Raw genomic sequence first — 72089 nt, 5'->3', positions numbered from 1 at the left:
GTCGACCAATAGGAACACGCGGTTGTCGGCATTCGCAAGGATCAAAGGTTTCGGACTTTTGTGCTACTCTTATAATATAGAGCTCTACCCCTCCTCTGTCAGTGTACGCTCGGCACTCGGCAAGCTTCGCGCGGGGAGAGAAAAGCAGAAATATGATCTGCTGTTTCCTTCTCTTTTGAGCTGTTAAGCTAGGTCTACAATGCGAGTCGTAAAGTCGTGAGTCGTAAGAATTGACTAATCACAATCGAATTTGAGGAGAATAATCGACTGTGATTGCTCAATTCTTATGACTCACGACTTTACGACTCGCATTGTAGACCTAGCATTAGAGGCCACGCATTTAGGTGCGATTTCATTGACGCTAGAAACCAGCGGCAGCGTCAAGAAAATGTGGGGAAAATGTAGTTCAAAAAATTCATTTGAATTTTGCGGTACGCTAAAAAGTTGAGACAGTCTGAACTTCTTCCCCCACTAGATTTTCTTGACGCTGCCGCTGGTTTCTAGCGTCAATGAAATCGCACCTTTTCGGGTATCGCCTCTTGTGTCTCGCCGAGTGCCGAGTCTCGAGTTGGCAAATCGACTATGCGCTATGTTACATTTATGTTTATATTTACGAGTTTTAATTGTTATATTTATAAATATTACAATTATATTTACAAAAAAATTGCAAATTAATAAATAAATTTTATTATACATAAAATCACGTATGATTATGTACTTCCGTAGTTTTTGTACCGTTAAAATTAAACATAAAATTAATTAATTAAATAAATATTTATAAACATAAAAACTAAAATTTGTAAATGTAATGTATAGAAATTCCCGTTCTGGACCCCTATTCTGTAACTCGTAACGACAGTGTCGATATCGTTACGTTGTCGTTGCGCAGGTATACTATATGGAAATAAAGCTGCGCAACGACGATATAACGATACCGACACTGTCGTTAGAGTTACAGAATAGGGGTCCTGGTCAATGTGCTTTTTTATCTAAAAAAAAGTCATATTAAAAACATTAACTTTGGCATAATATTTAAATTTAATATTTAAATGCATAATAATAATTAAAATAAAAACAATTTATTATACAAATAATGCACACGGTTAATATTTCGATTATAGTTAGTCTTCTTCGGAACGGATTATTACGAAAGAAGACGATAATAAATATCAAGAAACATGATAATTAATGTTCATTTTAACATAGTAAAACATTAAACATTAGTCTAGACTAAAACATGAAACAATCACCTAACAATATAAACAAAATAAACAAATAATCTAATTGAATCACAAATATAAATTGCCGGAATAATCGAATGAAACCATGGCAAGATAAATTTATATTTATATTGAAAAGTGGTAAAATCTCTTCCGTCAGGAAGAGAATGTAAAAAATTATTAACGGATAGTATTTTGATTTAAAAGATCTTTAAAATATATATTTTGCAGGAATTTTTTATAGGGAAACAAAGAAAGTGAATAACATTAAACTTTGCATGTTCACTTCACCTTATTTTAAAATTTTATTTTTATTTTTTAAGTAACAAAAATGCTTTTCTTTTCTATTATATTATATGTATTCTGGTCATTAGAAGATATAAATGACAGACGGTGTAAATAATTCTAGCTATTCTATAGGTATCTGATGAAACGCAAAAAGTTAAAATTTTCTTATTCAGAAGAAGTATATGTGCGCATCGTCTGAACTAAAACTAAACCAATATTTCCATTTTAGGCAGCTTTTTTATCAAAAATATTATTAATCAATATTAAATAAACAATTTACGGTCTGAGCTTAGATTTTATAGTAGCCTAATAATATTTTTTATATACTATATGTATATTTACATATTTTTTCCAACCTTAATAAACTACGCGCCGACTAACTTGTCAGACTTATAACACAGCTCCTATTGGAGTAGTAAAGTCCCCTCACTCCCCTCTAATTAAATCGATTTAAATAATAGTAAAGAATTTACTACTCCAACAAGAGCTGTGTTGTAAGTGTCTGACAAGTTATGTCGGCGCGCAGTTTATTAAGGTTGGAAAAAATATACGTGTAGTACACAAAAAATATTATTAGGCTATTAAGATCCAAGCTCGGACCGTAAACGGCTTATTTAATATTGATTAATTGTATAACGGTCATAAAACGGAAAATTTTAAAAATTTTTTTTAGTATTTTATTTAAAAAAAACTAATAAACGTATAATGTTTATTCTAGTTCAGACAATAACCACACTTATTTTGAATAAGAAAATTTTTTGTTTTTGGGTTTCTGATACCTACACTGAGAAAAAAAATTTGTCAATCCCAAGAAATATTTAGTCCGATACGTTCAACTAAACATTTTAGTTAGTTAACTAAACATCTGTTGAATTAATTAATTCTTAATTAAAGAAACGAAATAAATTGTTGAAACAACTAATATTTAGTTAACTAACTAAAATGTTTAGTTGAACGTATCGAACTAAAAATTTCTTGGAATTAACAATTTTTTCTCTCAGTGTATAGAACAGCCAGAATCATTTACTCCGTCTGTCATTTACACCTTCTAATGATCAGGATATAACATATAAAAAATAGCATTTTTCTTACTTAAAAAATAAAAATAAATTCTTAAAATAAGGTTAAATAAGAACATGCAAAGTTTAACAATATTATACTTATTTTTAAGACACCTTTCAAACCAGAATACGCCCTTAATTTATTGTTTGTTATTAATATATTGTTATTAATTATATACATGTAAGTATTAGAAAGCATATGGTATAAAATAATTTCAATATTCAAATTATTGTAATAATAATAAAAAAATCAATTATTTACATTTTCTTCTGTGTGTGTATGCGTGATGTTATTGACAATAGTTTCTTTGCACGTTTACATTTCTTCTACAGACTTTTTACACGCTTAATTTTCACAAGTGTGATGTCAAATACAGACAAGATTTTTGTTTATCTGTTATAAGCGTTATTTCGAATCCAAGATTTTAATAATCAAACATTTTCAAACTGCAAACGAGGGACAAGCAATATCATCTACACAGCATAAAATGTTGAACTGTTTCCTCGAATGGTTGTAACAACGTCTGTATGCCCTTGCATTATTAATTCGTTAAGGTATTGTTCACATTCTCATTCTAAAATAATAATCCTATTAAAAAATGTTTATTCTTCTTTTTAAAGAAAATGTTGTCTCAAATGTTATTCTTTCAAAAAATTTTGACAGACTTGGAAGAAAGATTTTATAATAGACTATACATATAGAGACAGAAACTTATCTTAACTTTTAAAATATTATTTCAAATTTTTTAATGCATTTAATGCGCGTGAGAGTATGAAAATGCAATTTGTTTTTCTAAATATGATAAAAATTATTTTTTAAAAGCTTAATGATAATAATAATCAACGGCAAGACGTTTGTGTGATAAAAAATTTACAACATAAAAATACACAAATATATATAATTAAATGTAAAATATGTCTGTTTAATTAATAATATTCACGATGTTTAAAAATACAAATTGGATTTTCATATTCACACGCGTGTGGCCGGGGCGTATTAAAAAAAGAGGTGTGGCCTCGGAGGGTTAATGATGCAAGAGCATGCAGACGTTGTTATAATCGTTCAAGAAAACTGTTCAATATTTTATGTGATTGTTGCAGAAGAAATTCGTAATGTCGGCGAATAAATCATATGCTATTGCTTTTAGAGAAAATCGTAGTATTTTAAGACTACATGCTGTGGATGATATTGCTGGTCACTCGTTTGCAGATTAAAAATGTTAAACGTTTGATTATCAAAATCTTGCATTTGAAGTCACGCTTTATAACAGATAAATAAAAATCTTGTCTGTATTTGACATCACACTTGTAAAAGTTAAGCGTGTAAAAAATCTGCAAAAGAAATGTAAACGTGCAAAAAAAACTTGTCAATAATATCACACACACACGCACACACAGTAGAAAATGTAAATAATTGATTTCTTTATTATTACAATAATTTGAACATTGAAATTATTTTGTACCATATGCTTCCTCATACACTTATATGTATGTAATTAATAACAATATGTTAATGACAAATAATAAATTACAAGGGCGTATTCTGGTTTGAAAAATCTTAAGGACGTTCTCCGGAAAATCGATTTTCTCTAATTTTTTTTTTAAACTGTGAATATACATTAATTTAGGTGTGCTTTATGCGTGGTATAAATTTCAGTACCTTTTATGGTATTAAAAATCGAGATATTGAGCTTCAAAGTTTCAACTTTTAACATGGAAATCCTATTCCGAGCTATTGTAAAACAGACATTATAATGAATTGTGAAAAAAGTTTTCTCTAAATGTTTTTGCGGTACGCGTTTTCAAGAAATACTTGTGTAAAGTACGCGATTTGATGAATTTTTCGCTCGGTTCAGGAATGACAGAAGAGGAGAGGCGCCAGTTATTACTTGGCAACGCCGCATGAGTTCTCACGCGTGAAGTTAACTTCTTATTTTTTAGTTGTTATATGTAATATTTTGTATATAAACAATGAAGGGTCAAAGCACATAACATGGCGTAGCGATATACGACGGTCGTAGTCCCCGACCTGACAGATCAGGATACGCCAAAGCTTGTACGTTACTTAACTACTCAAGTTACTACAGAAGTAACGCTCGCGTAAACGTAGTATATGTTATATCTTGATCACTAAAAGACGTAAATAAGAGATGAAGTGTGTAAATGATTCTAGCTAGCTGTTCTAAATATCAGAAATGTAAAAACCAAAAACTTTCTTATTCAAAAAAAATGATGGCTATCGTCTGAACTAGAATAAACATTGTTTATTAGTTTTTTTTTAAATAAAATACTAATAAAAATTTGAAAAAAGTTATAATATTTTTAATAAAAAAGCCGCTTTTACACACACGTACAGAATAGAAATATTGATTAATTCTAGTTCAGACAATAGCCACACTTTTGCAGAATAAGAAAATTTTAGCTTTTTGTGTTTCAGATACCTAAAACAGCTAAAATTATTTACACCGTCTGTCATTTATAGTGACCAGGATATAACAGAAAAAAGAGCATTTTTGTTACTTAAATAAAAATAAAATTTTAAAATAAGGTGAAGAGAACATTGCAAACTTTAACGTTATTCACTTTCTTTGTTTCCCTACAAAAAATTTCTGAAAAATATCTATTTTAAAGATATTTTAAATCAGAATACCCGCGTTAATAATTGTTTACGTTCTCTTCTTGACGGAAGAGATTTTATTACCTCTCAATATAAATATAAAATTTATCTTGTCATGGTTTTATTTGATTACTCCGGCGTTTTTATATTTGTGATTCAATTAGATTATTGTTTATTTTGTTTATATTATTAGAAAATTGTTTAATGTTTTAGTATGTTAACTTAAACATTATCATGTTTTAATATTTATCTTCTTGTTTTATATTTATAGTAATCCGTTCCGAAGAAGACTAATTATATTAGGGGTAGGAGTATAAATAGGAGTACAAATAAGTTTCCGCCGTTTTTTATCAAAAAAATCATTCCCAACAATTTTAAACGATGTGAAATTGCTTGTTGAGTCACTCCTAATGTAAGTGCAAGTTCTTTTTGCGTTTGGCACGAATCTTCCTCCAATAATGCTTCCAATTCCGTGTCTTCGTACACTTTCGGCCTTCCGCTACGTTCTTTGTCCTCGACGTCAAAATCACCGTTCTTAAACTTTTGAAACCACTCACGACAACTTCTATGCTTCTACAAGCAATCGATGCGCCTCAGCTGCAGATTTCTTCAAATTAAAGAAATAAATCAAAAGTTCCCGCAAATAACGCTTATTCGGCTCAAAATTCGACATTTTCGCACGAAAAGAATTATGTGATGCCGATACAGTCTGATACTATGTCAAGTTTATGGTGTTGCCGGATGTCCAACCTTACGATATAACACTTTACATCTGACAATTTCAACCATAACCTCCTGGTGGGGCCATCTATTGTAAAACGGCGGAGACTTATTTGTACACCTATAATAAGTGTTTTTATTTTTATCCAATATTCTTTTGTTGTTGCTTGTAATTTAGCCGTAATTTGGCCAATTAAACATGCATAGGTAAAATAAATTTAATAAGAGTAAAAGAACATTGTAAACTACAATTATTTCTCATAGTTAATAATATAATTTATTGGTATGCATTTAAATATTACATGTAAATATTATATTATGTGTTAAAGTAAAGGTTTTTAATGTAAGACTTTTGCTTCCTCATAGAGGAAGCTTTGTTTTCGTGAATTTCATATATGAACCTTTGATTGCGCATAAAGTTGGGTCTAGTCAATCAAATTTAAATGAATTATATATGAAATAGGGGTAGAAGAAACCAACGAAGAGATTGGTTTTTGAGTTTTTTCTGCCAATATGTTCAAAGTGTTCTAAAATGTCGAAATATCGTGTCACGTTCTGTCAAGTTTAAGTTAGTTGGTCCGTTTTTGGGTCAAAACATTTAAGTATTTACCCGGGATTTGAACCAGGTTGTGTGATTAATCCAGTCCGCGAAGAGATAACGAATTTTATATGTTTTATAACGAGGGTCAAATTTGTTTATTAAATCAAAATTTAAAAAATCTATTTTATAATCCAAAGGGATTAATTTATATGGAGAAAAAATGCGATTTTTACTATCTTGAATTTCAGTTTTTAATTTCTTTAATTTGAGAAATAATGGAAAAGAATCTTGAGTAAATTGAATGGTTTGTTTAATCTGAAATTTAATCTTTTTAACTTGAGTCCTTTTGCCCCCTTTTCTGGGCATGAATATAGGTTAAAGGAAATCCTATTGCCACTCTTTGGCAGCAAGAGTTAAGGAAAGGAGGACTCCTGTTGCCACACTGTTTGGCAGCGACAAGAATCAGGAAATTTCTGTTGCCACGCTATTTGGCAGCGACAGTTAAAAGTTAAGGAATTAAAGGATTTATTGAAAAATTGGTTTCAAGAATTAAAATTAAAATTACCTTTATTTGGGGAAGAATTTTCTTATAACAGTTATTTAACATCTGGTTTAAATTATATAATTAAGATCTGTCTTGAATTTTGCTGAAGTTAGAATTTAATTAGCTCAAGTAAAGATTGTCGGTTAATAAATTATGAGCGCAAGAAAATGATTAACTGATTGACAACAAACTACTGACTCCCAACAACTGACTGTACGATGATTTTTCGCTCTTATTTATATTCAAGTCGCAAGAACTCCCCGCGCGAGCTTCTTACCACTTCTTTGTCTTTGTATCGAGGAGGAAGGTCTTATCACTAGGTGTAATTCTATGCCCTGTGACCGCGGCCTGAGAACCGTCTCCTCATCAGAAATCGGATAATTAATCGATATCGATTACATTCTTGGCTATTTTAAGATTGGTTGAATTTTGCTTGCACGTAACACCTTCCCCCTTAAAAGGTGCCTTTTCATGCTGACGCTCGACGCTCGATTTGGGCGTCACTTGATCACGTGATAGGTCACGTGACAGTCTTTTTAACGCTTGTTTCAGTCAATTGCTTGTTTCGACGCTCGCATATTTGATGCTATTTCGCCTTCTTACCGATGAAGTTGGTCACGTGACCAGTTTTGACGCTTAAATCAAGCGTCGAGCGTCAGCATGAAAAGGCCCCTTAAGTCATACGTGGTACGTTTGTTACCGCGTATGAACTATTATTAGAAAAAGAAAAATTATGTCGAAAATTAGACGTTATTTGTTTTGGATAATGGTTCTCATGCAAAATATATAAATAAATCATGTTTTTTTTTTTTAATTTAATTAATATTATAGATGTGTAAATATGTGTATAATAAATATATAACAAAGCGTAAAATGATGCGTATAATATTGTATATAATAAAACGTAAAATAAAGTAAAGCAAAAATATAAACTTGTTCGCGAAATCGCTGATTAATCCCGACGATGGGAGCGGGATGAGAAGGACGCGCGTGGAAGGTGTTCACTAATTATTCACTTTGTTTTTTGTGTAACTCAGACCACAGTCTGAGCCGTCTTTAATGCGTCAAAATTGATACAATCTGACCTGAGATGGATGAGCGGTGAACAAATAAGGTGTCTTGCTTGTCCTTATAAGCGAGAGACAATTATATCAATTGCCGTCCTCTTCGATGAATCGCCCGTGAGCTGGTGGGACACGTGGCGGTCGGCACTCGCGCACGTGTGAGCTTGAGCTGTCGTGTTGAGGCACCAGAGTTGATGAGCGGTCTATTTCACAATCTACGAGACGATCTAGTCAGTGTGGTCACTGCGATGTGCACGATTAACCGGAGTCACGATGCGAAACGTACAAAGCACACGTTACGCGTCTAGTCACCGCGCGGCCATTTGCACAATTGTCTCGATCGCGAAGAAGACGTTGGCGATGAGCACGCCCGTACTTGCGCCAGCTGCCGCGGTGATGCGGCGTCAATATCCGATCGATGCTGCCATCTGATCGGGCGGCGCAACGGTAACGGAATCTCGAACAAAACTATAACTAAAATAATCTGAACTAAAATATGTAAGCTAAAATAATCTGCGTGTAATAAAGCACAAAATAGACTAAATATCGGCTAGTATGAAAGCTAAAATAATTCAAGCTAAAATAATCCATTTATCATTTTTTTCTCTTTTTTTTTTATTCTATTTTTCCTGAACTTCTATTTTTAAATACACGCGTGCCGCCCGTGCCATCCGGTATTTGTCCATTTGATTAAGGGATTCCCGAATACATTCGTTGCACTGCCGGGCCGGTCTTATGCCAAGGATTACATTACCGCAGTTGCCGCAACAGAATCTGACCGACGAAGGGAGTTCGTATCGCGGCGAGATGACGGCATGGTACCCCCTTTTCGCCTCGTATCCGTCGACTTTGGGGATGTCCTCGTCGTCCCCGACTGGTGGCAGCTGTTCTAATTGTAGGTAGCAGGGTACACACAATTTCTCTCGCGGCCAGAAGGAGTTGACCATTATCTCCCCCTCCTCTCCTAATGGCGGGTCGCGAAGACACCAGTTTTCCGAGATGATTTCCGCTTGTTCTTCGGAGAGGTCTCCGTCGATCGGCCCATGGTAATTCATTTCTGGCGTTGGTGGTCTCATTCTTAATGTATATAAATGTGTACGCGCGCGTGTTAATTTTAACAAATTACTGTAATGTATATATATAATTATTATATAATTGTTTATTTAATGTTTACCTTGATCTTTTTTTTAAACTGGTTGTAAACGATTTATCACTTTTAAGTTTCACTTTGCTTTGACCGTGTCTGAATTCGGACTGACTTACATTTACGAGCTGTCCCTCGGGCAGCCTCCTTATCTAACGTAAACCGAAACCTTACTCTAATGATGTCTATTGTTGATTTCTTAAAGAATTTAGAGTTTATCTTTTTTCATTATAATCGCGGATATTATAGGTTTTGAGTTTTATTGTGGATAACTGTTTTATTCTTAATATCTTTCATTTCAATCTCAGGAACAGAACAAATAATACCTATTAATTTGTATGTTATTGTTGTGAATGTAATATATTTATTTCTGAGTTTTCATTTTCTGTTATTACTTGTGTTAATGTTGCTTGTGTTAAAGTTGCTTGTGTTTTTGTTGTTTCTGATGACTCTTGTCCCGAGGATGTCTGATCTTTTTCTTTCCGTGTTGTTCCTCTTGCTAAATGTAACAGCAAATTCGTCACTGAGTCCCATAGCGCTCCAATTAAATATATTGACCATCTATAAATAGTATGAAGTGCATAGCCATGTATGATGGTATCCACTATCAATTTAGTTGTTTTTATGCAGAAGTATAATCCAATTACTCCCGCACTTGCATTGCCGATAGATAGAAACGTTCCCCAAATTTTCTTCCAAGCGTTTTCCGTTATTTTTTTCAATGAATTTTCATCCAGAAAGTGAGAGAATGATATTCCTTGTGTTTGTATTGGTTCTCCCTTTACACCACGCGCCACTGTGTTTAAAATTCCGTTTCTTTCTGCTGGGAACATAATTTGATCCCTTAAATTCTCAAGTTCACTATTAGTATAAATACCGCTTGCTGCCAATGGTCCAGGATCATTATATTGCCACGTAGGTTTACTGTTCGGTTTTATTATTGCTGGTGATTTGCTGTATTCCAAAATTGGTGTTATTCGATACCATCCGTCATTTAAAAGATACATTGTTGGAATTATACGGCTGCATGTAGTCTGTGTTCCTGTTTTAAACAAGATGTGAGTCCTTGGCGCTAAGAAATATGTTTTATTTCTTTTAGATACCGGTAATTGTTGATAACATTCCTGCGTTTGTCGATATTTAACGTCCACCGGAGTGCATTTAATTATATGTACGACTGCTCCTGAGATCACTGCCATATATCCGGGTCCTTTCATAATTTGATACGCAAAATCATCTGGAGCATGGATCGCTAGGCTCAGTGCATTCTTCATTATACTTGTCGTTCCAAGTTGCAGCGTTGTGTCAATACATTTGTGTATAAACGGTTCATCTGTGTGCGTATATGTCTTTCCACATAAATAAATTTTGAGTTTACATAAGCAAAAATATCTAAATTTTCTACTGATATATGGCGCTTATGCGCAAAAGATTCTCCTTTTTAATTTCTAAAATTAAAAGTTTTGGATGTTCTGTTTTAATTAACGTATATCCACAAAGAAGCTCTTCCCTCATTTGTGTTAACGCAAAAGTAACATCTTTAATTGACAAAGAATAAATTATTTGCAAATTTTTATTTACATTACTAACCATCTTATTTGCTTTTCCTTCATATAATACATTATAATGGTTAAATTTACAATAATCGTTGGGTATTGTTTCCCAGAAAGTATATTTTCCTTCAATATCTATACAATTTCCATCTGAATATTGACAGGTTGTTCCTGTTTTTAAATGTATCTGATTTGTTTCTATATTAGTTACTGCTTGATAAGAATTTAGACTAATAGTTATTATTCCTTGCACAACTACATTTTGCCATGTTCCATAAGGATCTGAATATTGCATTCCAAAACATTGTCCGTCTATTGTTACTGATTCTGCAAAAGTGATTGGTCGCGACGTTGTGTGATTTACTTTTAACCCGTTGATTACATTGTTAACGTTTATAATTAGTGTTCCAATTTTATGCATATTTTTACATTGATCTACCGTCGTATCGATAATATATTCCGCTTGTGCATTATAGTTACTGTCGCAATATGTGAGTGCATTCCGCAGTAATAAATTGTTCTCGAAATCGAAATTTTACATTGAATTACATGGATTGTGTCAAATTTCGCAAGTTGTAATAGTTGAATATTAGTTTTTTCTACATGTGGTTCCATTAACGGAATGTTACATTCTTCTGAATATCAATAACAAGACAATCGTCACATTGAAGTTCGATGTTCCGCAGTCGTATCCAATGATTCCGTGTATATTTTGAATGTTGAGAAATAGGGTGACTATTGAGATTATCATTTTCATCAGGAGATCATCTTCATCTGTATTAATTATAATTAAAGAAAAAAGGTTTATTAGTATATTATTCTATAAGATTAAAAATGTTGCGCGGTACACTTTTAATCTTATTTATATTTCACTTTTCTGATTTTATTTGAATGAACAATTCTTGACTTTCCTTTAAAAAGGAGTTTAATATTTCCGTTAGATAAAATATCTGTTATTGTATGTGGACCGGAATATTGGTCTCCTAATTTACCTTTCTTTGGTTCATTTAAAAGAAAAACTTGATCGTTTATTTGAAAGGTTTGTGGATTAATCTTATTTTTATCATAATAATATTTTGATTTTAATTTTGATGCAATCAAGCATTCTCGAGCCAATTCTGTAAATCGTGAATATTTGTCATTAATTGATTTAAATAATCGTCATATGTCTTTTCTTTTCCAGTGTCATTAACAATTTCACTGGATGGTTGTCTGGCTGTTTTTCCAAATACCAACTCGTATGGAGTTATGGAGTATATCCAGTAGATTCATGAGTGCTTGTATTATACGAAAAGGTAGCATATTCTAGTAAATCATCCCATTCTGTAAATTTATTCACATATTGTTTTAAATATTCAACTAATATTACATATTACTAATATTACAATTGCACACTTAAAAACTATGAGGAAGCAATGTGCAAGTTTTTACTTGCACTCTTAAAAACTTAAAGGAAGCAATGTGCAGGTTTCTACTTGCACACTTAAGAATTATGAGGAAGCAATGTGCAAGTTTCTACTTGCACACTTAAAAACTATGAGGAAGCAATGTGCAAGTTCCTACTTGCACATTATGATCTTTACATTCATCGATTTTAGATCCATTTTTCCTTGCACTGTATATCACCTGTTTAATTGTTTCTTATATTTCTACATAAAAAGCAGGTAAAAGAATTTATTAACTGACTGATACATGAAGTTCAAATTATTACGAATGCAAAAGATTAAATACGTTTCAACGTTTTTATTATCAGTTAAGGTAGATTTAAAGTTGAAGAGGATTATAAATTATTCTCAAAATCGAGAATCATATACTGTCACGTCAGTCGCACGTGTTTTGAAAATACACGACACAAGTATAGGCAGAGGGGACCTTCGATATTACAGGATCAGTTTGAACGTTTGCATCAAACAATCTCAAAAATTGACATTTCTCACTCTAAAATATTCGAAGCGAATTGTACAACGACGAATTCCGCCGGTTTGCATATTGCATTCTAACGATATCTCAATATTTGTGGAAATTAGTACAACGGACATTTCTAAAAAAATTCAAAATTTTTTTAAAAAGAATCCCTTTACCGATCATCGCCAAATTCAATACCAACCTTCCTTAAATGATACTCTATCAATTAAAAAAAATTAATTCCGATATCTCAATATTTGCAGAAGTTAGAGTAATTACGGACATTTCTATAAAAATTGAAAAATTTTTTTAAAAAGAATTTCTTTATCGATCATCAAAAATCTCAATATTTGTGAAAGTTAGAACAACCACGGACATTTATAAAACAAAGTTTCCTCTATAAGAAAGCAAAAGCAAAAAATTAAAATTAAAAAAAAAAACCCTTTACCGATTATCGCCAAATTCAATACCAACCTTCTTTGAATGATACTCTATCAATTAAAATTAAGCCCGATATCTCAATATTTGCCCAAGTTAGAGCAACCACAGTCATTTTAAAATAATTAGCACGATAAAATAGCTCGTTTAAAATAAAACCCTAACAAAAATTGTCTTAAAACTTATATTAATCCGATTCGCCTTAATCTACCCTAAGTTATTGGATGGAAAGCCGATCTTCAAAACCGATCCTCAAAAAATTTAAATTCGACGTTTTCGAACATAAGCAACACATTGGTATCAAAAACTCAAAAAACAATTTTTACTTCGGTCTTTTCTACCCCTATTTCATATATAATTCTTTTAAATTCGGTTGATTAGACTTAGCTTTATATGCGATTAAAATTATGGACCTTTGATCGCGTATAAAGCTGGTTCTAATCAACCAATGTCATCGAAAACTCAAAAAACAATTTTTACTTTGATATTTTCTACCCCTATTTCATATATAATTCTTTTAAATTCGGTTGATTAGACTTAGCTGTATATGCGATCAAAATTATGGACCTTTGATCGCGTATAAAGCTGGGTCTAATCAACCAAATCTTAAAACATTATATATGAAATATAGGGGTAAAAAAAAACTGAAGAATATAATAAAATTAGAAATAGATCAATATCTCAATATTTGCTAAAGTTAGAGCAATCACGGACATTAATGCCCGTATTCATAGTCCTTCCTTGAGGAATGAGGATTCCTTGTTCCTTATTCTACATTTCATAAACCTTCCTTGACCGAACAAGGAGTCTTATTGGCTCCCTTATCTCAAGGCAGGTCACGAGCTTCCTTGAGGCGGCGACTGCAACCTTATTATCAGAAGATTCGATAATATAACCTACAAAAGTGTCTGCATTTTACGGAGTACTGTCATTACGGAGTGCTACAGTATATATTGCAATTAAAATGGATAATGAATTTTTAAACGATTCAGATTCAGATGATGGATTTGAAGATGAAAATGTGGAAAATGATATTCGGTGGCGTTTGCCAAAAAGATATATTCGTGACTGGGAAAATCCTATTGAGTTTTACGAAGATGGGCCTTTCAAAAAACGCTATAGATTCAGTAAAAAAGCTGTAATTGATATTCTGTTACCACTAGTAAACGAACAGCTACAGCGAAACGATAACCGCGGGCTGCCGATTTCTCCAATAATGCAACTTTTAATAACTTTGCGATTTTATGCAACAAGTAGCTTTCAAGTACGTATATAAATTTTGCCTTATACTTGTGAAATCTTTCTTATATTTTTGATGTACTTTTTATTCAGATTGTTAACGGAGATATTAGAGGAGTCAGTCAAGCATCGGTATCACGTATTGTTGCACGAGTATCAACAATTTTAGCATCTTATTTAAAACGGTACATAAACTTTTCAACACAACAGCGGCAAAGGCAAAATACTAATAGATTTTATGAGGTAGCGAATTTTCCATGTATAATAGGATGTATCGATTGCACTCATATACGTATTGCCAATCCTGGAGGAAATAATGGGGAAATATTTCGGAATCGAAAAGGATGGTTTTTGTTGAATGTGCAAGTATGTTGTTTAATTGCCATTTTTAGTAGAAAAGAAACCAGGATAAAGTGAATTAAAATATTTATTGTATGTAATTATAGCTTGTATGTGGGCCTCAAAGAGAAATTTTAGATATTGTTGTGAGACATCCTGGTTCAGCTCACGATGCTGTAATTTTTGATCGAAGTGGTGTTCGATGTCGTTTCGAATTGGGATATCTCGACGGAATTTTACTTGGAGATAGTGGATACGCATGTCGAAAATATTTACTGACTCCTGTATTGAGGCCTGATAACAATGCAGAAATTAGGTATAACAAATGCACATAAGAAGACCAGAGTTATCATCGAACAACTATTCGGAGTTTGGAAGCGCCGCTTTCCATGCTTATATTATGGTTTAAGAACAAAACTAAGTACATCGGTTGCAATTATTTGTGCTACTGCTGTTTTGCATAATATATGTATTTACCATGGATTCGAGGAAATTGAACAAGAACATAATGAACAAGAACAGAATGAAGTATTCGAGGCTGTTTTCAATCGAGAAGAAGATGGCATTGGACTTACATATAGAAGAGCTTTTATACTAAGGCATTTTTCGTAGAATATATGTGTGTTATTTTGAAAATGTAAATGCTGTATAATCTGTAAAATAAAAAAATTTGTAAAACAAAAAGGTTTTAAATATAATAAAAATAAAGTACACGCAATTAAGCAGTATTCATATTGTGTAAAATGTTCGAAAAATGCCTTACAGTTAGTATAAAAGCTCTTCTATATGTAAGTCTAATACCATCTTCTTCTTGATGGAAAACAGCCTCGAATACTTCATTCTGTTCTTGTTCAATTTCCTCGAATCCATGGTAAATACATATATTATGCAAAACAGCAGTAGCACAAATAATTGCAACCGATGTACTTAGTTTTGTTCTTAAACCATAATATAAGCATGGAAAGCGGCGCTTCCAAACTCCGAATAGTTGTTCGATGATAACTCTGGTCTTCCTATGTGCATTGTTATACCTAATTTCTGCATTGTTATCAGGCCTCAATACAGGAGTCAGTAAATATTTTCGACATGCGTATCCACTATCTCCAAGTAAAATTCCGTCGAGATATCCCAATTCGAAACGACATCGAACACCACTTCGATCAAAGATTACAGCATCGTGAGCTGAACCAGGATGTCTCACAACAATATTTAAAATTTCTCTTTGAGGCCCACATACAACCTATAATTACATACAATAAATATTTTAACTCACTTTGTCCTGGTTTCTTTTCTACTAAATATGGCAATGAAACAACATACTTGCACATTCAACGAAAACCGTCCTTTTCGATTCCGAAATATTTCCCCATTATTTCCTCCAGGATTGGCAATACGTATATTAGTGCAATCGATACATCCTATTATACGTGGAAAATTCGCTACCTCATAAAATCTATTAGTATTTTGCCTCTGCCGCTGTTGTGTTGAAAAGTTTATGTACCGTTTTAAATGAGATGCTAAAATTGTTGATACTCGTGCAACAATACGTGATACCGATGCTTGACTGACTGCTCTAATATCTCCGTTAACAATCTGAATAAAAAATACATAAAAAATATTAGAAAGATTTCACAAGTATAAGGCAAAATTTATATACGTACTTGAAAGCTACTTGTTGCATAAAATCGCAGTTATTAAAAGTTGCATTACTGGAGAAATCGGCAGTCCGCGGTTATCGTTTCGCTGTAGCTGTTCGTTTACTAGTGGTAACAGAATATCAATTACAGCTTTTTTACTGAATCTATAGCGTTTTTGGAAAAGCCCATCTTCGTAAAACTTAATAGGATTTTCCCAGTCACGAATATATCTTTTTGGCAAACGCCACCGAATATCATTTTACAGACAAAGAAATAATGTAATTTTTACTTGTATATGGAGGAGTGAAAAGGCATAGTGGTGTAAGTCCAATATTTTAAGATATTGACTCGTGTACATAGATGCAATTTATATATTGTATAGATTGCATCTATGTGCACACAAGTCAATATTTTAAAAAATTTGACTTACATCACTATATATATATATATAAAATATATAAACGCATACGCTGTAAGAGTAATAAAACTATATAATCTGTATAATAAAAAAATTTGTAAAACAAAAAGGTTTTAAATATAATAAAAATAAAGTACACGCAATTAAGCAGTATTCATATTGTGTAAATTCTGCAAAAACAATACTATGTACTTAACAGTCTTTACAAACTAAAAATAATAAATAATATTGTATTGGAAAATAATTGTTTAAGTAAAAAAATCGAGTGTGTATGTGTGTAAACATTTGTAAATATTTCAAACAAAACATACATTTTTTCTCTGATTTGTATTAAATAATATATCTTTATTAACATTAAATAAGGGATCCTTATTGTAAAAAAAAATACGATTTTCCTGATTGTTAAGCAAAAAGTTTTAAGAGAAGAACTGATGCCCATCTATCGAATCTCATCTGTCCCGACTAACGGCGTAAGTATACTCAGCGAATATAAAAATATATTTCTTACACTGGCAGTAGCAAAATTATTGAGACATTTAACACTAATTAAATAACATTATTTAACACTTTAATGACACACAATTATATTACATAAAAATACTTTTTATTATTGGAAAATGTAATACAACTGCGTACAAAATTACTGTTATTAACAAAAAGTCATTGAAAGTAAAATAATAGGAGTGAATCTAAAAGATAAGGCTGAAGCTTGGGAAAGGGTTGCTGTGAAATATCGCATGCGAGGTTTACCACTTCGCACCAGCAAACAATTAAAAAAATTCTGGGATAATATGAAACAAAAGTTTATAATAATGAATGCAGATAAAATGGCTAAGCTAGCTGTTTACCTTATTACTCTGTTAGCACATATTAATAAAACTATTTAATTCTATATCAACATATCTTTGAACACATTATGAAAGACAGATAGAAAAAGAACATATATAGCACCAAACATATTCTTTGGTATAAATTTATATGACTTATACGATATACGTATAAAATCAATGTACATATATTATAATAAAATAGAATATACGATCTTATAAGAAGCTTTCACAGCGGGTATTATCAACAAATATCTTAAATTATAGTGCCATGAGGACTGAGGATTCGGACTGCATTTGTACTTTCTCTTCAGTCATTGAAAGCTTGAGCAATGCGATTTTGACTTCCGTTTCAGCAACTTTCATTTTCATTGAATGAAGTTCCCGCTGCTGTTCGATTGCTTCGCGAAGCTTTATCAATCTCAATTCTTTTTCATCGTTTATATTTTGAAAATTTTTTTGAATTTTGGATGCTAGGATTTGGTTCTTTTTCATGCCACTCGTAGCAATTTTGTCTACATTGAACTTGGAAGTAGCACTACTACTACTACTGCACTTGGAATATTGGCCTGTTGAATTTTCTCTATGTTGAGCTACTTGTGGAGGAACATTTTCCCCATCACTTGCTATTGATATCGAATCTTCATCCTCGCTACTTATTATTGCCTTTTTAAGTTACTTTTTATATGGTCTGAAAAGAGATAAGTACAAACGAATTAGATTGACAAACACCATATAAATTTAAAACATTATTATTTTATGAGATAAATAAATAAATAAAAATAAGAAATAAATACAAAAATATATCATACACTTTTTTTCAAATTGAGCTGTATTTTGAATCTTGGATGCTGGGATTTGGTTCTTTTTCATGGTTCCACTCGTAACAATTTTGTTTACATTGCACTTGGAATATTGGCCTGTTGAATTTTCTCTATGTTGAGCTACTTGTGGAGGAACATTTTCCCCATTACTTGCTATTAATATCGAATCTTCATCCTCGTTGTCACTTATTAATTGCCTTTTTGAGTTACTTTTTATATGGTCTGGAAAGAGATAAGTACAAACAAATTAGATTGACAAACACCATATAAATTTTAAACATTATTTTTTTAGGAGATAAATAAATAAATAAAAATAAGAAATAAATACAAAAATATATCATACACTCTTTTTCAAATTGAGCTGTACTGTCAAATGGACATGGCACTTCAATATCTAAATTTGGAGTGACAGTATCCATAAAATCCATGACTGGATCAACAGGCACTGCAGGTGAAACGCCTCCACCCGTCATAAGACGTTGAACTTTCATCGAAGTATTTAACTTCTTTTTTCTAAAATAACGTTTTATAAATTAATATAATTATCATTTCTGATATGAATGTAAACTATATTAAACAAAGCAGGTAGCATCTACAGAAATTCAGTAGCACATATTTGAACTATTCATGTAATTATATTAAGAAAATTATTAACATACTTTTGTTTCATGTTATCCCAGCATTTCTTTAATTGCTTGCTGGTACGAGGTGGAAAGCCTTGGCTGCAGTATTTTGTAGTTACCCTCTCCCAAGCTTCAGCCTTATCTTTTAGATCCGCTGCTCCTATTTTTTTTATTTTCGATCGCTTTTTCTTGCAATATTAGTTGAGCAAGAATCATCCGCTCCGTTTCAGTATAATGAACGTTTTTGGATTCGCAGTCCATAATTATACTAGCTAATATATTGTATTTATAACCTTGTATAAAAAAATATTTTGAGGCAATGACAGTCAAAGTCAGTTCAAGGTTAGGTTATTTATTCGCGCTCTTGGTTTAAATTGTACTCTGAACAGTGGCATAAATCATAAAATACATAAAGTTCCTAGAGAACAAGCTCCTTCTGGAAGGAGACATGAAGGCTTTATTATGAAACAAGGAGGTCTTGATAAAATAAGGAATCCTCCAATAAGGCTTCCTCAGTCCTTAAGATAAGAACCATCTATGAATACGGGCATAAATCTGCACATACACACATACAGACATGGGATTTTAATGCGATATTTCGACATTTTAGAACACTGAACATATTGGCAGAAAAACTCAAAAACCAATCTCTTCGTTGGTTTCTTCTACCCCTATTTCATATATAATTCATTTAAATTTGATTGACTAGACCCAACTTTATGCGCAATCAAAGGTTCACATATGAAATTCACGAAAACAAAGCTTCCTCTATGAGGAAGCAAAATGGGTTGAAATTTGCGGATTGCAGGAGAGAGATGATGTATCCCATTTGTTTCTTTGCTCACTTCATTTTAAAGTACCTCGAAATGTAATTGTATAAGAAAAATGGAAACTACCTCTTGGTATTACACCCAACTTAGATATTACTGATGTCTCAACAACAAATGTAACAACTTTACCAGAAATATCTTTAAATCATCCACCAATATTATTATCAAATGTGCTAAAGATATAGTACTAATATACCAAAATCAATTGAAACATCTTTAAATATATCTGATGATATAAATTGTGATCGTGATGTTCCGTCAACATCAAAAGTTTCTTATTCAAGTAAGTTAAATGTAAATTATATAAAAATAAATAAAAATACATATTCTTATTGCAAAATAATACGAATGTTTTTGTAATATTGCTTTTGTAATAATAAATATTTTATAGATTCTGAAGAGAACAGCAATTCTCCTCCAAAAAAACGCTTTTTTGCAGAACCTAGATATATATCAGAAAAAAATCAATAGCTTTGATGTTAGTACACCGAGAAAAGCGAGGAGAGTAATTAAATTTATTAAAACAGAGGACGAAAAGAAACGCAAACAAATAAAATCTTTACAAGACCAAAATAGAAGGCTTGTAATGCAAATTGCTAAATTACAGGATTTAATGTCACATTTAAAAGAATCAAGTTTAATTTCTAATGATGCTGGAGATCATTTAATGGTAGAGTATATGTTGAAATAATAATAATACATATTTTTTGTAGAGGAAAGATGGAGGTACATTTGAACAGTCCTTAAATTTTGATTCTTTATACCATAATTAATAAGTTTATTAAAATATACCAAAATCGATGCCATTAGTGTCTATTAATATCAATAATGTCCTATTAAGTGACTAATTCCTGAATTAACACATTTTTCATGGCATGCTACAATATCAAAATTTAAAGGATGTTTAAATGTACGAGTGTGTGAAGTTGGCCCCCCCAAATGATCCAAATATAGTTCTGTTTAGAGTTCTGAATTCTTTCGGACAATAGGAAGAGTTCCTGATAAGTTTTAAAAAGAGTTCTGGCGAATAAAATAACGAAAACACCTTTTGAAAAAAGGGGGGCAAACTTCACGATATTTTAAACATGATCTTCAAAATATTAAACTTATTACAGTATATTTTATATATTAATGGAAAAGATATACAATTTAGATATATAAATTCAGATATACAATTAATTATATACATATAATTTATATACAATCAACATTTTACACAAATTATATTATATACACAATTATATTTATATACTTTTTATTATATAATTATAATGAATTAAGTAAATCAATGTATTAATTATACAATTTATATACAATTATACATAATACAAAATTAAACAAATTGTATTATGTATTGATTAAATTTAATTTAAAAAAATGAAATAAGATATATACAATGCTGAGTCAAATATATGCTTATTTTTCTTTTTTATTCCTTTTAGAATATATTAGCAGAAACTGTAAAGGCAATAGTAACAAGAAAATTGAAAAAAGGTGGCAGTTATTCTTCTGAATTTTGTTTAGTTTTGCATTAACGTTGCACTTCCATTCACCCAAAGCATGTAATTATGTACGAAAAACGTGGAATAACTTATTACCAAATCTTTCGACGATACGGAATTGGTATCGTGTAGTCAATGGATCTCCAGCCCGAGCCGAGCAGAAATTAGATTAGGCACGCCCGATATATGGTTAGCGCCTGATCGGGAAGCAGTAAGGTATGCCCTAATAAGAAAATCCCGACATGTGCCTGATCCGGTGCGCAACGGGACGATCTTTTCAAACATTTTTTAGGTTATTGTTATACGGGCCTGATTTTCTTGTTTCCATCATTTCCTTCATAGGGTTTGATAAATGTTAACCTGAATATATGTTAACCTGCAATTTCGTAAATCTGCATCTTATAAAATTGTTATCATACATTCTTTTCTAATTGACACAATGTAAAGATTTTTCAAAGTAGTGCAACAATTATTTTTTGAGGCAATATACATGTTCTCTCTGTAATTGGCGCTCTAATTTAAAGAGATATCATTTCTTTTTTGTAATTGTAATAGATCACTAGAAGCGCGACTCTTCTTTTTGATAAAGTAACATAATTTTGTGACGTGTATCACTTGGGTTATAATTTTTCGGAAATAAAGATACTACTGCTTAGATTTGTTCGAGATTTTTCGAGATATAAAGATCTACCACTTGTTACTTAAGTTTTTTCGAGGTATAACACTACCACTTTCTTTTTTTTTAGGTAACAACATATACACTACTATACGTGTACTTGGCGCCTTTTTTTACCTTTTTTTAAAAAAGGTAATTTTGTGCGGATATCACGCCTTTTTGTAGTATATTACGCATTTTATAAACAGTATGTACAGGATAAAGCTATTTGGAGGTATAATACTACCACTTCGTTTTTTTCGAGGTAACAACATAACAGGGTAACAACATAATACATATACACTACTATGCGTGTACTTGGCGCTCTTTTTTACCTTTTTTTTTTTAAAGTAATTTTGTACGGATCATGCCTTTTTGTAGTGTTACGCATCTTAATCTTATAAACAATATATCTTATAATCTTACAAACAGTATATAATACAAGGTATGAAGCTAAAAGTGTTACGGACTATTATTTCTAAAGAAAACAACAATTTAATATTTTGCTTAGTTTTTTTAAAATAATAATCTGTAACCCTTTCAGTTGTACACCTTGTATATATTTTTCAATTTCAACATAAAACATAATCGCAATAAAGCATGATTAATGTTAATAAGTCGTTAACTGTAAAATTCTTTATTTATTTTTATTTGCGTGTCTTACTGAATGTTGTTCGCAACTGTATATGTACCGATATCTTCAGGTATCGATATTTTTGATAATTATTTTTACGTCAAACATAATTTTAATTCATCCAATTTTTATTATGTCTAGACATAATTTTCGTCCAATTTTTATTATGTTTAAACATAATTTTAATTTAGCGATTTTTATTATGTCATGACATAATTTTAATTCTGCCGCTAGGGAAATTTTAAGTCGATTCTTATGAATCAAGCTTGAATTCAATGTCTAGGTGTCCCAGGTTGCCGATGACAAGGTCCACATAGTGCGCTTCGTAGTTTTCGGTGTCTACATGTATTAATACCTCGAATTCGATATCTACGTGTCTTACATTGGGTGCGTTCAGCCGATATTCCGCTAGCCTAGCAATCGTGAGCAGTCGCTCGTTTTCGCTCGTTTCCTCTCTTTTGACCTAATGGATTAAAAGGAGAGGAAACGAGCGAAAACGAGCGACTGCTCACGATTGCTAGGCTAGCGAAGTATCGGCTGAACGCACTCATTCAGATTTAAAGTTATTAATACACCTAGACACCAAAAACTATGAAGCGCACTATGTGGACCTCGTCATCGGCAACATGGAACACGTAGACATTGAATTCGAGGTATTATTACACCTAGACACCGAAAACTACAGAGCGCGCTATCTGGACCTCGTCATCAGCAACCTGGGACACCTAAACATAAATTTCTAGGTATTAATACACGTAGACACCGAAAACTACGGAGCGCACTATGTGGACTTCGTCATCGGCAACTTGGGACACCTAAACATCGAATTCAACGTACGATTACACCTGGACACCGAAAACTATGAAGCGCACTATCTGGATCCCGTCATCGGCAACTTGGGACACGTGGACATCGAATTCAAGGTATTAATACACGTAGACACCAAAAACTACGGAGCGCACTATGTGGACCTTGTCATCGGCAACCTGGGACACCTAGACATCGAATTCAACGTACGATTACACCTGGACACCGAAAACTATGAAGCGCACTATTTGGATCCCGTCATCGGCAACCTGGAACACGTGGACATCGAATTCAAGATATTAATACACGTAGACACCGAAAACTACGGAGCGCACTATGTGGACCTCGTCATCGGCAACCTGGGACACCTAGACATCAAATTCAACGTACAATTACACCTGGACACCGAAAACTATGAAGCGCACTATCTGGATCCCGTCATCGGCAACCTGGGACACGTGGACATCGAATTCAAGGTATTAATACACGTAGACACCGAAAACTACGGAGCGCACTATGAGGACCTCGTCATCGGCAACCTGGGACACGTAGACATCGAATTCAACGTGTTATTACACCTGGACACTAAAAACTATGAAGCGCACTATCTGGACCTCGTCATCGGCAACCTGGGATACCTAGACATCGAATTCAACGTACGATTACACCTGGACACCAAAAACTATGAAGCGCACTATCTGGATCCCGTCATCGGCAACCTGGGACACGTGGACATCAAATTCAAGGTATTAATACACGTAGACACCGAAAACTACGGAGCGCACTATGTGGACCTCATCATTGGCAACCTGGGACACCTAGCCATCGAATTCAACGTACGATTACACATGGACACCGAAAACTCTGAAGCGCACTATCTGGATCTCGTCATCGACAACCTGGGACACGTGGACATCGAATTCAAGGTATTAATACACGTACACACCGAAAACTACGGAACGCACTATGTGGACCTCGTCATCGGCAACCTGGGACACGTAGACATCGAATTCAACGTATTATTACACCTGGACACCGAAAACTATGAAGCGCACTATGTGGACTTCGTCATCGGCAACCTGGGACACTAGACATCGAATTCAAGCTTGATTCATAAGAATCGACTTAAAAATTCCCTAGCGGCACTTTCTGCCAAGCGTAGACAACCTTCTTTTCCGTTGACTCAATATTTATTATATATATACCTAATTTACCTAAATAGAAATCTTCCTCCTGACCAATAAGTCTATCGACCTAATTTCGAAATACGCGCGCGATATCGAAACTGGCGATACCTGCGCCGCCAGCGTCGAAAAAGTGAAGGGACGTTTCTCTGATAATCATAATAATATTGAGACGTCGGCGTTAGGAGGAGGAGTATCTTAAAAATAAATTTTCGCATTTGGACTTTGCGTCGCAATATCTCCGCTCGTAGGGCACGTAGCGGAATATTATGAGAGAAACCCCCCCTAATTGGACCCCAAGCTATCGATCAAGCCTACTTAGAACTTGATTCGTTCTCTCGTTATTGAGATCTCAACATCTCGGGTACTCGCAACCCGTCGCGTCGCGTAAAAGAGTCACGGTCGGTCTCGCTCCGCGTGTACTTGGCGCGAGACACTACCGTGTCTCTTGATCTGTTATCGAAGTGGTGGCATAGTATATTAAGCATCTAGTAAATAAAGTGAATATTAATTAGTGTTTATTATAAATAGAAATTGTGATAAAGAGCGTTTTTTGACACGAATTCGCGTGAGAAGATTTCGATCATAGTTTGTACATCAACAATTATTAGGGCTAACCGGATGAGGTCCCGATCATTATTTATTAGGGATGCTATAAGACAGATTTTCTTATTTTTGTTTAATGAGGCTCTTGTGTAAGGATTTGATACGAATGTTTTAACTTTATAAATATACTTTTTTCATAAATATATTTACGAACACAAAATTTTGTAATGAACCGACACTATGGTTTTTGACATTCACCCGACATTAAGAAATATTATATCATATATCCAATTCAAAATTTTATTACTCTTTTTAATCTGAATTTGTTTCTTAAGATGAATTTTGAAAAATTATATATTTGCGCTGGTTATGACATATGTAGACTATATAACACTTACTACATTAAATTAAGAAGTAGTCTACCACGTAAGGCAGTTTGGCTCACGATCCAGAGGTCCCGAGTTCGAATCCCACCAGGTAAGTGTTTTTTTCAAATACGAGAAAATATTTATAATCATAGACTGCATCTTAAGAAACAAATTTAGTTAAAAAATAGTAATAAACATTTTTTTTGGGTGTACCAGCATTCTGTTAAAAAATGTAAGGCGCAACAAGGGGTAGTCACGAGGCCCTGATAAGGAAAACATGATCAGGCAATTTTAATTCTCAACGTTACATTTACGATCGGGGCCTAACAAGGACTACCTGATGAGCCCCTAATCAGGCGTTAGGGCATGCTTATTAGGTCCCCATTAGGGCCTATCCAAAATTTCTGCTCGATTTCACGGATGAAGCATTAAATGCCATTGCATTGCATAATAATAATAATAATTCTAAACCTCTTATTATTAACTTAGTTATAGATGAAATGGCAATAAGAAAAGAGCTGATTTTTGATAAAGAAAAATTTCATGGTGGTATTGATTTTGGTACGTTAGAAAATGAAGAAAATAATGCAAATAAATCTGCTTTTACAGCTAAAAATGCTTTAGTGTTTATGACAGTATCTCTATAAATGATAGTTGGTGTTGTTCTTTACTATGGGAAGCACAGGACTGGGATATGTAATTAATGACAATTATAGTTTCACACGTTTAATACGAGGATGTGCAACGTACGCGTGCTTACACAAGACTAAACTAAAACTTGCTAGATATATTTAGAAAGGAATATACCACTGGAATCAAGAAAACTAATATGGCATCGATACAACACAAAAATCGATAGTTATATGCGATATATCGAATATGTCGACATCTGTGGCGATTAATGTAGAACTGACTCGAAAAACAACAGTTGGAAAGTCCCAATTGGATATTTTTTAATAAGATCCTTAAATGACACAGAATGCTCGAATCTGTTAACGCTTGCATTCGAACAATTAAATAAAATAAATTGTAAGGTATTTTCTATTACTTTTGATGGTGCTCCAAGTAACATCAGCATGTGTACTGCTTTGGGTGCAAATTTTACATATGGAAGTGATTTTAAACTATATTTTACAAATCCTGTTACATCAGAAAAATGTTGTTTTTCGACTTTTGTCATATGATCAAATTAGTGAGAAATGCTATAGGAGACAAAAAGATTTTACAAACATCAAATGGTGAAAAAATTGAATGGAGTCATATAGTTAATCTTCACGAATTGCAAGAAAAAGAAGGTTTAAAAGCTGCTAACAAACTCAGTAGCAAACATGAATGTTAAATTAGCAATACAAACTTTAAGTAAAAGTGTATACAAATCATTCATGTTTTTGTTAATGTTACCAGATCCTACAATAAAACGTCAATTTGCTAATTGCAAAGCAACTGCAGAATTCTGTTTGAACTTCAATAACATGGGTGATATATTAAATTGCAAAAACAAATTTTCCCGGCATAATTTTAACAAACCATTTCTGAAAATTATACACAATTACAAATACATGCTAAGAATTTTGAAAACTATATTAATACATTACAGGATAAAACAGGTACTCCCATATTAAAAACTAACAGAAAAACTGGGTCTCTTGGACTAATTATATGTTTAAGAAATATTTTTCCTTTATTTGATTGTTTAAAATATTTAAAAATGACGTAGGGTAGACCGGAGCACGTTGTCACACATTTGGTTCAATATTTTTTGTATTTTTTACATTCAATATTTAAGAGTACTTTTTGATATGCCAAAATTTCAAGTGAACCCTCAGCTTCAATTAGATAGTATATCGAATTTTGTGTGATTGTTACTCTACAGTTGTTACATAACAATAAATAACAACAGGTCGTTTATGACAACGTGCCCCGTGACCGGGGCACGTTGTCACATCAAATGTAATTGCATGCAAAATGTTATCCAAACTGTATTCAACGTAAACAATAAAATGTAAAAAAGTAAAATTCTTCACAGAAACATTTATTTTATTTCAAAAAAGTACAAAAAGCACGAAGTTTTCGTCTTAATCTAAATACAAGAATTTCACTCGAATGCACAACTTATTAATGCACATTTGTTTTTTTATAATCATGTCGGTGATTAAACATAAAATATTTTTACTCGTTATCGTCATCCAAAGATTCGCAATAGATTCCCATCAAATTCGTGACAACGTGCCCCGAGGACATTTTTTTACTTCAAACAGCCTCATGGCCGACACGTTTGAGATATTCATAAGGTTAAGTATTGCACGCGGTAGGTAAAAGTATACATACTTTAAGATAATATAAAGGTCTATTCTGAAAAAACATATAAGCTTCATGTCCAGTACGTTGAATATTAGACAATAAAATTTTACTTACGGTCGCAAAAAACTTCCAAGTTGATTTTACGTCAACACGGCTGGAGCAATCTCAACACTGTAAACATACCAAAGATAGTCATACACTAACATGTGGCGAGCTATAAAATTCATTTTCGAGGATCCGGGTTAGACGAAAAAGGGAGGTAGATGAATTTAAATAAAAAAAATTAGGTTCCAGATTAAACAAGCAGTCATTTCTAACCAAGATCCTCTCCCCTTCCTCCTGCAATTGTAACAACTAGAAAACGCACCTCCATTTAAACCTATTCCTGTCGACTTCGACATCGATTATCCCCATTACAATCAGATAAAAAAATTATACTCGTTACAAAATTTTTAAACTTAGATATCTTTTCGGTCCCAAATAACAATAATAATAATAATAATATCCTTCACACGACTTGTCCAAATCCCTGGTAAATAGCTTAAATGCATTGACCAAAAAACGGACGAACAACAAACAGAACGTGACACCATAAAGACATTACCCACCTTGAAAGGCATTTTTGATAAAAAAAATGGAGATAAAGTAAATCAAAACCATCAATTTTTTTATCAAATTCAAGGTCAATTGAATATAACGCAACAAGAGTATTGCATTTTTGCCGTATGGACACCAAAAAACATAAAAATAGTGCATGTAAATAGAGACAATGCTTTTTGGGAAACTAATATGCTGCCTTTTTTAAAACGCTTCTATCACGAATGCATGCTTCCGGAAATATTGGATAGTCACCATAACAGGCACATGCCAATAAGAAATCCGAGATATATTATAGAAGCGGAAGAAAAAACAGCTAAAAAAGCAATCAGTCAAAAAAGTAATCGGCAAAATGTAATGAAGGGTGACAATATCATCGATGACGAAAACGTCAGACATTTTATCGATAGTTACTCCTGCAATACCTAAAAATATAGACCAGGATGATTGCGTTATTGTTAATTATATAGGCAAGCGAGATATAAATGAAGATTGGTCATGAGGAAATGATCATACGTACGCATAGAATAGGATGAAAGTGAAAATTATGCCGTTGGATCTTTCTATTTGAAGTTCAAAAGATTATGTAAAAGCAAAAAATGTTTTAATAAAATTGTTGGCGTTGCCTACAAAAAACCGGTCAACAGAGAACTACATTTGATAATCATGATTATCTTCTTCGTGATAATCATTACGAGTATCACGAAGAAGTTAAGAGACCATTGAATGGTCCTGAAAGGAAATTAATTGGACGAAAATTAAAACGAAGAAGAGCCGCAGAAATTACTTGCGGAGAATATGAAATTTGGAGAGAACGAACCTCCGTGGGTACAAAAATGTCATATTTACAGATAAGCAAAGATGGAACGCAACAAGGAAGATCTTGGCATAAAATCAGGCGTGAAAATGGACATGATAACTAGCCCAGAACAAATTTTCGTAGAAAAAGAATACTGCCGAGTAAGAAAAAGATTTTCTCGAATTTGTCTAGATGCCACGGATAAGGTGGAAAAAAAATTTGAATTATCCCAGGGCGAGAAACTGGCTACATATTTTTATACACGATTACCATCAATTTTGAGAGTAAAACTCTTCCTGTGTACCAAATGTTGTTTATTATTCTGTTGATGCTATATAGCCACTTCACACAATATCCTTTGGAAATATTATTTAATGTTATATAATATTACTAAAATATTGTATTTAATGTTCTAAGATTATGCTTAGAATACTACATAATATTAAATAATATCATGCGCTTATAGGGTAGATGAATAAAAAGTTAAGAAAGAATCCTGGATACACATTCTAAGAATAATATTTAGGCACAAATTTCTGAGCATTGTTTTCTTATTGATTTTAGAAGTCCTCCGAAAAAGATTTTCTTCCGTTTTTTCCCGATGTTCTCTCTCTTTCTTTCATATAAATTTCTAACTCCATCTTTTACAGGTCTAAAACCTGATCAGCTATCTGATCGTAGAAGATCTTCCAGAAAAAAATTCAGGCAGGTAGAAATAGAAAACCAGTTCTAAACTAGCTCCGTGGAATTAGAGGAGAAAAGGGGGCTCCACGGCGCATTATTGTTGGAACAATTTATCTACAGCTTTACTTTATAATCAATTAAATTGTATTTTTTCCTATTTTTCCATTTTTCCTTTTTTTCCATTTTTTGTAACTTCTACTTTCATCTATTTTTCTTTAATCCTCACATTTCCCGTAACAAATTTCTTTTATTTTATTTTTCAGGATTAGTCAAAGTCTATCTCGTAAATTTTTCGAATGCGTTCAATGATAAAAACTTTTATCTAAAATGGAATAATCTCGTCACGGCACGTACAAACTTGTCCGTTCCTGTTTTCCACCCTCATTTCCCCAGGAAATAAGTCTCACGTAGGCAAAACTTTGTGCAATCAACCGTATTTGATTATTTCGTAAACTTTTTGACCAGGCACAAATCATAAGAAACTCTTGACCACAATTTCGTGGCATAGGTCGCAATAAATTAAAAACGCCATAAGGATCTAGGTAACCACTCGAGTCACGAGCGGATTGATCTCACGCTTTTCCGTGAAAAGCGGATTTGACCTAAGACCCACGCCTCGCGGCGATTGATAAAGTTAAGCTTCTGGAAGGGACTGTCAAAGGGCAAGGTGATATCGTTCTAGCCAATGAATAACCGCTAATTAGAAATTGCTCATAGGCAATGACAATTTTTGGGGAAACTCGTCAGGGGATAGGCGGAAAATCGAAACCTACGTCACGATCGGAAGAGAACTCCAGCAATCAAATCAGATTAAGAAGTAATCCCGCCTCCTTAATTTTGTATAAAAATCGCGACTTTGCGCACTTGGAGTCGGACTTACAGCGAAAATTTACGCGTTTAAGGTGAATGGTAAAAAAGACACTAAAAAAGCAAAAGGCGTCAAGAGTAATGTCGTAGCGCGTACTATAACGTTCGACGATTACATGCGGTGTCTGAACGACGAGACAGAAATACGCGACAGTAGTCCTGTATAAGATCGAAATTGCATGAAGTGTATACCATCCGCGATATGAAAATCGCTCTGATCCAGCACGAAGCAGTTTATTTTTGAAGCCGTACTCATCGCAGTTCTCACGCGTCCGACCAGTTACTTAGGTCCAGTTTCACAAGTGTCGGTTAACTTTTAATCTTAGATTAACTCACTCTTCGTCTCCTTCTAACGTCCCCCTTAAAAAGAGACAAAGAGTGAGTTAATCTAAGATTAAAAGTTAACCGACACTTTTAAAACGGGCCTTAAACATCAAAAACAGATTTCTGTTGCGTCGCGGCTTAACAATCGCAAGTCAATTCTGTGCGCGCCAACACTACGTCGCAGTATCGAACCGAACCAAGGCCCCGGAAGAATCCACAATCCGGCATCACCGCCGCAATTACTGACCCGGAGACGTTTTAAATCCCGAAATCACCGTCAGCAATCCCAAGCAGCAAAGCAGGGCATCTTAACCAAACCAAAATCAGATTGCCCTAATTAAGTGAAGAATTACCAACTTTCGACATAAAAAATGTCTTAAAAATCAAATAGCGTTTGAAGTCTTAAGTACAGGTTGAAAATTACGTAGTTCAAACTTACAAAATGCCTTCAAAGTTTAATGACTTTAAAGTTATACAATAGGTTGTAAATGACTAAATTTTGATCAAAGGTATGCCTTCAAAGTCGATTCAACTTATAAGTCAAAATTAGACCCCCATTTGAAGGAAATGTGACCTGGTTGTATTACCTAATTTCAATTTCGTAGGCGATATGACTTAATTGGTCAGGATTACCTAATTTTTACCATATATAAGTCTTGTGTGTTTGACTTGACTAATAGGGAATATTTTAGGCGCGAAATAAACCTCGCGGCCGTACTACGAGTTAACTACAAAGTTGAGATTACCACGGAAAATGACCTATAAGGGAAATTGGTCCGAGTTTAGGTCGAAATGCCCAGCAAAATTGCCTTGAGAGTTAGTTATTGGTTTTGGACCTTAAATTATTGAAAGTTACCATAACCTATCTATAATTATTGCACGTATCGATTCCTGTTTGCTGATAAATAATTATCCATTTTGTAAGACCTTTTGTAAGACGCATTATCGAACAAAATAAAATTGTTCCTCATCGATAAATGAATAAATCGAGGTTAACGCTTGACACACACTAATATCTTCCTACTGTATTTTTCTCATTGTACAAGGCTTGCGATCGTTATGCTAGGAAACGCAAACACACGGGAATTAATTCGGCGCTCGTCACCCGGGGGGGATGAGATTTTTCAAGAAGTTACGAAGTACAGAAGAAACACTCTATACTGTAATAAATAGAATAATCGAGACGATTCGCGCGAGCAACAGCGAATTCGCGAGAAAGAGTCGTTACAGAACAAAACACGTTCGCACTCGACCGCGTCACACGGTGAACTCATGATCAATGTTTACGTTCGCGGCACAGCCGACCGGCATTTCTCGATATATCGATCCACAGATCTCGAAGCACGCCGTATCTCGAAGTCGATCTTTGAAGTCAATTTAACTTATAAATAGGGAAATCAGACTTATTAGTCAAAATGCCTTATTGATCGACAAGACGATTTTAAAGTCAACGACTTTGAAGTAAAAATGCCCTAATTAAGGAAATCTGCCCTCAAAATTTAGTATTTGGTTTTCACAGTAGAGAAATTCGACTTACAGGTCGAAATTCAGACGAAAACGTTAAATCAGCCATTATTATGAGAACCAGTATGTCTGCCATGATACATCAAAACGCTTTCTAAAATTATAGGCATTATAAAATAAATTATATTATATCTCTCAGAGTAACTAAGAATTGAAAAAAAAATCTATTTTGCGATACTTTTCACGTTAGGTGCAAGATTAAAATATTTTTATTATGCTAAATGCAAAAAATAATATTGCTAAATAATTAACGATTAATTAATAATTGCTTAAATTATTTATTTTCGACATCGCGTTGCTTTTAACAAAGTAAAATAAAATTCTGTACAGAAAATTTTCTTTCGCACTTATATTTCTGTTACATGTCACACGATATTCAGTTTCAAAACCGACGTAGTGGTGGACTCTATTAATATTTTACTCCGAGTTTCCATGGCTGGTTTGAATCATATGCTATGACTGTAGCATAGACCCGTCTTGGTAGAACTAATATGGAATATATATTTTTTCGTGATGTGCAGCGCTGCCATCTACTAGATGTCTCAAAGACAAAAGTTAGATCGAAAAGAGGGTACAAATTGGTCAAAATTACCAAAATATTACCGATATTCGACCTTCTGATAGGTCCATTTCATCGAATCAAACTATGACTTATAAGGCGAAATGCCTTGCATTACCTAATTTCAACCGTAAAATTACTTCAACTTTATTCCCCACTTACCTTCTTTCGACGTCGATTCGACGTAAGTTGGGCTTGGTCGAACAGACTTTTGAACCTATCAGAAGGTCGAATAAACGTAATTTCGCCCTATTTTGCTGCTTGGGATAGTAAGTCCGAAATATCCGCTAGCCCTTTTTTTATTATATGTATATATGTATATACAATAATGGGAATACATATATATATCAATATATTTTTTTTTTAAACCTGCCCCTATTTCGGATTTAAAAATTTAACCCGATTTTAGTGTACTCGCAAATTCACCACCGAAAGTCCCTGGAGTAATCATCCAGAATCGGATAAAACGGAACAGGCGCGCCCAGGCGCGCCTGTATAGCGGAGCGACAGCTCCTCGCTTTATTTTTAAGTCGTGAACGGCTTCCGCATATCGGCCACGCTATCTTCAAATCTCCCCTTTCACCATCTCCCTCACCTGTCTCCTGTTCCCTTATTACGTATCGGGTGTTCCCCGATACTCCAAAATCATCCCCCTTTTTGGAACCCTCCTATTCTCCAGTTCCTTCCGAAGAACTTCCGAGGAACTATAGCAGAGTTTCGGGAGAGATTACCATCCTTCAATCTTTCCCCAGTTCCTTTCGTATACCGAGAGGAATTTCTCGATAGAACTGCTTCTCCCGCGCTCTTTACCTCGACTACCCTCTACCGTGACCGATCACCTTTTCCCTCCTTCTCCAGCTCGAGTATCAAAATACTCGAGGAATTCTCCCCCCAAACCTCATCCCCTACCATAGAAATAATTTTAATTGTGTGTCACACAGAAGTATCTGTTTCATTTATTATCCGGAACTACTGCGCGTACGCGAGACGATCCTCAGATCCGACAGTTATTGGAAAAGGATTGGGCTGATGATTTTCAAAAGGGTCGAAACGACCTGCGTAAACCAGCGAAAGAATGTATAACGAAACGTTACACAGTAAAAAATTTAATGTCAATAAAAGTTCACTTTATAAATTTTGTGTTAAAATAACTCATTCATCGTGTTACTTGTTGACATTTAGAAATGTTATATCGACATTTTTTACAATGTATGTTTACAATAATGCAAAAATAACTTGTAAAAAATGTTGATATAACATTTCTAAATGTCAACAAATAACACAATGAATGAGTTATATTAACACAAAATTTAGAGTGAACTTTCATTGACATTTGGTACACAAAATTTTTTACTGTGTAGCGTGAAAATAGAGTAACTTTTAGGTTTTGTGATATATGGCATTGTTATTTGCGTAACATTTTAAAGTTTTTGCAATACCATCTTTCAGATACGTTTACCGTATCTGAAAAACGGTATTGCAAAAACTCCCTGTTAACTTTAACGGAGTCGATAAACGACGTGTATCCCACTAAATGTAAATTTCGCATAGTGAGCTTTCCATTTTCGGGCATTTCTGCAATCCACATTTAATAAAATTTTTTAGTTTCGGTCTTTCTCCATTGTAACAGTACATTAGGTGTTTTGCTATTTTTGTAAAATGAAATATATGCGCTAAAATTCGTAAGATTTGTGCGTAGGAACCCTACCAAGTTATTAGGTATTAGATAAGTTACTGTTTGTAGTTATTTCCTAGTAAGCAAGAAACATCAAGAAATATTTTAACTACATTGCAGCAACGTTAATGCAATATAGTTTCTTGATGTTTCTTGCTTACTATATATAACGTTCACAAAAAACAAGAAAATAATTATTACCTCCAACCTAAAATAGAAATTGTCAAATTAAATAATTTCACGCTCGTATAGTAGAATGCGTTTTCTTCATAATCGATAAGCTGTACAAACCGAACAATAAGTCAGACGACAATTGTAATCTTTTTTTTGCACAGTCTCGACAATACATGTCCTTTTTAAAATTAATATGAAATAATATTAATATAAAATTCTTGATAAAAATAAATCAGAAATTACGAGATTTTATGTCCAAATTGAATCTACTTTTACTTAATTATACTTGAATTATAAAATTTTGATACGACTAAATTTAATATTACATAACATAACAAGTTTAATATCTTGATATCGTATGCTAATATTACGTAATAAAGATAATATATTTTATATAAAAAATAATACGTTTTAAGGAGGAATATACACCTAGAAAGAAGGGCGACTACGACGCCGACAACAAAATTTAGAAGATATGAGCGTACCTTTCACTTCGAAAAACTTAATATTATGGACCTGGTATCGATGACTTTGTGTAAGTTGAACAAATTTCATAGTTTATATATCAAAACATTTGCAAACGCGTTTTTCTCAAAACGTTTTTTAAACTGGTACCAATAATATCTCATAAAACACTAAACCAATGGACTTAAAAATTCTCGTGGTTAAATTATTGTATACATAATTATCTATCGCGTGTCATAGATTTTTTTTTCAATTCTTAGTTTTTGTTTTTTTACTCTTTTTACTTGTTTTTTACTCTTTTTTGGGTAAAAAAGGAACACACTTTTTCTTGAAAATCGCTACGTTGAGTTCAAGCGCCCGCCATTTTGTAAAAAATCGATATTTATAAAATCGGCTATGACACTCCAAAGATAATAGTATCTATGTTTATTTTCTGTTTGATTTTTTGTTTTAGAAGATTTTTGACGAATCGCCGATGGGTACCGTTTTGCCATGGAACATTTTTTTACGGCACTCCGTAGACGACTCCAGTACTCCGTAAATTTGCAACATTTTTTAATAAAAAAAATTTTAAACAGTCTTGAAAGTGTATATTTTTAACTACAAAAAACCACGACCCGATAATTCCAATAGTTCCCCTAAAAAGAATTCCAAAAATTACCTTTTTTTCGTTTCTAGCTGTATATTCCCCCTTAACATAACACACATATTCGATATAACTTAATTATAAGTAAAATATAACATTTTGCTCATTCTACCTACACATGCATCTTTATAAATATATTATTCCTACATCTATTTCTCTATATTTTTTCCTATATATCTATTCTTATATTCTGGGGAAAAATCTGAAGAAAAGATTAAAGAGGGAATGAGAGATTCGTTTTCGGAGTGACTGATAAATGGGAGGGAGGAGTTGAGGGAAATGATTGATCTAGTTTAGACGGATTTACTCTGTCAAGAGAAGAAGAAAATGAATTGGTAACTCGCAGATTACTTAAGGTGTTTAAACATTCGCGGTATTTGAGATCTAAAAGCTCGCGTGCTTTACGTCCTTGCTTGTTTCGTCGATTCCGGCTGTGCTTGGCGGCCGATCGGGACTTTCGCTTTTTATATAAGAAATTGGCTGGAATTCTTGGGTCCACTATATATATAAAATTGATTTCGTTATTGATTAATTTAAACAGTTCGGAGTCAATTTTTTCTCGATCTCTTATGGGCGTGTATCAATTATAGATTTGAGAATGATTACGATAACTAGCTTTGGCCTCTCAAAGTGTTAGTAGTTTTCGGAGGCATTTTTGGCGAGGAATATAAGAAAAGTAGTAAAAAAATGTTTCGAAGTTCCTCACCCGAACCCGAAATCTATCATTGTATAACGGTTCTGTTTTCAACTTTCTACGCGAACCACAAGATTCACCCTGTCTGCGGGAGAGGAGCGATAGCCTATATGTGTACTGTCTATACACACAATCAAAGTATTAGGTATTTAAAAACTCATATTATTTAATTTTAACTTCAACACCGTATATCTCGAAAACTAGAACAGTTAGCCTCATAAATCAATATAATTTTTTGTTTAGCGTAAAAAATACTACCACACTAAAAAAAAATTTAGATCCAAGAAAATATTTTTTTACATAGTATATAATCTTTTTACTTAATTTAAGTATGAGAAGCTGAGCTTTGAACGAGCGACGTGCTCCCGCCTTTCTAGAGGGCAGCTCCCGAGTGGCGCTGTAGGGAGCAGCATATCTGTCTCCCTTCCGATTGGTCAGCCCCCTCTCCTGCGCTAGCAAGAGGGTTGAGAGTTACGAGGTTGGCAGAACTGAGAGACGACCGTTACATTTGTACTGACTCTTGTGGCTGTTGCGTGGTCCGCAATAAAGTATTATTTATATCAGCAGTAATCGAGTGTATAGTTATTCCTCGATACCTCTCGTCAAGACATCGGCAGTAGGCCGACACCCGGAGGGATAATCGACCTCCTGTGGTACTTAATTCCCACAGCGCGAGCCTCGGGGCGCCACGCTTACGTGCGGTCGTTGTGTGACAACAGAAGAGCTTGTAGTGTCATAGCATTCAGACGTGTACCAAGAGCAAATATATTATATAGAGCATTATAGAAATACTTGTGTTTTCCTGTCCACCTCGCTACGCATACAGTTGCCGTTATCGAATAGCCTACAGGTTATGGGCCCAGGGCACAATTCCCCTGCGTGAAGAACGAAGCACGAAAACATCTAAAGTCGAACGTGTAACGTAAAGTGTGTGAGACGCCGGCGAAGGGCATCGAGAAGACGAAAAGCATTTAGAAGAATCTAGAAGATTAGAGGGTAAGTAAATAATATTCCTCGTTGCTGACGAGCAAAACGAGAGAATTCTCAGCAAATAAGAACGTTCGTTCAATAAATGCTGTTAGAAGAAGATAGATGTTTTTGCCTTCTTCTTGAGAGATAGAAATAGAAGCAACAGTGACAATAAGAGAATTAGAGATAGATGTATAAAGAGATAGATGTGTGAGAATTAGAGATAGATGTATAAAGAGATAGATGTGTGAGATATAAAGAGATAAATGTATGAGATAGAAAGAGATAGATATATGCCGCTTGGTAACAAGCTGGCGGGAAAAGCGATGTGCCTGTGCAAGTCCGATCGTGAACGGCGGGAGTCATTTTTTTTGGCGCGCGAAAGTCTGATCGTGAAAAGTGAGTCATTATTTTGGCGCGAGGGACGCGTTGCCGGGCACGCGCTGACGCATGATCGATTGGAAAACATAGCATCGATGCGACGCCATAACACATATATATATATATATATATATATATATATATATATATACACAGGCATGTGTATGGAAGAAGGTGTAAGGGGGGTGTAAGGGGATTCGATATAGAGGTAGCACCTTTGACTGAGAGCGGTCACATCCAGCGTATCCGCGAGGGATGGCTCGAGGTAACTGGTCCTCGTATGGAACCCAACTCTTACTTATGGCTCCCAGTGCCACACCCCGGAAAACTGCATTGACCTGCAGGCCAAACTAAGTAAGGGTAGCCAGATATGGTGAACCTGATGGAGGGCAGCAGTAACCATCAGTATTGCACTAGGGCAGAAGAAGAATAACTTCGGAATGGCCTAGGAGCAAGCTATCCCAAGCGTGACTGAAGCAATCTTAAACGGTCGGAATACTGCGGTGCAGAAAGGCAGGGGAATCTACTGCACTATCACTCCCATGAGCACTATGCAAATGTCGACAAATGAATCTAGTTTGTCTGGCGACCCGACTGACGATCGGCGCTGTCTTGCGTCCGGGGTAGACAGTGGAAAATTGACTACCGGGCATGGGGGTGTGGACCACTGGGCACCACATGCGAAATATGCGACCAGAGATGACAAAAAATTCAGTGGTCGTGCTGAATGCCGACTGGCAACCTGGAATGTTCGAGGACTTCGACAAGTAGGAAAGCTGGATATAGTGAAGAGGGAACTCATGAGGTGTAATGTGAGGATGGCAGGAATCTCTGAGACTCACTGGCGAGGGAGGGGTCACTTCCTAAGCGACAGTCATGCGGTCTACTTCTCCGGATCTGACGACACAAGCCGCAACGGTGTGGCTTTTGTGATACCCAGCGGGCTGGTTGGTTCCGTCCTTGGCTATGACACTGTCAGCGATCGCATAATATCTGTTCGCATCAAGGCAGCACCTTGCGTACTGAACTTTATCCAGGTCTACGCACCGACGGCCGACGCGGATGCAGAAGATATAGACAACTTTTATAGCTCTCTGCAAGCAACCATTGAGAAAACCTCTAACCGAGAAATCACAGTAGTCATGGGGGACTGGAACGCCAAAGTGGGACGCACCGATAACGATAACCACATTCGCAACGCAGTTGGAAGATACGGTATAGGAACTCGAAACGAAAGAGGTGACAGGCTTATCCAGTTCTGCATTGATAATAACTTTACAATTGCCAATACAGTCTTCAAACAACATATAAGAAAACAATACACCTGGACGTCACCAGATAACCGTACCAAAAACCAAATTGATTATATTTTGATCAACAATCGATGGAGATCGGCCATACTCTCAGCAAAGACACTCCCCGGGGCTGATTGTGGCTCGGACCACAAGCTACTGGCTTTCAAACTTAGAGTAAGAATGAAAAGGTGTAAAGGAGCCGCAGTAAAAGCCAAACTACCGCCAGTTACTGACCAAGGAGCTTTCCTTAACAGACTTAATCACGAAATAGCATCGATCGACATGGAGGAATTGACCGACCCAGATGATCTGTGGAACCGACTCAAGGGCGTCATCGAGACATCTCTAACTGAACAACAACCAAAAGATCGAGCAAAAAACCGTGACTGGATTTCGGCCAATACCTTCAAGATAATAGAGGAAAGAAGAAAACTGCTAGCAACCGGCTTAAATAACACCGAAGCGGTAGACGAATACCGCAGGCTATCGTCGTCCATCCAAACAAACTGTCGAAGGGATAAAAATAACTTCCTAAACGATATCTGTGCGGACATCCAACTTCATGCAAATCGATTTCAATCGAAAGACGTGTTCTACAAAATCAAACAGATCACGCGGAAATTCAAACCCCGCACATGGGTTATCTCTGACGAGAACGGCGTCCCGGTCACGGAAATCGACAACATAATAGAGACGTGGAGAAGATATTGTGAGAGATTGTATGCGGAGGATGAGCTGGTGGTGGCCAGTGGGCGGGAAGAATATGAACAGGAGCCACACATCTTGGTAGAGGAGGTGAAAAGAGCTGTTGAAAGACTGGCCAATAACAAGTCTGCTGGTATAGACTATATAACAGCAGAGGTACTCAAGGCAATGGGATCTACCGGAACGGGAATCTTTCATCGCATCTGCCAAAGAGTGTGGACCACCACAGTATGGCCCAAAGAGTGGACCACCACCATAATAGTCCCACTCCATAAGAAGGGTCCAACCTGCAAGTGCGAGAATTATCGACTAATAGCACTCATCACGCATGCCAGCAAAATCCTGCTACACATTATACATAGCCGACTGCAGCCGTTTGCCAACAGACAGATTGCCCCGGAGCAGGCTGGCTTTGTCAGTGGCCGAGGTACAAGAGAGCAGATCTTGAATCTGCGACAGCTGATCGAAAAAGCTAGAGAGTACTATATACCCATGTTCTTGTGTTTTGTGGATTATGAAAAGGCGTTCGATAACGTCAAGTGGCACCTACTGTGGCCCATTCTTAGGGAAATGGGCTTTCCGCTGCACCTCATATATTTAATTAAAATCTATACGAAAATAGCACAGCTGTCGTAAGACTCGAGAGTACCACCTCTGGAAAGAGTGTAATTAGAAAAGGGGTCAGACAAGGCTGCATACTCTCACCACTTCTGTACAACATCTACAGTGAATATATAATGAGGCAGGTGTTGGAGGACTGGAATGGTGGCGTGACCATAGGCGGTGAAAGGATCTCGAATCTTAGATATGCGGACGACACGCTGTTGGTCGCGAGGAGCAAAGAGGAGCTCCTTGCACTCCTGGATAGGCTTAATAACATCAGTTTAGATTATGGACTTCGCATAAATAACACCAAGACAAAAATCATGATAGTCGACCGGGAACATGATAACTTCCCTGGCACATCACGCATTGATCGTTTCGAGGTAGTCGATAAATTTGTATATCTGGGCGCACTAATAAATAACCGGGGAGACTGCGGGGAGGAGATTCGCAGGCGTATCCAGCTGGGAAGAGTGGCAATGTCCCAACTGACCAAGGTATGGAAAAGCCCTAACATCACACGTCAAACCAAAATCAACTTGGTCAGAACATTGGTGTTCTCGGTATTCCATTACGCCTCCGAAACATGGACGCTACGAGCAGCCGACCGACGACATGTGGATGCGTTTGAGATGTGGTGCTGGCGAAGGATGCTGCGAATCCCTTGGACAGCGAAGAGGACAAACGTGTCTATACTGGCAGAAATAAATCCGCCCCAAAGACTGTCCAGCTACGTGTACAGCCGCATCCTCAAGTTCTTCGGACACATAAATCGCAGCAATACTATCGAACACCTGATAGTCCAGGGGAAGCCGGAAGGGAAGCGACGACGAGGTCGCTCACCAACCCGATGGACCGATACAGTTAAACAGCTCCTTAATACCAACATGGAGGAGGCAGTGAGGGCCACCATCAACCGGGACAGATGGCGCACCACTATTAGGGACGCTATCAGAAACATGGAAGGACAAGCATAGTCACCACACATCTGCCAAGATGTCAAGGACTTAGATGATGATGTGTATGGAATAAATTTTCAAAATCGACATGTATCGGGTCGGTAATTGAGCATGACTAGCTGTGCGGTGTAGCTTGATTACTGTACAGGGAGGCCGCGTAAATTTGTATGGGCCCCGTGCGCGTGCGTGATCAACCCGAGCTCCCATAGATCTTTTCAGCAGTGCTGGAGATCGCAACGGACAGTGGTGTGCGCATGCGGATAGCCCTGCAGAGGCGCGTGGTTTTCTCGCTTTGGGGTTATTGTGAATTGCAGTGCGTTCTATATAGCCTCATAAGCATTAAATTTTTATCGTTGAAAGAGATCTAGTGATAGAAATTGTAAATTATTATCGGTCAATATGAATGTTGGTTTATCTTGTCAAAAGAGGTATGCTAATGTTCAATTGATATTTGAATCCCGATTTAGATGGAAGAAGAAAAGACGAAAAATCTTCCGATGAATGAGGAAGAAAACCAAGATTCACTGGTTGACTACGATAGTGACGCAGCGTGGTCACAGTGGTAGAGAAAGAAAGAGGTAGCAATAAAACGATGAGTAAAGATGAAGGTAAGAGTATTTTTTTAAATAAAACAATCAAGAAGGATAATATACTTGTGTATTCAGAGATAGAGTAATTAAAAAAAAAAAAAAAAATTTTGTTTAGAAGAAAAAAAGAACAAGAAGGAGACTGAAGCAAAGGGTGCAATCCCGAAACGCGGCAAACCAAAAATAATAGAAAACATAGATGTAAATAGAGAATGGGCTGAAAATCGTCCTGTACTACCTATAGGGACAAAGATGCTTTACGAGAAACAAGAAAAGATGGTTGAGAAAATGGACTCGGTATTAAAGATGTTGGATAAGGTTATGACCCAAGCAACCTCCATGATGGAAAATATGGTAGAAGTCGCCCACGTAAATTTAGAGAAAGAGAAACTAAAGATTAGACGTTTAGAGGTAAATAAACAGAATACGCAAAGTAAAGTAGAAAACGGTATACAAACGGTTAAAGAATCAGAAGTAGAGCCTAAAAAGAAAAAGTTAGATGAAACAGTCTGTTCAGTCGAGAAAAATAGAAGTTTAGAGACAATTAAGAGTGCTTTAGAGGTAGAATTAAACAGTTAAAGGTTGCATATTAGAAGAGAATATAAGCTAACGCAAAAATCCAACTTTGATCTTTGGATGGATTATTTAAAATCCAAATTAATGAATAACGATTTATTAGATATAATAGATTCAAACTTTGATAGTCCAGAAAATCTTTACGAATTAAAAGTTGCTAAGAGAAAAAGTCTAGTTAGAGATATAATAATCAATCATTTAGATGAAAATTATCATAAAAGGATTTTACATGAGAAAGATCCAAAAGAAATTTTGAAGAAATTAAGAAGTTATAAAAAGAGTGAAGTAAACGTTACTCATGCATCGGTACGAACTAAACTCTATCAAATTAAAATGAGAAAAGACGAAAAAGTAAGTAATTTTTGCGAACGCTTTGATTCAATAATTAGAGAATATGAATCATGCGAAGATGCGGTACCTCTCACAGAACAAGAAATGAGATCTGCATTGTATCAAGCTGTGTCAATTAATGTGCCGGAACTGAGGAATGTAGATTTAATTAGAAGACAAACTAATCTTAAAGAAATGAATGTAGATGAAATAAAATCTTTCATGATGCAGTTAGAGGCAGAGACTAAGAGTGAAGTTAGAGAGAAGCTAGAGAAACCAGAAGTTAGAGTGCAGAGGGCTACCGCAGAAGAGCACAAAGAAATAAAATGCTACCGATGCAACAAATTGGGTCACATGGCGAAGGACTGCCCACTAGCGTGATCAGAAGCCTGGTTCTGTTATTACTGCCAGGAGATTAGAGGACACAAGGGTGATAGCTGTCCTAATGCCGGAGCCCAGACGAACAGATTTAGAGGAAAAAGGTATACAAATAAAACCGTTAATAAAAATATAAAGAAAAAGGGTAGATTTGCGCAAAGAGGAACAAAAAGAGTAGATAATAAAGGGAAAGTAACCAAAATACAACCAGCCAAGAAAACTATACCATCGCAAACAGCAATTGAAGGAAAACCAAAAGAAGGTAAATTATGCATGGCTAAAGTAATAGAAGATAAAGATAGTTCAAAAGAATTAGTCAATTTTATTGTAGATTCGGGTGCAACAAATCACATTGTGAATAAGAATATAATTTTATCAAACTTTGAAAAATGCAATAATAGAGTTATTAAATGCGCAAATAAGAATGAGCTTGCAGACATTTCAATAGATGGTAAAGGAGATCTTTTGTTGTTAACAAATGAGAAAGAAAAGAAAGTAATTAAATTAACAAATGTAATTGCAACGAAGGAAGTATCCGAAAATTTACTATCTTTAAGAAAGCTGGCTGATGCAGGGTTCAGTATTTATTTAGATGATAAAGTATTTAAAGTTCACAATAAACTAACAAATAAAATTGTTTTCAACGGAATTTATGAGAAACCAAATTGGATTATGCAATTTGAGGTTAAAAACAATAATATAGAGGACAATGAAAGTATAGAATGTGCTGTGTATAGATGTAGAGCAGAAATTGTTCCACATTGTGAGTTTCCTGAACAATCGCAAGCAAACATTCAGACCAGTGAATTATCAATTTCGGAGGGAGAATTAGACGAAAGAGACAATGTTGGCTCTGCGATTGGGAGGGAGGATGAAGGAGAGCTCACAAATGTGAACGAAAATATAGAACACAATAATGCTGAACTCGATCAAGTCATTAAGTTAAAAGATATACAAACATTAGAGAATATAGAAGAAATGTGTGAAAGCTCAGTAATTGAAAAAGTAAAGAAATTAGAGAAAATAAATGAGGCGATGTTATGGCATGTTAGATTAGGTCATGCGTCGTTAAACTATTTAAGACAGCTACAAAAAGTAGAAAAGAGATTAGAGACAGTTAAGTTTGATAACTCCATATTAGAGTGTGAAGTCTGTATAATGGCAAAGATGGCAAAATTGCCGTTTAAAGAAAACAGAAATAGAGCACAGAGACCACTACAAGTGATACATACGGATATCATGGGTACAATAAAACCTACATCTTATCCAGGACGAAAGAGGTTTTATAATAACCTTTATAGACGATTATTCTAGATTAGCGAAAGCTTACTCCTTGAAAACAAAAGATGAATCGAGAGAGGCTCTAGAGAAATACCTAATATCTGCCAGAAATCTACTAGGAAAAGAAGAAAAGCTATGCTATGTGAAGTCAGATCAAGGCAAGGAATTTACGGGAGGTGCTTTTAAAGAAGTGTTAAAAAGAGAAAATATAGAAGCCATATATGCACCACCGTACACTCCGGAACATAATGGAGTTGCAGAAAGGTTCAACAGAACGATGCAAGAGAAAATAAGAACATATATGTTCGACTCGGGATTACCAAAGAGTATGTGGGAGCTGGCAGTTGACGCTGCTGTGCATGCGTACAACAGATCTCCACATAAGACTATAGAGTATGAGATCCCCTTGAAGAAGTTCTCATCAGAAACAAGTTGTCATTTCGAGCAAATAAAGAGATTTGGATGCATTGGATATGCAAGAGTACCAAAGCCTACGTCGAAATTTGACAAGAGAGCTATTAGAGGTGTGTTGGTAGGATATACTGACACTGGATATATACTCTGGCATCCAAGCACAAGAAAATTTATAGAGTCCCGACACATTAGATTTAATGAAAAGATAACATATAAAAATGTATATCAAAACAGTCAAATAGAAGAAGAAAAAGACTTAGATAAAAATTGGATGAAAAAATTTGTAGAAGATGAGGAAAAGGGAGAACAAAAACTAGAGATTCCTGAGAAAAGGAAAAGAGGTAGACCGAGAAAACAAACAACACAACTAGACGAACAGAAGCAGAAGGACGCACGAAAGGAAAGTGAAGCTCCAATGACCAGAAGTAAAACTAAAAGAAAACTAGAAGATAATGGAGACACTGATGTGCGAAGAAAAATAGAAGATGTTAGCTTTACTAATTATATTAATGTCAAAAACATTCAACGGAATATAAAGAATGAAGATGAATTACATCAATGCCTTATGGCATCGTTAAATAGAGAGCCTGTTACTTATGAAGAAGCTATATCAAGTAACGAAAGAGAGAATTGGAAAATTGTAGTCAAAGAGGAACTTGAATCTATGTATGCTAATCAAGTGTGGGAACTTGTCGATAGACCATTAGAGAAATTAGATGGAAGACGACCTAATATAATAGATTCAAGATGGGTATTTAAGAGGAAATTAGAAGCAGATGGATCAACCAGATATAAAGCGAGACTGGTGATAAGAGGATGTAAAGACAAAAATGTGTATGATCTAAAAGAGACATATGCACCGGTTTCAAGATTGTCACTGGTTAGATCTATATTAGCAATAATAAATAAATATAACTTATACGCTAGTCAGTTAGATGTTAAGACTGCGTTTTTAAATGGAATTCTAGAAGAAAAAGATGAAATATATATGGAAATTCCAGAGGGAGTAAAACTGGATGAAAACACCAAGAAAACTAAGGTGTGTAGATTGAATAGAGCTTTATACGGATTGAAGATAAGTCCGAAAAGATGGAATAAGAGATTTTCAGAAAAGGCTAAGAAACTTGGATTAGAGAACGACCTACATGAGCCATGCCTGTTCACGTGGAGGAAAGAAGGCAAAATAGTGATCGTATTACTTTATGTAGACGATATGTTGGTTGCAAGTAATGATCAGAAGAAATTAGAAGAAATCAAAAAGAAGTTGAGTGAAACATTTGAGACGAAGGATCTTGGGGAACCAAAGAACTTTCTGGAAATAACAATAGAGCGAAACAAAGAAGAAAGTTGTATGTATATTCATCAGACGCGATATACTGAGAGCATATTAGAAAAGTTTCATATGAATAAATGCAAGCCTCAGAACACTCCTATGGTCACCAGAAAAGTGAGCAATAAAAACAGAAAATTAGAAGAAAAGAGTATTGAAGAGAAAACTAAAAGAGTACCTTATAGAGAAGCTATAAGAAGCTTACCCAAGCAGCATTTTTCGGTTAACTTTCCGACTAAGGACTACTTTTCTACTAATCACAACGTTGTAAGCGGTTCAAGAAAGTTATAAAATGTAACTTATAATTACTAACGTTTTTTGGACGTTGTCTAAACGTTAAAATTACGACGTGCTTTTTTTATCACTTTCCCAACGTCAAATTCGAAACAGTTTAAGTCCTATTATCCGACGTTAAGATATTTAACGTTCGCCTGACGTTATACTCTGCACTACACTTTTCGAGCGACTTCAATACGTAATTCCCAACGTAAACCAACGTTTTGTTATCAAACGTTGTAAAACGCTAACGTTGTGAAACGTCGCCTGTGGTCATTTCTGACTGACGTTAAGAAATCGCGAGAAATGGTAACAAATTCTGCCTAAAAAAATGTAGAGCAGATTACTGCTGCGTCAAGCGGGCATCGTCGACGGCAATTCGCGGCGTCGTGCGTGAGCTACGAGGACTATGCGACGAATGTTGACGATCCACGGCCGAACCGGTCCATCTCATCTCACGCGGTTATCGTCGCGTCGTCGGGAAATAACGTGCGCGCGCCGCGCGGTTCACAGCTCGAGAGCGCGTTCGCTCGGCTGCACGGCTGCCATAACCATGCTCTATATCACATATCACCATATAGATGGTATTGCATAGGTCGGATTTGGTTAAGATATACGACTCATTCACAAATCTAGTATAGAATTTTCAACTAATTAATACTTTATCGATATGTTAAGTCAGTTTGGCGACCTTGTTAAGACTTTTAGTCAATATAGGTACAATTTTGCCTACAGTGGTATACTACTTAGTTTGGAAAAGTCGGAAAAAGTTAATTATTTTATACGAAAAGACAAATTTTAGTAGAATTTATTGCACCTTTTACTACGTAAAGTTTGATATAGTGTGGAACGCTGACTTCGCCATTTTCATTCCTCAAAGAGGAAGGCAAATAATCCGCCATTTTCCAGTATATTTAGATTTAAATTTTTTAACGCACTTTATTAACAATTTAAAGCATTTATATAATATCTGTTGTTAAAGTTTTGACAACATATTTATCTTAAAAGTAATTTTGATGAAAAAAAATTAAAATCTACACTTTGGAAAATTTTAGTTATTTATTAGAATATTTAGTAAATTGGAATATTTTAGAAAGAATTCGTCTAATTTTGACCTATCATTTCCACATTTATCAATAAAGTGGGTTTTGTTATACAATTTCAGTGCTGGGTTCGTGTATTTATGGCAAAATTACAATAGTATCAAAGACTGCGCAAACTATATTTTTCCTATAAAGCCATTTTATTTGTACTAAATTGATAAGTACGTATTATGATACATTTATTACACCAATGCCGTCATATGGTTTGAATGGAAGCACAAAAACTACACCTAAAATGTACGTTGTGAAAAAATAACCTCAGGTCTAGCAGAGTGTACAAAATCAAAGTTTACATACCAACGTTAAAACTGGTGGAAAAAATGTAACCTCAATTTAACTTATATAAGTCGGATTCCAACGTTGGTACAACCTAAATTTGATTCCCCAAATTAGTGCAAAAGAGGGTTGAAACGACGTAGCAAAAACGTTGGATACCAACGTTAAGTGTGTTTATCTTAACGTCGGGCGGACGTCAAAATGCTGCTTGGGTAATGTATCTGGCAAATGCTACACAACCTGATATAGCCTTTGCAGTAAACTATTTAGCAAGAAGACACGTAGAGCTCACGGAAGAAGACTGGCAAGATGTAAAAAAAGTCTTCAGATATCTTAGAGGAACTGCAAATAGAGGATTGATGTTTAAAGGTAAAACAGATGAGTTAGAGTCGCTGACAGACGCTAGTTTCAGAGCGTGCATTGATTCTACATCCACTGGAGGATATATAATCAAAATATTTGGAGATGTGAGATAGCATGGAGAAGTCATAAACAGACATATGTCACACTCTCTACCTGTCAAGCAGAGTATCTAGCAATGAGTGAGGCCTGTCAAGAAGTAATCTCATTAGACAAGTCGCTCAGTTGTTGGAAAAACATTCTTGCCTGCAACAATCTGGTGTGATAACAGAGCAGCAGGAAACTGCACTAAGAAGGATGGAAGTCACAAACTTAAAATGTTTGATGATAACTTAGAAGAAATAAAGAAAAACTTAGAAGAAAGAGAAGAAACTGGAAACAGAAAACATATGGCTGACACTCATGGAGACTTTATCAAGCAGTGTGTTGATCAAGGGAAGGTGAAAGTCGAATGGATTGAGACCAAAGAGAACTTGGCAGACATTATGACAAAACCTTTACCTTTAGAAGCATTTGCATATCTAAGAGACAATATAATGAATTTAAAGTTTGAACAGAACTAGAGATCAATTTTACTCGATAACTGATTTTTGATATGTTACAGATAAAGAAGAAAATTAGACGAACACGGATCGCTCGCACAAAGGGAGGGAGTATGAGAAGCTGGGCTTTGAACGTGCGACGTGCTCCCGCCCTTCTAGAGAGCAGCTCCCGAGTGGCGCGAGCCTCGGGGCGCCACGCTTACGTGCGGTCGTTGTGTGACAACAGAAGAGCTTGTGGTGTCATAGCATTCAGACGTGTACCAAGAGCAAATATATTATATAGAGCATTATAGAAATACTTGTGTTTTCCTGTCCACCTCGCTACGCATACAATTGCCGTTATCGAATAGCCTACATTAAGTAAAGATATCTAATTCTAAATAAATATGTGATTATATTTAAGTAAATAAGCCATTGGTAAAATGTAAATAAATATTTTCTTGGATCTAAATTTTTTTTTTCAGTGTAAAAAATATTAAATCAAGAGGCCAAAGTTATCATAATCGTGCCCAGATTTGAGTTATTTGAGTTAATTGAGAATGCTACGCATCTAATCGTTGATTTACTAATAATTAAGTAACACTACCCAAGTGTCACTCGCCGATTTTTTGAAACATTGCACACATATAGAACATAAAAAAATATTTGTGTGGTGTTTTTTTATTTGTGCTCATAAAGCGTTTTAAGAGGGGAGCCTCGTGTAAATTTTTTTTTGCATTTTTTTATGGCTTGAAAAATTCATGTACCATCTGAAGAATATATTTCCAAAGTTTCAAAGCCTAAATGGTATAAAAAGCAGGTACATGAGCGCACTCGCTCTCGGCGTTTACCTTTCGATTTCTCGTGCAACAAAAGATGTTTTTCTAGAAGAGGAAGGATTACTTTACGGCCCTGGCATTGCAGATTAAGTCTAGGTAACTATAAGTCACTCTGAACAACTTTTTGGTAGCGAAAACTTTAAACGCGTTTTTCTCAAAACGCTTTTTTTTCGCGCCGGGGAATATAACTCAAAAAGTTAATGGCCGATCAACTTGAAACTTTGTAAAGATATTTGTATATGTATCGTATACTTCATGAACCTAAAAATATATTGAAATTTTTATAATAAATATAGTTTTTAACGATTTGTTTAAAACAGAAAATTAAATAAATTTTTTTAAATGTCCCCAATTTTTCATTTTTTGGTTTTGTTTGGACAAGCTCGCGCACAAGCCTGAACTCTAGAATTAAATGAGGAAGGAACAAATGAAAAGAATCCGTTTATTGAGAGAGAGATTGCGTTTCATGATTTATATGTAATTCAAATCAAAGTTTAAAGTGGGCAGAGCTATACAAAGAATACCAACATTTGTTGCATAGGAGAAGGGAAACTGCCCGAAAACCTTCCCAGTATTCGTGAACAGAATTATTACATAGATTAGATAAAATACTGTAGAAATACAATAAATGTATAAAACACATAAAAGAAACAAATCAATAGTTATTATAGTACAGTCCTTTCTTTAAATATGTATCATAATATACTTGGAGATTTTACTGAGGTATTTCTTTATCATATAAAATATTCATTGTAAGAAGAATTGTCATAGCAATCATTATTCTCGTATAATTTCTTTTGACGTAGTCAAGCTTAGAATTAGTTGTTCTTCTCTAAAGAAAGGATCGTTTGAAACATAAACATAAATCAATTAATACAAGAAGATCACTTCTGATAGAATGTATACAGGGTGTCAGAAATAAAAGTATCCAGCCGAATGACTGGGGTAGATTGGGTCAAACTGAAGAGAAAAGTCGTATACCATTTTGCAAAATTCGCAATAGTTAACGAGTTATTAAATAAAACGTCTGAGCGAATGCGCGCACAAGGAGCGATAGAGGCGGGCCTCGGCGGCTGGCTGGGCTGGCACCGTGCCCGGCGCGCGGCGAGCGGTGGGGGTCGAGAGACGAGCGGCGAGCGGGGCGCGGCGCGGCGCGGCGAACGTCGAGCGACAGATGTTATACACTGCGACGAAAAAGTATTAGAGCCAGCCCATACTAAACTTACGATAATTCCTTCGCGTAAACGGGATTTTGTAGTAACTTACAATAATTTACTCCGCGTAAACGAGTGAATTATCGTAAGTTACTACAGAAGTAACGCGCTCGCGTAAACGTAGTAACAGTAGGTAGCACACGTATTGCATAGGCATTGCCGTAACGTCTTACGCCTTAGATAATATTAATTAGTTTAGCTTGAATTATGTGTAATAAAAACATTTAATTTTAGTAAATTTAATTATTTTGCATGTCAAAGTTTACGAGGTTTACCACAAGCCTTACTTTAACTTTTGTTTATGTTATAGGCCGCGGTCCATTTGACGCTGCAAATGCTTCGAAGCATTCCTCTTCTCTTTTCTTTCAATGAAGAAAGAAGGAGAAGAAGAACGCTCCAAAACATTTCTAGCGTCAAGTGGACCGCAGCCATAATAACTTTAATGGTGCGTGTCCACCTGCGAGTAAAACTCTCGAGAGTAGCTCTCAAGATTGATTCTCGCAAATGGACATATTCCTAAAGAGTACCTATAACGGAGAATGAATCGCAGCTCTCGGCGAGCGAACTTTTCAAGACCTACTCGCAAATCGACACGACGTTATTTTACTCTCGGAGATCAGCTCGCCAAGCTCGAACGCTGTTCGTATTTTGAGAGCTATACATGATGACACAAAGGAACTTATTGAATAATGCGGAAATCATGAACCATTGTAGAATACTACTGTGACAGAAATAAAAGTTTGTTTAATTTTTATGTTTTGCGAATAAAGTGCGAAAAATTCATAATTTAAAGAATTAGATAAGAATATTTTTAATACATTCTCTTATTACATGGTCAATAATTAGTAACACTTTAGTTTTACATACTTTGCACGTTTTAGTTACAGCGTTGAAATTAAATACATTTTTACATCGCAAATTAAGTACATTAAAAAAAAATTATTAAATATTTACATGTAAAAATCTAACATCAAGGTATTTCGCAAACTGAAAACTAAATAATAATATCGCACTATGTATTACACTTCACAACTTGTAAGTCTGCAGAAACTTTTTATTGTTAGGAGTCTTCAATCGTCTTGTGAGAATCCAGAGAGTATTCTTTCGGACAGTTCTCTCAAAACTGTGTCCACTTACGTACTTTTTTAGTCGATCTCTGAGAGTGGTGACATTATAATGTCTCGTAAACGAAGAGACTTGCGGCTACTATAGTAGCTAGCATTATTTTAAAAAGAAAAAGGGTGTTAAATAACAACAAAAAGACCTTCTGGGTCAAGCAATGGATTGATTGCAGGTGTCGGATCTGCTCTAAATTAGAGAGCTTAAGATTGAAGATTCCCAACAATTAAAAGTTTCTACAGACTTACAAATTGTGAAGTGGAATACATAGTGCGATATTATTATTTAGTTTTCAGTTTGCGAAATACCTTGATGTTAGATTTTTACATGTAAATATTAAATAATTCTTTTTTTTTAATGTACTTAATTTGCGATGTAAAAATGTATTTAATTTCAACGCTGTAACTAAAACGTGCAAAGTATGTAAAACTAAAGTGTTACTAATTATTGACCATGTAATAAGAGAATGTATTAAAAATATTCTTATCTAATTCTTTAAATTATGAATTTTTCGCACTTTATTCGCAAAACATAAAAATTAAACAAACATTTATTTCTGTCACAAAAGTATTCTACAATGGTTCATGATTTCCGCATTATTCAATAAGTTCCTTTGTGTCATCATGTATAGCTCTCAAAATACGAACAGCGTTCGAGCTTGGCGAGCTGATCTCCGAGAGTAAAATAACGTCGTGTCGATTTGTGAGTAGGTCTTAAAAAGTTTGCTCGCCGAGAGCTGCGATTCATTCTCCGTTATAGGTACTCTTTAGGAATATGTCCATTTGCGAGAATCAATCTTGAGAGCTACTCTCGAGAGTTTTACTCGCAGGTGGACACGCACCATTAAAGTTATTATAACATAAACAAAAGTTAAAGTAAGGCTTGTGGTAAACCTCGTAAACTTTGACATGCAAAATAATTAAATTTACTAAAATTAAATGTTTTTATTACACATAATTCAAGCTAAACTAATTAATATTATCTAAGGCGTAAGACGTTACGGCAATTCCTATGCAATACGTGTGCTACCTACTGTTACTACGTTTACGCGAGCGCGTTACTTCTGTAGTAACTTACGATAATTCATTCGTTTACGCGGAGTAAATTATTGTAAGTTACTACAAAATCCCGTTTACGCGAAGGAATTATCGTAAGTTTAGTATGGGCTGGCTCTAATACTTTTTCGTCGCAGTGTATAACATCTGTCGCTCGACGTTCGCCGCGCCGCGCCGCGCCCCGCTCGCCGCTCGTCTCTCGACCCCCACCGCTCGCCGCGCGCCGGGCACGGTGCCAGCCCAGCCAGCCGCCGAGGCCCGCCTCTATCGCTCCTTGTGCGCGCATTCGCTCAGACGTTTTATTTAATAACTCGTTAACTATTGCGAATTTTGCAAAATGGTATACGACTTTTCTCTTCAGTTTGACCCAATCTATCCCAGTCATTCGGCTGGATACTTTTATTTCTGACACCCTGTATAATCTGGAAAATAATGCATCAATCTTTTATTTTAAGTAAAGAATTACGATCATCAGTCTATTCATTGATGTTATTTGTAATGTTAATATTGATTGAGTATTACCAAATAAGTGTTGAAATCTCGGCAAAGCATTATACTATATCATGAGCGATTACTACAACATAAGCTATATACATGACATGAGCAACAACAGAAACATAAGCGATACGTTTTTCACTAAATTTACTAGACTAAATCTTGTGCTAGGCAGTCTTTGATTGACACATTAATTCACCTTAGTAGGAACATAACATTCAATAAGTCAGAATTCGCAAAATACTTAGTAGAATAATTATCAAGTTATTGAGAAGTAACTTTTATAGTAACGCACGGAATTAGTCACTAGATAGTTTTATCACAACGCAAGAAACGGTTATTCGATAGTGTTATTACAATGCCAGAAACGATCTATATATTTCGCAAAGAGCGTATTTTCATTTCATATGTAATACAAAGAAAAGTACACATAGCTCGCAAATTAACAAGAGATATTGTCTAATTAATGAGAAAGAAATAATTGCACAAAGAAGAATTAAAGTTTTTTACTTGTCATGAAAATGGTTTCAACCAAACGATTAATTATTTACTTTACTTTAGACTGAGCTCATTGTTATAAAATTGACTCAAAATGAATTGTGCACAAACCTGAAATAAGAGAGGATGTTTTCCTCTCAACACAAGAAACTTATTATATTTCCTCAGACGAACAAGGATAACTCTCCACAGAATAACAAGGATAACTTTCCTCCCCAGAATAACAAGGATAACCCTCCTCAGATGAGCATAGGATCCTTTGATCAGGATTCCTAACGTAACGTTAGACGAATATCTAACGTCTCTACTCGCTATTGTTAAATGATTGGTTACCTTGTGAGCAAAACAGATGAATAATTAGAGCTAGTCTTACAGAACACGCCACAGACAAATTTCCTCTCGATGTATAAGTAGCTGCTCGTATTCAGCTTGAACAGGATTCCTCGAACGTTCCAGAAAATGGCTGCCTTCCTCGAACCTTCCACGTGCCGGCATGGCTCGCCAGGATATATCTCGCTGGCTTCCTCTCAGTGACGATCGCTGTTATCCTTTTCCGATCCGTATATGTTTCACAATTATCTTACTTATCGCACACGAATAGGCCGATCTCAAATACTTTACGACTTAACTGCGAAAAAATGATGCAATTATGCGACTCGAATTTATGTAAAACGCACGATGTTTCACGCACGAGATCTGCGAGACGAATATGCTCGCTCGGCCGGGCTGCGCGCCCCTCCTAACAGTCCTAACATGCTCAAGCATGCGCGGTAAACACGTGCCTCGCCGCCTGGGACGCAACGTTGTCGGCGCCGCTCGCGCGCTTTTTCCATGAACTACGTAGAACGCGCGGCTTGACCGATCAGATTACAATCGACACTGATGGCCGCAAAAAAGAATAACACAATCTCTCTCTCTCTCTCTCTCTCTCTCTCTCTCTCTCTCTCTCTCTCTCTCTCTCTCTCTCTCTCTCTCTCTCTCAACTTCAAACAGGTTTTTTTGCTAAATTTAGGTTCATGAAGTACAAAATATCTTATTTTAATGGAAAAAATTTAATTCGTTGATTTCAGATAATTACAAGGACCTGAGCGTTCCCCGGCGCAAACTCGAGGAGCCAACTTTAAGCAGCTGTAGCGTTGCCATTTTGTTTTCTTTTTCCAACAAAAAAAATTTTTCTTGTACATTAAAACTTAAATATTACAATGTATTTTATTTGAATTCAATAATTACTTCCACTTTTTTGTAATAAAATCTTAAAAAAAATGCTGTTTACACGAGGCTCCCCCCTTTATGTATAACAACCCTTTAGACCATGTACATACGTTATCTTGAATGGTTTTTGTACCAGAATACTATCTCTAGAAGTTTTCAGGGTCGTTAATTAGCAATTCTTTTATTGGTCACGTGATGCCATCGAAATCATGATACGTATTTCGTGAACAAAATTTAAATTCCCGTTCTTTGCCGAACCCAGGAATAATCAACGTGGAGGTGACGAGCAAAACTATTCCTTTTTTATTTTACAATTTCTTATTTTACAATTTTTTAATTTTCTTTAGAATTTTTTTGCAAAGTAATTGCATGTATAATAACCATTAACTCTAGCTCGCCACACTCCGGTCCAGTGGATCGCTGAACGATTTTCGGTTTTCTAGTTGTCACATAATAACATAATTTTCTAGTTTCCTTATAATAAGTTCATCTTAAATTCAAATCATTTTTTTGACATAATATTATCATAAGCATCTTATTCAAAGTCTGTATTTTCAATTTCTACAGTACAAGTTTAAAAATATTAATTAGAATGAAAATGACAACGCGACAAAGTCGAACGGTCTCACGAACCGGAGTGTAGCGAATTAAGGACTCGAAAATAACTAATCCAATAGTATCACGTGACTAATAAAAGAATTTCTAATCAACGACCTTGAAAACTCCTTATAGAGATAATGTTCTGGTGCAAAAACCATTCAAGATAACGTACATGGCCTAAAGGGTTGTTATACATAAGGTTGAAAAGTTAATATCTCAAGTATAGTTTCTACTCTTAAAACGCTTTATGAGCACAAATACAAAGACACAACACAAATATTTTTCGAAGTTCTACATGTGTGCACATGTTTCAAAAAAATCGGCGAGTGACACTTGGATAGTGTTACTTGTAAGTTAACCCGTGATAGCAGTAAGGAAAAAAGTTGGAAATCGTAGAAAATAGAAATAAAGAAAGAAGATGATATAAGTGACGAATAATGTCCAGATATTCGAGAGTTCAATGCCCTACTTTAATAAAGAGAAAAAAATAGGGGAAATTTATAAGACTTACTACTTGTTGAAATCTTTGAAAGTTCCTTTGATTTGCTCTGCATCGCTCTGAAGCTTCGTCTTTGCAGGGATTTTCGAATACTTGGCACTTGGCGGTTTTTGGCTCTAGAATGGTTAAACTTTGATTCGTGCAGTTCCCAGGAACAAGCCTTCTATCTGCAATTATTGATTAACATGTAAAAATGCAAACTATACACTTGAATAACTGAAATTGGATCAATGATTAATTCCAGTTAACCCTTTATTGCATAAATTTCTCTGTTAAACATATTTAGCTAAATTTTAGTATATAATGGTTTTTGGGGTTGCAAGTTGCAAATCTGAAATCGTTTAGTAAATTAAAATTGTGCACTTAATATATGACGGCAAAATTGAACAAAATTAACTATGGTTTATTATTTAAATATAAAATTTTTTTATAACAGTTTTTTAGACTTCTTATATTTTAAATCTGCAGTCAAAATTTAAAAATACAAAATAGCAGATCCAATATAGAAGAAATTTTTGCTGCTTTTTAATGAAAAGATCAAATATATGTAAATTAAAAAAATATATATATATATATATACACCACAAATATAAGTTAAATAAAAATAATTTTTTAAAACTCTTACAAGAGAATCTTGCAAAATATGAAATTCCGCTGGTAATAAAATTTTATTTTAGAAATGATAGATGCATTTTGTTTCTTGCTCGGCCGGAGATTCCGCTGAGCACGATTTATGCCGGCACCACTCAGAAAGAGCGCGAAGAGGGGAGGGCTGGGGATGAAAGAACGACGTCGGCAACCGGTATTGATTTGTACCGAGAACTCGTTGTGAATTTCACGGACACTGTCGTAGTTCAAACCGCTTGGAAATCTTGAGTCGTCGGTTGTCTGCCGCAAACGCGAGACGGAGATTTCGCCGAGCATCGACTTGATGCCCTTACGACGGAAATCTTGCGGTTGAACGGAGGAAATCTTGTCCGCGAGGCAGCCGACGAGCGCAAACGCGACACGATGACAGTGATCGGAGGCGAGATCACTTGGTGAGCATGATGGTCACTCTCGTAGATTGCGTTTTAGCGCCTGTACTTAGCGACTCAAAATATGTCGTACTTATCCCGCGATTGAGCGGGTGAGCACGTGCGAATCGTCACTATCGCGACTTAAAGAGTAGATGAGTCCCTTGACACACTCACGCACTTTGCTGAAATGATTGGGCGGCGATGCCGCGCACGAATCGGTGGAGAAATCACGCACACAGAATGTTTGCCGTTATGCCGAAATCACTTGATTTAAAGACGTGTGAAACGAGTCTGTCTCGAGTTCGTTCTCTTCCGCCGGGAGAGTTCTCGAGAGACGAAAACGGGGCAGAGATCCGGAACGCGGCGCTCTCTGATTGATCCGACGATTAACGGAGTTGCGCTGTAGACACAATTTTCGCGAACAAAGACACTGCGCGTCTATAGAGAGCCGTGCTCCGATTCTCGACAATGCCGGTATGCGCGCACCTGTGCGTGGGGCGGCATTGACACGTCATCGACCACGCGGGGCGGCGTGATCGACAACCCCGTGCAGATCGAATCTGTGCCACGAGACTGACGGCATCAGGCACGTAGCACTCAGCCTCGCGGCCCGATTACATCGAAAATATGTGTTCGATCCTTAATAATATATAAATATATACCGCAAATATAAGTTAAATATAAATAATTTTTCACAACATCTCCACGGAAAGTCCGACTTTCCATGCCTGTAGAGAGAGGCGAAAGTGGTTAATTTCACGCCAGGGAGGAAAGTTGTTACTTTCTTCCCCAGGGAGGAAAATTGGTACTTTCTACCCCGTATAGCGGAAAGTAAAGTAACGGGCAATACAAAATCGAGGAAATAATCCGATCTTCCAATTTGAAAAATGTAAATATTGAATTCACTAACTAATAAGACTTTTTCTTGTCGGACACAGACTCGATGTTCAATGTTTCTTCCATATATGTTCTATTCTAATAGACGTAGTTCTATGTGTTGATTGCGGCACAGTTGTTACTGTGCTTGTTTAATTTTTTTTTATTAAGCGGTATCCATAATTAATGTGGAGAATCTCTAATCCAATTTTTAGTACTTTTTGAATTTAAAAAAAATCCTAAATTTGAGAAAGTTATAGCTTGCTAAAGTTTCTTTGATGACGGCAACTTCAAAAGGTATGACGTCATTTCTTATATAAAGTATGACGTCACAGCACATTTTCGTGTACCATATTTTTTTCAATTTTGAAGATATTGCAAAAATTCAAAAAATTTACAAAGAAATTATGCCATGATCTATCAGACTGCTTAATAAAAAATATTTATGTTAAAACCGAATTGAGACAACAAAAATTAGCGCTTAAATTGATTTTATACATGAAGTATAATGGCTTCTGCACACAGGACGCGGAAACGCTTGCCGCGCGGCAAGAAGCGACGCGGTAGCCAATCAACGTGTTGTTTTTCCGTAAGAACCAAAAGTTTATTGGCTACCGCGTCGCTTCTTGCCGCGCGGCAAGCGTTTCCGCGTCCTGTGTGCAGAAGCCATAAGTCTGTCCAGCTTTAATTTGAATGTATATAAATTCGTTGCATCGGTTTCTTTATTGCTATTACCTGATTTAGAAGTCCACCTCATGTTATTTTTATGTTCTTTCTGTTGAGATATATGGTTTTCACTGGAATAAGCGTGCGCCACGTGATAAAGTGAACGAGAAAAATTAACACTTTATTGAGTCACGTTTCACACAAAATTAAAAACAAGTAGAAACTTGCACATTGTTTCCTCGTAGTTTTTAATTGTGCAAGTAGAAACTTGCACATTGCTTCCTCATAGTTCCTAAGTGTGCAAGTTTTTATTTTATTCGAGGTATAATTATCAGTATTTATTTGTTTTGGCTTCCTCATAGAGGAAGCTTTGTTAGCAAAGGTTCTGATTTCACACTTAACTCTTTTGGGGACTGCGTAAATAATTATATACATTCACTAAAAAATACTAAAAATACTTGTCCACTTAAAAACTAAAACAATACTTTATCGATAAAAAAAATCAGCCCGATATTATAAATATTTGAGATAGCGATTTATTTTTAATTCTATTATATTTTCCAGTCTTTTTTCTACCCCTATTTCATATATAATTGGTTAAAATTTGGTTGATCAGATCAAGTTTTATAAAGCTTCTATGTATGTACGAATTCTTCGAAATTTCAAATGTGTGTAATACGAGATCTGATCAATCAAATTTTAATGAATTATATATGAAATAGGGGTAGAAAAAAAACTGGAAAATATAATAAAATTAAAAATAAATCGCTATCTCAAATATTGAGAAAGCGGCAGCGTAAAACACATTTTTCAAAAAAAGGAAAATCTGCATAAAATCTATACCGGTAGACCGATTTCAATAAAATTTGAGGAGGACATACTTTCTATGATACTCTATTTGTGTGCAAAAATTCAAACTGGTATCTAAAAAATTGTAGAAGTAGATGCGTGTACAAAAATCCGTACACACACACACACACACACACATACATACATACTTCCGGACATTTTTTACTAATATGATTTTTCGACATTTTAGAACATTCTAAACCTATTTCCATCAAAATCTGGAAAAAAAATTTTTTCACCATTACAAAGCTTCCTCTATGAGGAAGCAATATAGTTCTAGCAGTGTTCGTAAAAATTTAGTGAATAGTTTACTCCAAAACAGTTTAAAGAATAAACGTCGATTGCGCCGATTGTAGCCGATAATTTTACTTCTCGCCGAACCGTTACACGTGTTCGTTTTTCGACTTCGCGCAGGCAAATAAAGAGATTCGAACGAAGATGAAGTATCGTTCTTATGTTAGTATTGATCGATACTGCAGAGTGCGCAACTTGCCGGTTACATTTAGGCCGGTATTCATGGCTGCGTTCAGATTCTTCACCCGAGTGCTAAAAATCCTATAGTATGTTTATATATGTTATATGCACTATAGATTTTCAGCACCCAGGTGGGGAATCGGAACGCACTTTATAGTCAAATCTTATTTCACGACCGCGCTAGCGGCATCCCGCCACACTCTTCGTGGAATTTGCGTTAACTTATACAACGAGCAATATACATTTAGGATTAAATATTTGGAGAGCAATAAATAATATCAATGTAACACCAAAATTAATTCAGCAAATAATTGTATAAACATACTTTACTCTTTTCGTAACGCTAGAACCGTTACTCTTGGCGGAATTTAGTAAGTTAAGCAACGAGCAATAAATTCCGAATTAAATATTTTGAAAGCAATAAATAAAATCAATGTAACACCAAAATTAATTCAGCAAATAATTTTATAAACATACTTTACTTTTGTCGTGACGCTAGAACCGCCACTCTTGGCGGAATTTATTAAGTTAAGCAACGAGCAATAAATTCGGAATTGAATACTTTGAGAGCAATAAATTATAAAATCAATTTAATATCAGAACCAACACAGCAAATAATTGTTTAAACATACTTTACTCTTGTGGCGCTAGCACGTGACGCCATACTCTTGGTAGATTTTGTTAATTTTAACAACGAGCAATAAATTAAAAAGTAACGTAAAAAAATTTTTAGATTTTCAGCACCTAGGGGAATCGGAACGCACTCCATAATCAAATCTTATTTCACGACCGACGGTAGCATCCTGCCACACTCTTCGTGGAATTTGTTAACTTATACAACGAGCAATAAATTCAGGATTAAATATTTTGAGAGCAATAAATAATATCAATGTAACACCAAAATTAATTCAGCAAATAATATTTTAAATATACTTTACTCTTGTGACGCTAGCACGTGACGCCATACTCTTGGTGGATTTTGTTAAATTTTCACGACGAGCAATAAATTGAAAAGTAACGTATTTTACGAGTATTTGGTTGGAAAAACAGTTTAATGTTAAACTCATATAATACGTTTAACTTTCTATTTTTGGTCGTTTTGCTGTTAGCGTCTTTGTCATTGTCGTTTAATTCTGCGGCACCCGAAAGACATATTAGAATCAATTGGATGTAAAAAAAAATTACCTTGTGTAGTAGAATTTCTCCCTCGTGGAATTTTATAATCAGTATAACATTTGCAGTATAACCTCCGAGCTAGAGGGACGTCCAAAGATGAATCGATGGAGGATTTCACCTTGCCGCGCAAGCGATCTTTTTCTTCAATAAGTCATCAAGTCAAGTACAAAATCCAAGATAGAAAATATACTTGTTATAAACCGGCACTGCAAATTCTCCAGGTGCGAGCCCGACAATGTCTCACCGCAGAATGAAAGAGTGGAGATGGGTTTCGTTATGGATGTGCTTTCCGCTTTTGGCGAGCTAAGGTTTTCTTCGTCCACGTGACACAAGTTTAGTCCTGCGTCTACGGCTGCCCATTGGTGAATTCAAAATTAGGTCCTGAATATTCCGGTTTTTGTGGGGTGAGCTACCGCTCCTTCCAGTGCCTCATTGTGTTCTCCCCTATTCAGCACTTTCTCCTCTTATTAGGGTGCCATTACATGGAGCGCGGAAACGCGGAAACGCGGAAGCGCGGAAGACAAAATTTACTAGATTTCCGTCGATCCGTTCCGTCTGTTTTGAATGCCTTAATATTACATGGAGCATATTTTGAGCGGAAAAGCAGAACGGAGAATTATAAAATATTAATTTTTAACGGTATTTATTGATTAAAATGCTTGTATTCAATAGATAAGCTGAAAAGATAAGCATATTAATAAAAATTGCAATGAATTAAGTGAACACAATTTTAAGAAATGAATACAAATGTCTATTTGTCACTATACTGTTTCGCTTTTCCGCGCAAATTGTGCTCCATGTAATATAAGGAGAAACAAACTCGCGGAACGAACGCGTCAAAATCCGTTGTCAACGCGGATACAGTATACTCCATCAAATTTCGGAGCTGTTTAATCACATTGAAAAAAAAGCTTTTACACATACACTTCGATTACTTTATTATTTAATAAAAGTGGCAGTATAATATTATAGATCCAAACATCATGTTGATGGTTATTGGGTGCGTTCAGCCGATACTCCGCTAGCCTAGCAATCGTGAGCAGTCGCTCGTTTTCGCTCGTTTCCTCTCCTTTGACCCAATGGATTAAAAGGAGAGGAAACGAGCGAAAACAAGCGACTGCTCACGATTGCTAGGCTAGCAGAGTATCGGCTGAACGCACCCATTATGAAGTATATCTTATATGCAAGCCAGGGTACATACATAGGCTGCGTTAAGTACTGGCAGTGAATATCGAAACACAGCCATACATACATACACGATAATAGCGGATTCCGCTTTTCCGTTCAAACGTGCGGGACTCAACTCGCGGAAACGCTGAATCTAGTTACTATTCTGTTCCGCGCTTCCGCGTTTCCGCGTTTCCGCGCTCCATGTAATGGCACCCTTATTGTTAGAAGATGCCAACAGGCCCTAATCTCAGGGTTATTTCGGAATTTTTCTGGAAACACAGTAAAAAATTTTGTGTATTTTTGTTAAAAATGGATCTTGTTAAAGTTTTTGTGTTAAAAAATCTAACTTGCTTATGTGTTTGTTACTAATTTTGATTATGTTATCTTGTTTTTTTGTGTTAAATTTATATTTAAGTAAATCAAAAAACAAACAAACTACGTTGTTGCTTGCGGCACAGTTTGTGCCAACAACGTCGAACTACGTCAACTGACAGTTGACGTAGCCCTACGTCTAGTTTCCTTCGCTGAATACTTTAACATGAAATAGTACTATATGGTTATCGATATCTGCGTATGCGCATTGCGGACGATTAGGTTTCACTACCTTTCTTTCTCGCACGATGTCGGACACAGACTCGATGTTCAATGCCTCTTCCATATATGTTCTATTCTAATAAACGTAGTTCTACGTGTTAATTGTGGCACAGTTGTTACTGTGCTTGTTTTTTTTTTAAATAAATAATGTACTTTTAAAATAAATTCTTGCGTTATTCTAACGAAAAAAAAGTCAAAGTATTTACCAATGTTATTTCAAACTCTCATGAGTATGCAAATTTTCATGAGAAAATGTCAATCGAAAATTTTCTTACCGTAGCTTTTTACTGTAGCGTAATGCGATTAAAACAACAATCATGAATATAAAGCGATTTGATTGAAAACGAATTCGATGGGAGATATAACGAAAAAGTTACCCAATGTTTAGATGATAAAGTAATTTAATGCAAAATTTTGCAAACCCATATTTTTATATAAATATTGATATACATATAATGTAACATACACGGAGAAAATTTTTCGTTATATCTTACCGTTAAATTTACCAAGCAGATTAATAAATTTTGAAAAAATGCTGAAATTTTACTGTATATTTTAACCTTTTTTAAAAAAAGGTAAAAAAAGGCGCCAAGTACACGTATAGTAGTGTATATGTTGTTACCTCGAAAAGAAAGAAAGTGGTAGTATAATACCTCGAAAAAACCTAAGTAACAAGTAGTAGATTTTTATATCTCGAAAAATCTCGAAAAAATCTAAGCAGTAATATCTTTATTTCCGAAAAATTATAACCCAAGTGTGATACACGTAACAAAATTATGTTATCTTATCAAAAAGAAGAGTCGCGCTTTAAGTGATCTATTACAATTACAAAAAAGAAATGATATCTCTTTAAATTAAAGCGCCTATTACAGAGAGAACATGTATATATTGCCTCAAAAAATAATTGTTGCACTACTTTAAAAAATCTTTACATTGTGTCAATTAGAATAGAATGTATGATAACAATTTTATAAGATTAAAAAATGTTATTTAAATTTAACAAGGGAATACAAGATATTTAAATACAAAGTTTACATGTGTATTTTTTAATGGTCACAAAGAATTACAGAGGTAACAGTACAAAATACAAATATTTTATTAAAATATTTAATCCAACGAGGGAATACAATTTGTATTTAAATATAAAGTTTATATATGTATTTTTTAATAGAATAAAAGATTTAATCACAAAGAATTACAGAGGTAACAGTACAAAATAAAAATATTTTATTAAAATACATAAATTTTTTTGTAAAGAAACTTGGCGCTGCTAGACCTCCAAATTTTAATAAAATAAATAGATAAAGCATTCTTCTCTGAATTATTTTTATTTATTGTTGTCCTTATTTATTTAAAATTTCGAGGTCTAGCAGCGCCAAGTTTTTTGTTTGTTTTTTTTTTTTTTTTTTTTCGTTGGAGGGAAAAATCTTCGTTTCGCCCCTCTAAAAGTGATAATCTTCTAATTCTTGCCAAGGCAATTACCTTCCGATTTTCTCTTTTACAAGGACAAGACATCCTGGAGTCCGTACTTCTTAATGTGTGGGATTCAATGGAGGTACATCGCATATTCATCAATTCATCTATTTATCCATTCATCCATTCATCCATTCATTTATTTATTAATTAAATACATTCATCCATTCACTATTCATCCATTCATCAATCCATTCATTCATTTATTCATTTATTTATTTATTAAATCCATTCAATTATTTATCCATTCATCCATTCATCCATTCATCCATTCATCCATTCATTCATTCATCCATTCATTTATTTATTTATTAAATCCATTCATCCATTCACCCATTCATCCATTCACCCATTCATCCATTCATCCATTCATCCATTCATCTATTCATTCATTCATTTATTTATTTATTAAATCCATTCATTCATTCACCCATTCATCCATTCATCCATTTATTCATTCATTAATTTATTTATTAAATTTATTCATCAATTCATCCATTAACCCATTCATCCATTCATCCATTCATCAATCCATTCATTCATTCATTCATTTATTTATTTATTAAATCCATTCAACCATTCACATCCATTCATCCATTCATCCATTTATCCATTCATCCATTCATCCATTCATCCATTCATTCATTCATCCATTCATTTATTTATTTATTAAATTCATTCATCCATTCACCCATTCATCCATTCATCCATTCATTCATTTATTTATTTATTAAACCATTCATCCATTCACCCATTTATTTATTATTCATTCATCCATTCATTCATTTATTTATGTATTTATTAAATCTATTCATCCATTTATATATATATTCATTCATTTATTTATTTATAAAATTGCGAAAACCCATAGCTTACATCGAGAGAGAGATCTTTCAAAAACTATATAATAAAGTATATTTTTCTTTAATACTTTTCCAGAACAAACCCATATCGAAAAATTAACCACGAAAACATTTAGCTTACATCGAGAGAGAGAGAGCTTTCAAAAACTATATAATAAAGTATATTTTTCTTTAATACCTTTCGAGAAAAAGAAAACGTTGCAGTCGTACCCGCATACCCCCCGAGAAAGACGTAGTTCTAAGTCAAAAAATCAATAGACGCTCGCAACAATTTTCATTCCTTCTACTAACAATTAACGTGCGCCGTTACCTTAACTTATTTCCAAAGTTTTCGTATAAAAACACAAGTAAATAAGCCCCAATGGTATTTTTAATACATTATACATTATTTGATACATTACATTATTTACTTTAATTAGTTTTTGGACAACTCAATTTGATTGTTTCAGATTTATCCTCGTAAGCGTTTTGCGCAATTACGTATTTTTGATAGCCCCGATACTCGAGACCGTACAGAAAAAGAATTACAATTGTCAGATTTATTGATCTCGGTTTGTGCGGCTTATGAAAAAGAGAGACTTATCGATTATGAGGAAAATGCATTTTACTATACAAGTGCGAAACCATTTAATTTGACAATTTCAATTTTGGGCAAGGTAATGGTTTTTTAATACAACAAATAATACGAATCGAAGTTTATAACAATAACTTAATTGGAAGTATATTCTACATACACCTTTCTTTCCCTCCCTTTCTTTCTCTCTTTCTTCACCCATACAAAATTGTTTTTCACATGAAACATACGATATAAGATTAAAGCAATTGATGTACAGCTTTTGTGTGATGTACAACAAACTAATACAAAAGTATGAAAACCTACAACGCGAGTTGTGACAATTATCATAAAAAATGTTATATTATTACGGTAAAAAAAAAAAATACAATTGTGAGATTTTGAGATTAACTTAAATATCTTAATGTAATTACAAATTTGATCAAGAGATACCGGTACCATCGTATATGCGGTAATTATTGTGGGCTTTTTATACAAGAGAGAAATTAATGATGGGACAAATGTTGTGGCAGAAAAGAAATTTATTAATAAAAAATTTGATACAATATCGAGTATATTTTTAGCATTACAACAAATGACTTTTATGTTGTTTTCAGTTGTTGGACAGTATCAAATAGAACGATTAGTTAAACGTGCTCTCTTTAGAATCTAATATTATACCAAAAGAAACACCAAAAAGAATCGCATTGGACAAAAGCCAGTCAGCAAAAAAAAATAAGTAAAATGGACTAAGAAGATTAATATACCGTCAATGAGGATAAATAAAGATATTCAAAAAATTGTATTTCTAAATTACTTACACTCATTTTTTTTATGAGCAATTAAATCAAAAGAAGCTAGGATTAATTTTAGAATATCACTTTCTAATATCAGAAAACGATGAAATTACGTAAATATTCTTTATTCAAATATTATTAATTATTCACATCTGCACTTAATGTAAAGCGCACGTTTCTTTCGCAAGTTTCTTTAGTTACTACTAGGGACCCGGACCGGACCCGGAACCGAAACCGAAAACCGTACTGTAACCGTATATTTTGTAACGTAACGACGAACACAGAGATCTTGAGTATCGTACTGTATATTGTCCGGAAATATTAGACTTAAACGGATCAATAGAGTTAGAGGATTACGAGGAAATAAAAGAACACTATAGTATCCTGTCTTCCCGTAACATGTTGTATTCCCCGCAGTATTTCAAGTATTCAAAGACAATTATAACAAAAGTTAAAGAAATGAGCGTAGCTGTGGCGGCTGAATCCTTACAGCGCCACGGGGCACCGCGCCGCAACGCTACACGCCTAGCGAGCCACCGCTCGGGCGCACCGCACGGTCGAACCGCCGCACGCGCTAGCGAGTTTGCCGCGCCGCCGCTAGTTTGCCACGGCCAACGCTCATGCAGTTTCGCGCGAGCCAGATTTCGCGGGGGAGTAATAAGAAAAACACCCGCTGAGAGGACTTCAGAGCCTTTTCTCGACTTGAAGCTTTTTTGTACAAGGGCTAGCAATCGAGATAAAAGGTCGGAAAACAGTCCCTACGGAACTACAGAGCGAGCTCCTCCTCCTGGTGGGCCTCTGAACAGAGGGAGCCTTTTAGGCATAACTCTGCATAACGAAGCGTGTCTCCGGGCCTTAGTTCTAACTTGTCCTCGGGCCTCTGGTAACAGAGCGAGCTCCGGGCCTTCAATTCCAACGTGCACCATTACTCGACAAGCTGCCGCGGAAGAGGAAGTCGCGAGACCGTCCTCGTCACGAGCAACCGCCCGCTCCAAGGGTTTGGCCTACCGTCGAGTCCTTTCCGAAGACCGCTTCTCCTACGCAACCTCAGCAAGGGAAAGTGGACTCCTTCCGGGCGTGGACATTGATTCCTTGCGACTTACCGGACCTACCAAACCCCCGCACTTGGAAGAATCGCTTGGCAGAGTTGGCCTTGCCGAAGAAGACAGCATCGCCAAAGACAAAGTGTCAGCAGACACAAACTGACTCTTTGCCACCCTCGCTGGTGGTGATCGATCCGCCGAGCCCACCGCCAACTACGCCTAAGCGGATGCCCAGGACTCCGGGAAAAGGCTTGATTCCGAAAAGATACACTCGGATCAGCCGTCAAAAACGCTCCTTGCTAAAGGAGCTATTTGGAGAATAGAAAATCTCCTTGCATTGCGCCTACGGAATATAACCCTCCGGGCGCCTTGCACGCGTGCTCCGCCCGTCGCCCCGCATCTCGCGGGGCCCCAAAAAAATCTAAAAACAATTCACAGGTTCACCTCGGATGCCACTGAATCACGATACAAATCGTGGGCTGAGATCGTAAGTACGTAAATAGCACCCACAAAGTGGTGATCCCGACGTGATCCAGTATGGCTAATCCGACCGAGGAAACCAGTCAAATGGCAAATCTTATCGAAGAGCATGCGCTGATCAACCTCATAGGTGTAAAAGTACCCCCCTTCTGGGCAGATGGACCGGAGCTATGGTTTGCACAATTAGAAGGTCAATTTATGCTTGGAGGCATTGCACAGGACAGCACCAAGTACGCTTACGTATTGGCGCACATCGATACGAAACATGCCAAATAGATTAAGGACTTAATTACGAAACCTCCGGCAGCTGATAAATACGCGAGCATTAAAAAGGCACTGATACAGCGCTTATCGATATCTCAAAAGCAACAAATTCGCCAATTATTAGAACATGAAGAGAAGGAAGATCGAAGACCATCGCAGTTTCTACGACATTTGCAAGCCCTCGCTAGCTCTGCCATTCCGGAACAACTCTTGCGCACGTTGTGGATGGGTAGACTACCATCTCAACTGCAAGCTATACTTGCAACGAGGACCGCGGATAACTTAAAAGCAGTAGCCGAGCAGGCAGACAGAGTATTCGAAGTCACCTGTAGGCCTGTAGGGCAGCTACAATTGCCAGCGTACAACCCTCGACGAGTACTTCTAAGTTGGAAGACCAAATTAAAAGACTGGCCAAACAAGTAGCAAGCCTAAACAGTTGATTGGCTCGGTCCACGGAGAACAGCAAAAAACGCGACCGTTCTAAGAGCCGTCCTCGCTGGAAAGATAAAGACACGGACGATAAAATATGCATTTACCATAGAAGGTTCAAAGATAAAGCCCGGAAATGCACACAGCCGTGTGAATATAAGAAGCCATTGTCGTTGGAAAACTAACTGGGCGGTTGTTGTTAGCGGCAAGCGACCCCGGCCCGAAACGACCCTGCCGCCTGTTCATGACGGATCGCAAGACTAAGACGCGATACCTGATCAACACGGGATCCGACGTCAGCGTTTATCCTCGATCGTTGGTGCAGAATCGTCGTTTGATTGGCACTAATGGACTTTTTGCGGAAAATGGATCCGTTGGTACACGGTTTGGATTTTTGTTACGCCTATATCGACGACATCATAATCGCTTCGGACTCGGAAGAAGAGCACCTCAAACACTTAGAAATACTATTCAAACGCCTCGAAGAATATGGTATAAAACTTAATCCAGCGAAATGCGTGTTGGGAGCTACTCAAGTGAAATTCCTGGGATATCTAGTGTCCGCAGAGAGCGTACAACCGTTGGCAGAGAAAGTCCAGGCCATACAAGATTTCAAGAAACCCGAGAATATTAAACAACTGAGACAATTCTTGGGAACACTAAATTTTTATCGACGATTTATACCGAATGCAGCAAAGAACCAAACGGCGTTGCATGACGTTCTACGTGGTCCGAAGACAAAAGGGAAAACTCCAGTAGAATGGACCCCGCAACTAAAGCTGGCGTTAAAAACTGCAAAGACAGTTTGACGAAAGCTACGCTATTGGCACATCCGAAAACCGGAGCAAGAATGACCCTGATCACAAATGCCTCAGATACGGCACTCGGAGCAGTGGTACAACAAGAAACTGAAGTAGGATGGCAGCCTCTCGCATTTATGAGTAAAAAGCTCAATCGAGCTCAGAATCAGAAGCAATACAGCCCGTATGACAGAGAACTGTTAGCAATCTATACAGCGGTAAAACATTTCCGCCATTTATTGGAAGGGCGTGAATTCACAATTCTAACGGACCATAAACCGTTAACATACGCGTTTCGACAAGATTTGCTACGAAGCTCCCCCAGACAGGCTCGACATCTAGATTTTGTTGGTCAATTTTCAACAGATATACGACATGTGGCCGGCAAAGATAACGTTGTCGCAGATACACTATCTCGTATCGAGGCCATCAAAAAGGCACCAGATTTTGAAGAGCTAGCAAAGTCGCAGAGGGAAGATATAGAGCTGAAAGAAATCTTGGACGGTGACAAACAGTCGTCATTAAAATTGAAACAAGTTCAAATACCAGGCTCTTCAACGATACTTTATTGTGACACGTCTACACCGGTCATGCGTCCCTTCGTCACTGAACCATTTAGATGGCAGGTATTTCAAGCCCTGCATAGTCTGGCGCATCCAGGGATTAAAGCAACGGCGAGACTGGTAAAGCAAAAATATGTATGGCCATGCATTGAACAAGATAGTCGCAAATGGGCACAAGCGTGCTTGCAGTGCCAGAAAGCCAAAATATTCAGACATACAGTCACACCGACAGGAAATTTCCTAGCGCCCACAAGAAGATTCCAACATATCCATGTAGACATAGTGGGCCCGATGCCAATTTCACTGGGATACAAATATTGCCTAACGATAATAGACCGTTTTTCAAGATGACCAGAGGCGATACCTATTCCGGACATAACGGCTGAAACGGTGGCTAGACAATTATTCGTCAACTGGGTGGCCAGATATGGAACTCCGACACGCATAACGACGGACCAGGTACGTCAATTTGAATCCGATCTCTTTAAAAAGCTGGCATAGCTAACAGGATCATCTCACCTGCGTACTACGGCATATCATTCAGCAGCTAATGGAATGGTAGAGAGATTGCACCGACAATTAAAAACTGCTATCAAAAGCCATCAAACGGAGGAATGGGCAGACATTCTCCCTGTAGTTTTAATGGGCATCAGAGCTGCCTGGAAAGAAGACCTTCAAGCCACACCAGCGGAAATGGTCTATGGGGAATCCATACAATTACCTGGACAATTCCTGGACGAAGAAAACACAGAGAATGATATGACAGAAGGTTTTGCTACACAATTAAAAAAAATAATGAGAAACCTACGACCAAAGATCAGAAGACATGGTCAAAAAGCTACATTCATATACAAGGACTTGGCTACATCACAGCAAGTCTTTTTGAGACATGACGCGCCGACAAGAGCCAGACACCATACGATGGACCTTATCAAGTCTTCAGTAGAGGAGAGAAAACTTATAAACTCCGCATAAACGGACGAGCTGTTCGAGTATCAGTAGACAGGCCCCAAGCAGCATTTTGACGTCCGCCCGACGTTAAGATAAACACACTTAACGTTGGTATCCAACGTTTTTGCTACGTCGTTTCAACCCTCTTTTGCACTAATTTGGGGAATCAAATTTAGGTTGTACCAACGTTGGAATCCGACTTATATAAGTTAAATTGAGGTTACATTTTTTCCACCAGTTTTAACGTTGGTATGTAAACTTTGATTTTGTACACTCTGCTAGACCTGAGGTTATTTTTTCACAACGTACATTTTAGGTGTAGTTTTCGTGCTTCCAT

At 35.6% G+C, this 72089-nt stretch overlaps 3 protein-coding genes, 1 long non-coding RNA gene and 2 pseudogenes across 7 annotated transcripts in view; 3 read left to right on the top strand and 3 right to left on the bottom strand.

Moving 5' to 3' along the window:
* The window catches only part of LOC143894985 (uncharacterized), a 6348-nt gene extending 5003 nt beyond the window's left edge, over positions 1-1345 (bottom strand). The window contains exon 1 of the transcript XR_013256214.1: positions 1-1345. This exon is cut by the window's left edge and continues 464 nt beyond it. The gene's annotated coding sequence lies outside the window, so the exon portion shown is untranslated.
* A 16017-nt stretch (positions 1346-17362) lies between these two features.
* On the bottom strand, positions 17363-19777 carry LOC143895016 (uncharacterized). The gene is made up of 4 exons (XM_077401770.1): positions 19039-19777; positions 18723-18892; positions 18368-18601; positions 17363-18246 (listed from the first exon to the last, which is right to left on the bottom strand). Exons 1-4 carry the CDS (start codon positions 19047-19049, stop codon positions 18215-18217), a joined length of 447 nt encoding a protein of 148 aa, XP_077257896.1. The 5' UTR covers positions 19050-19777; the 3' UTR covers positions 17363-18214.
* LOC143895195 (uncharacterized) lies at positions 19322-20825 on the top strand (annotated as a pseudogene). Its single transcript, XR_013256244.1, has 5 exons — positions 19322-19344; positions 19765-19870; positions 19923-19948; positions 20012-20115; positions 20224-20825. The product of XR_013256244.1 is annotated as an uncharacterized LOC143895195 (transcript).
* Positions 20826-34753: 13928 nt separating this feature from the next.
* LOC143895030 (uncharacterized) lies at positions 34754-61980 on the bottom strand. 2 transcript variants are annotated; one of them, XR_013256219.1, is made up of 3 exons: positions 61782-61980; positions 56725-56879; positions 34754-36641 (listed from the first exon to the last, which is right to left on the bottom strand). It is a non-coding gene; the product is annotated as an uncharacterized LOC143895030 (long non-coding RNA). The 2 variants fall into 2 exon arrangements; XR_013256220.1 differs by lacking the exon at positions 61782-61980 and adding an exon at positions 60435-60584.
* On the top strand, positions 42188-49471 carry LOC143895045 (uncharacterized). Of its 2 annotated transcripts, XM_077401824.1 has the most exons (4): positions 42188-42357; positions 42455-42747; positions 43474-43882; positions 49265-49471. In XM_077401824.1, exons 1-3 carry the CDS (start codon positions 42342-42344, stop codon positions 43621-43623), a joined length of 459 nt encoding a protein of 152 aa, XP_077257950.1. In that variant the 5' UTR covers positions 42188-42341; the 3' UTR covers positions 43624-43882; positions 49265-49471. The 2 variants fall into 2 exon arrangements, with proteins under 2 accessions (XP_077257950.1, XP_077257949.1); XM_077401823.1 differs by lacking the exons at positions 43474-43882; positions 49265-49471 and having other exon boundaries at positions 42455-42998.
* A 6822-nt stretch (positions 61981-68802) lies between the features above and the next one.
* On the top strand, positions 68803-69449 carry LOC143895194 (uncharacterized; annotated as a pseudogene).
* Positions 69450-72089: the final 2640 nt, after the last annotated feature.

The sequence above is a fragment of the Temnothorax americanus genome, unplaced genomic scaffold (genome assembly GCF_048541705.1).
Source record: "Temnothorax americanus isolate GAGA-0224 unplaced genomic scaffold, ASM4854170v1 Scaffold15, whole genome shotgun sequence".
Classification (NCBI taxonomy): Eukaryota; Metazoa; Arthropoda; class Insecta; order Hymenoptera; family Formicidae; genus Temnothorax; species Temnothorax americanus.
This window is presented reverse-complemented; position numbering and strand designations above follow the sequence as displayed.

Coding starts and splice junctions, on each gene's coding strand:
- LOC143895016 (XM_077401770.1), bottom strand. Junction 18,602..18,722: donor AGCTCAATTTGAAAAAGAGT/GTATGATATATT, acceptor ATCTCTTTCCAG/ACCATATAAAAAGTAACTCA. Junction 18,247..18,367: donor AGCTCAATTTGAAAAAAAGT/GTATGATATATT, acceptor ATCTCTTTTCAG/ACCATATAAAAAGTAACTTA.